The following is a 72,089-nucleotide window of genomic DNA, read 5'->3' as shown; positions in this document are numbered from 1 at the left end:
ATTATCTATCTTTTTAAACAACAGAAATTCTGGTGTTGACTGTCCCTTTAATGTAGCATAATGTGCCATAAAACATTTCGAGTTATGTCCATAACTCAACTGAGGTAAAATAGTGTGTGAAAAAAAGGTTTTAAGTATTTCTTCTACTAGATACGACGAGTCTGCGGATTCATCCTTTACTTGTGGGATATTATCCTCCTGCTAACAGGAAGTGGCAAAGAGCACCACAGCAAAGCTGTCTATATAGCTCCTCCCTTGACTCCACCCCCCAGTCATTCTCTTTGCCTACACTAAGTAATAGGAAGGGTAAAGTGAAAGAGGTGATAAAATGATCATTTTTATTTTCTTCAAGCAAGACTTTTTTATTTTAAATGGTACTGGTGAGTACTATTTTTTCCCAGGCAGCAGATGGATGAAGATTTCTGGAGACTGATGATCTTAGCAGTTGTCACTAAGATCCAGAGAAGTTCCCACAGAATGGCTGAGGAGTACTTAAAGGGACAGTTTACTCAAAATAAATCTCCCCTTTAATTTGTTACCAATGATCCACTTTACCTGCTGGAATGTATTACATTGTTTACAAGTATTTCCATTACCCTTATATTGGCAGTTAAAATAGTTTATGTAGCCTTTGGTATCCCCACCCATCCTGAAAGTTTTTGGCCTCCAGGCCAAGCTGTGTTAACACAGCCAGTAGAAGAAATTACACTTCCAGTGGGTTATAGAAAAAATAAGGTAATAAATTGTTAATTTTCCATTGTTCTCTCCAAGTATTGGTGATTGGTTTAAGGACCGATATAAGATAAAGATGCATGTATATGTACACAAAGTGATAAAGTAATGAGATCTGCTTATACCTAAAAGTTCAACATATTTTATTAGGTTGTGGCTTCAAAACACAAAATCAGCTAATTCATATACGCAAATAAGCCTTAAAAAAGCAAATCTCATTCTTTTTTTACTCTGCATCTGGTAAAAAAAGTTATTGGAAACACATTAAGGGAAAACAATTTTATAGTATACTGTCCCTTTAAGAAACTTCAGTGTGAGGAACGTTTTTCATGCTACAAGCATTGAGGTATGTTCAGTCATTTTTTCTGGAGAGACTGTGTTATTTCAGAATTGGCTGACAGTATTCCCATAAGGGAAGGGGTAAGCAGTAATCCTAATATGAAAGAGAAGGGTATTACTGGGACCTGTATGTTGGGCTGAAAAAATGGTTGACACTGATGGCATAATGTTTGTTGGGCAAACGATTTTATGTTTGGAGGACAATTAACGTTTTTTCTTTTGTGTGAAGCAAACGTTTTTATTATTATGGCAATGGAGGGTGCACATGGCTTATTTTAGACCTGGGTATATTAAAACCCACATGGCTAGGTTTTAGACCGCTTTGTAGCGGTTTCTTTGTAAGGCTGTGAGACATCGATGTAGATGGGCGGGGCCTATTTTCGCGCCTTAGTTGCGCAGTTGAATTCCCCATGCAAGCAGCAAGCTCCAGCTCCGGTGGGCCTCAAAGGAAGGATTGGGCCTAATCGAAGTGTTAAAATGGTTTTACAGTCCCCTGAGGGCAGGTAGGCGCCTGTGCGAGGTGCAGGGTTTTTTTTTTTTGTTAATCATAACGTTTTCTTGAATAACGTTTTTGTCATTAAGGGTTAAGTATTCCTTTCCTTGTGGTGCAATCTTAGCTGGCAAGATAAGACACATATATTACTAAAATTGAGATAATTTTATCATTTTAAAGCAGTTTTTGAAAATTTGTACGCTTTTTTTTCTCTTAAAGGCGCAGTACCGTTTTTTCAGATTGTTATTTTTTTCACTAAATAAAGTGTTTTCAAGCCTGTTTGTGGTCTTTACTAGCCTGTGTTAACATGTCTGACATTGAGGAAAGCCAATGTTCCATGTGTTTAGAAGCTTTTGTGGAACCCCCACTTCAAATGTGTCCCTCATGTACTGAAAGGGCCTTACATTGCAAAGAACATATTTTAGCTGATAAAAGTATGTCTCAGGATGTTTCTCAGTCAGAAGAGAATCAGGTTATACCATCTCCTTCTCCCCAAGTGTCACAACCTTTAATGCCTGCCCAAGCGACACCAAGTACTTCTAGTGCGTCTAATTCTTTCACCCTGCAAGATATGGCTGCAGTTATGTCTACTACCCTTACAGAGGTATTATCTAAGCTGCCAGGTTTACAGGGTAAGCGCATGCAGGTCAGGTATTAGAGTAAATGCTGAGCCCTCTGACGCGTTATTGGCCATCTCCGATGTACCCTCACAGTGTTCTGATTTGGGGGTGGAGGAATTGTTGTCTGAGGGAGAGCTTTCTGATTCAGGAAAGATGTTCCCTCAAACAGACTCAGATGTGACGGCCTTTAAGTTTAAGCTTGAACACCTCCGCTTGTTACTCAGGGAGGTCTTAGCGACTCTGGATGATTGTGACCTTATTGTCATTCCACCAGAGAAACTGTGTAAAATGGATAAATATCTGGAGGTCCCTACTTACACTAATGTTTTTCCTGTCCCTAAAAGAATTTCGGACATTGTTACTAAGGAATGGGATAGACCAGGCATTCCGTTCTCTCCCCCTCCTACTTTTAAGAAAATGTTTCCCATATCTGACACCATTCGAGATTCGTCGCAGACGGTCCATAAGGTGGAGGGAGCTATTTCTACCCTGGCTAAGCATACAACTATACCCATTGAGGACAGTTGTGCTTTCAAAGATCCTATGGATAAAAAATTAGAGGGGCTTCTAAAGAAATTGTTTATTCATCAGGGTTATCTTCTACAGCCTATAGCATGCATTGTTCCAGTAACTACTGCAGCAGCTTTTTGGTTTGAGGCTCTAGAGGAGTCTCTTAAGGTTGAGACCCCATTAGATGATATTTTGGATAGAATTAAGGCTCTCAAGCTAGCTAATTCTTTTATTACAGATGCCGCTTTCCCAGGGCCGACCTTTGGGCAAGGCGGGCGAGGTGGCCGCCTAGGGCCCCGTAGTCGGGGGGGGGTGCCCGCAGCACCGGTTAAGGCAAAAACAGACAAAAACAATTTTTATTATTTTTTTTTTTTAATTTTAATTTTTTTTTGGCGCCATTTTTTAAAAAAAAAATTTGGCGCAAATGTGTGTTAGCCCGGGAGTGAGGAGTAGCCCGGGAGTGAGGAGGAGGGCAGAGTCAGACACAGTGACAGGTGCGGTCCTGAGAGAGGGGAGTAGGCGGAGCACCGAAGGCAGCCTGTCAGCACAGTGGGGCCAATTTGCAGGCAGCGCGGGCGATGACAACGACAACTTGGTGAGTGAGTCTGGTCACTGAGTGTCTGTCAGACAGTGGTGGACCTTCTGGGACTGTGTGCCAGCTGTGTGGGAGTCGGACTGGGACCAGCAGGGGAAGGAGGATGCAGCCGCGTCGCAGAGAGCAGCAGAGGAGGGAGATGATCAGCATAAATGTGCCTAATCTGTATGTTACATAAATGAATACAGCACGATCTTTTAAACAGTTGTTGGGAACAGATTGTGTAATGTGTTAGACCAACAATCCTTAAAAATAGTTATTTCTGTATTCTGTGAAATGTGTTGCTTGCCATTTATAACACTAGTGTTCAATTTAGGGCCCCAGACAGTGGCACCACTCGGCTCCTATTTATCTGACACTTCATGGTTTTCTCTGCAAGTGGGAATAAATTATACTCCTGAAATGAAAAAAATTGCACATCCCTATACTATGATGCCATGGTGAGGGCAATGGGGATATTATTGTTAGGTGTGGGGTATATTATTGTTAGGTGAGGGGCATATTATTGTAGGTGAGGGGCATATTATTGTTAGGTGAGGGGCATATTGTTGTTAGGTGAGGGGCATATTGTTGTTAGGTGAGGGGCATATTGTTGTTAGGTGAGGGGCATATTGTTGTTAGGTGAGGGGCATATTGTTGTTAGGTGAGGGGCATATTATTGTTAGGTGAGGGGCATATTATTGTAGGTGAGGGGCATATTATTGTTAGGTGAGGGGCATATTATTGTTAGGTGAGGGGCATATTATTGTTAGGTGAGGGGCATATTATTGTAGGTGAGGGGCATATTATTGTAGGTGAGGGGCATATTATTGTTAGGTGAGGGGCATATTGTTTTTAGGTGAGGGGCATATTGTTGTTGTTAGGTGAGGGGCATATTGTTGTTAGGTGAGGGGCATATTGTTGTAGGTGAGGGGTATATTATTGTTAGGTGAGGGGCATATTGTTGTTAGGTGAGGGGCATATTGTTGTTAGGTGAGGGGCATATTGTTGTTAGGTGAGGGGCATATTGTTGTTAGGTGAGGGGCATATTATTGTTAGGTGAGGGGCATATTATTGTTAGGGGAGGGGCATATTATTGTTATTAGTAGATGATGGGCATATTATTGTTATTAGTAGATGAGGGGCATATTGTTATTAGTAGATGAGGGGCATATTGTAGGTGAGGGGTATATTATTGTTAGGTGAGGGGCATATTGTTGTTAGGTGAGGGGCATATTGTTGTTAGGTGAGGGGCATATTGTTGTTAGGTGAGGGGCATATTATTGTTAGGTGAGGGGCATATTATTGTTAGGGGAGGGGCATATTATTGTTATTAGTAGATGAGAGGCATATTATTGTTATTAGTAGATGAGGGGCATATTATTGTTAGACAAGGGGAATATTATTATTATTATATGAGGGGCCTGCATATTATAGTTATATGAGGGGCATATTATTATATGAGGGGCACATTATTTTTAGGCTAATCATTGCTTTGAATACACCATTCTATCTAGCACACTGGTTTTCAAACCTATTCTCAGGCCTCTCCAACAGGGCAGATTTTCAGGATTACCTTGGATGAGAGCAGGTAAAATAACCATGTTCACTAATCAGCTGCTTATTTCACCTGTGCTCCAGTTAAGATATCCACACAATGTGGCTTGTTAGGGAGCCCTCAGGACAGGTTTGTAAACCAGTGATATGTATGTGGTTTTAACTTTAATGATTTAGAGACAGTGTACAATTAAAAAAAACAACTTACTGCAAGCACTGCTGCAATATAGTGCGCAAGGCACCGAGATCCATCCTGCTTTAGAACTCCAAAAAGGTTGATAGTAATTCTATTAGGCTCAGAGCACCAGTGATAAAATTAAAACATTTGATTTAGAGGCTAAAATCTTAGGATATCAGGGTTGTATAGACTTTCTGACCTATGGAACGGGCCACATTTTCTAAGGTACTAGGTCATTTCTGAGGGGCTCTGTAGTTGCACTTCCAGAAGTCAATTTCTTTTCCCTCTTCCTGTTAGATATGGTGTAGTGTGAAGAGGGGCATGTATTACATGAAGCCATAAACTGTCACAGGAGGCATAAACTGCACTCTGTGACATTCAGAGTGCTTCAAAAGCAAAAGGCAATTTATAGAAAACACGCTAGATGATGAGTAGAGTAGTAGTCAGGGACTGGCCAGGAGGTCACATTATAGGAAGTGCTGTTCTCTCATTCAATCTGATGCTCACACCACATGTATTTAGCACTGCTATGTCACTATCTGCTGCACAAGGTACAATACTCTCTTCAATCTGATGCTCACCACTTGTATTTAGCACTGCTATATCACTATCTGCTGCAGAAGGTACTATACTCTCTTCAGTGTGATGCTCACCACATGTATTTAGCACTGCTATGTCACTATCTGCTGCACAAGGTACAATACTCTCTTCAATCTGATGCTCACACCACATGTATTTAGCACTGCTATGTCACTATCTGCTGCACAAGGTACAATACTCTCTTCAATCTGATGCTCACCACTTGTATTTAGCACTGCTATATCACTATCTGCTGCAGAAGGTACTATACTCTCTTCAGTGTGATGCTCACCACTTGTATTTAGCACTGCTATGTCACTATCTGCTGCAGAAGGTACTATACTCTCTTCAGTGTGATGCTCACCACTTGTATTTAGCACTGCTATGTCACTGTCTGCTGCAGAAGGTACAATACTCTCTCCAGTGTGATGCTCACCACTTGTATTTAGCACTGCTATGTTACTATATGCTGCAGAAGGTATAATACTCTCTCCAGTGTGATGCTCACCACTTGTATTTAGCACTGCTATGTCACTGTCTGCTGCAGAAGGTACTATACTCTCTTCAGTGTGATGCTCACCACATGTATTTAGCACTGCTATGTCACTGTCTGCTGCAGAAGGTACTATACTCTCTTCAGTGTGATGCTCACCACATGTATTTATCACTGCTATGTCACTGTCTGCTGCAGAAGGTACAATACTCTCTCCAGTGTGATGCTCACCACTTGTATTTAGCACTGCTATGTCACTGTCTGCTGCAGAAGGTACTATACTCTCTTCAGTGTGATGCTCACCACTTGTATTTAGCACTGCTATGTCACTGTCTGCTGCAGAAGGTACTATACTCTCTTCAGTGTGATGCTCACCACTTGTATTTAGCACTGCTATGTCACTGTCTGCTGCAGAAGGTACAATACTCTCTCCAGTGTGATGCTCACCACTTTTATTTAGCACTGCTGTGCCACTGGAGCTCACTGAGAAACAAGCAGAGTAGAAAAGGAGGGGAGTGAATGAAAGCAAATCCTGCATACCGCTGCACTAGATGTGTTATCAGCTTCTCCCATGTACTAGTCAGTGGAGAACTACTATTCCTGCAGTATGGAAGGTAAGCTAGGGTAAACTGTACATGGTAAAAGCTGAAAATACATCTAGTGTCGCTGTATGCAGGATTAGCTTTCATTCCCTCCCCTCCTTTTCTACTCTTGCTTGTTTCTCAGTGAGCTCCAGTGACACAGCATTGCTAAATACAAGTGGTGAGCATCACACTGGAGAGAGTAGTGTACTCTGTGCAGCAGATAGTGACATATAAGTGTAAAATACATATGGTGAGCATCACACTATAGAGAGAATATTGTACATTGTGCAGCAGAAAGTAACAAAGCAGTGCTAAATACAAGCGGTGAGCATCACACTGGAGGGAGTATTGTAAATTGTGCAGCAGATAGTGACACAGCAGTGCTAAATTCATGTGGTGAGCAGCAGATTGAATGAGAGAACAGCACCTCCTATATAAATTGAGAAAACAAAGCACTTAGATGAATTTTAAAACGTCAGAGTGATTTACATAATTTATTAAACTCTGCGTACAGCTTTGTTTATTTCTTATAACACATCTGCAGTGTGTGTATGTGTGTGTGTATATATATATATCTGTGTATATCTATCTATCTATATATATTGTCTGTGTATATATATATATATATATATATATATAATGTATGTATGTCTGTGTATATATACATACAATACAAGTATGCACTCTGTGATGTCATCTTGGCAATATCATCTTCAAGTAAATTTGTATAAGGTAATTTGGGGAGACAAGCTAAGAGGAGCACAAAGAATAAGGTTATAGTATATGTGTTGAAAGAGTTTCTAATGCTAATGAATCTGTTTTTTTCTGTATTTCTTGTGATACATTTTTGGTATGGACCATTAATTTGTGGTATAGCAAGTGCTTTGATTTCTGTGACATCCAAAAATAATACATCCCACTGTTGTGATAAATTACATTTACTTTTATATACTTTTTTTTTTTTATATATATCTCAATTAGACCTTGACTAAAATGTGTCCACCACTAAAATGCATTGTGTGTATGTGAGACAGAGTGAAAGTGTGTGTGGGCTGTCTGTGTGTGTGTGGGCTGTCTGTGTGTGTGTGTGGGCTGTCTGTGTGTGTGTGGGCTGTCTCTGTGTGTGTGTGGGCTGTCTGTGTGTGTGTGGACTGTCTGTGTGTGTGGGCTGTCTCTGTGTATGTGTGGGCTGTCTGTGTGTGTGTGTGTGCGCTGTATGTGTGTGTGGGGGCTGTCTGTGTGTGTGTGGGCTGTCTGTGTGTGTGGGCTGTCTGTGTGTGTGTGTGTGTGGGCTGTCTGTGTATATGTGTGGGCTGTCTGTGTGTGTGTGTGGGCTGTCTGTGTGTGTGTGTGGGCTGTGTGTGTGTGTGTGCTGTCTGCGTGTGTGTGGGCTGTCTGTGTGTGTGTGGGCTGTCTGTGTGTGTGTGTGTGGGCTGTCTGTGTGTATGTGTGGGCTGTCTGTGTGTGTGTGTGTGGGCTGTCTGTGTGTGTGTGTGTGTGGGCTGTCTGTGTGTGGGGGGGGCTGTCTGTGTGTGTGTGGGCTGTCTGTGTGTCTGTGGGCTGTCTGTCTGTGTGTGTGTGGGCTGTCTGTGTGTGTGTGGGGGGGGGGCTGTCTGTGTGTGTGGGGGCTGTCTGTGTGTGTGTGGGTTGTCTGTGTGTGTGGGGGGGGCTGTCTGTGTGTGTCTGTGTGGGGGCTGTCTGTGTGTGTGGGGGGGCTGTGTGTGGGGGGGCTGGCTGTGTGTGTGTGGGCTGTCAGTGTGTGTGGGGGCTGTCTGTGTGTGTGGGGGCTGTCTGTGTGTGTGTGGGGGGGCTGTCTGTGTGTGTGTGGGGGCTGTGTGTGTGAGGACTGTGTGTGGGGGGGCTGGCTGTGTGTGTGTGGGGGGGCTGGCTGTGTGTGTGTGGGGGGTGGCTGTGTGTGTGTGTGGGGGGCTGGCTGTGTGTGTGTGGGGGGGCTGTCTGTGTGTGACTGTGTGGGGGCTGTCTGTGTGTGTGGGGGGCTGTGTGTGTGGGGGGGCTGGCTGTGTGTGTGTGTGGAGGGCTGGCTGTGTGTGGGGGCTGTCTGTGTGTGTGGGGGCTGTCTGTGTGTGTGTGGGCTGTCTGTGTGTGTGTGTGGGCTGTCTGTGTGTGTGTGGGGGCTGTCTGTGTGTGTGGGGGGCTGAGTGTGGAAGGGCTGTGTGTGGGGGGGCTGGCTGTGTGTGTGTGGGGGGGGCTGGCTGTGTGTGTGTGGGGGGGGCTGGCTGTGTGTGTGTGGGGGGGGCTGGCTGTGTGTGTGTGGGCTGGCTGTGTGTGTGGGGGCTGTGTGTGTGTGTGTGTGGGTTGGCTGTGTGTGTGTGTGTAAGGGCTGGCTGTGTGTGTGTGTGTAAGGGCTGGCTGTGTGTGTGTTTGGGCTGGCTGTGTGTGTGTGGGCTGGCTGTGTGTGTGTGGGCTGTGTGTGTGTGGGCTGGCTGTGTGTGTGTGTGTGTGTGTGTGTGTGTGGGCTGGCTGTGTGTGTGTGTGTGGGCTGGCTGTGTGTGTGTGGGGGGCTGGCTGTGTGTGTGTGGACTGGCTGTGTGTGTGTGGGCTGGCTGTGTGTGTGTATGTGTGTGTGTGTGTGTGTGTGTGTGTGTGGACTGGCTGTGTGTGTGGGCTGGCTGTGTGTGTAGGGGCTGGCTGTGTGTGTGTGTGTATGTGTGTTGGGGCTGGCTGTGTGTGTGGGCGCTGGCTGTGTGTGTGTGTGTGTGTGTGGGCTGGCTGTGTGTGTGTGGGGGGGTGGTGGCTGTGTGTGTATTATATATGTGCACTGTGTTTGTGTGGTACAGTGCATTGCCCCATTTCTATTAAGTATTTTTTGTTATGGGTAGAGGCCCGCACTGTCATTCTGCCTAGGGACCTGCACTTGCTAGGGCGGCACTGACATCTCTGTAATGTTCTTGTTATCATAAGAAAACACATAAAAATAAGGCCCATTTAAACTCAACTGTTCCGAATTGTCAGCATAAATCTTCATTATATACATAAACCGATGTTCCAATAGTATAACTGATATATTGCAATATATACAATGTTATAGTGCTCCACTTTAGTGGATTTATATGTTTTTTAAAATGTTGTGCATTACCTTAAATGATTTATGTCCCATTTTTTTTTTTTTAATTTGTAAAAATGATGGGGGCGGGATTGGGGGCGGAGTTGGGGCTGAGATTGGGCGGAGTTGGGGGCGGAGATAAAGGGGGCCCCATTTTATCATCCTGCTTGGGCCCCGCAATGGCTAGGGCCGGCCCTGCGCTTTCCAAATGGCTAAACTAGCGGCAAAGAATGCAGGCTTTGCCATTTTAGCACAGAGAGCGTTATGGCTTAAGTCTTGGTCTGCTGATGTGTCATCTAAATCCAAGCTTTTAGCTATTCCCTTTAAGGGTAAGACCCTTTTCGGGCCTGAACTAAAGGAGATCATTTCTGACATTACTGGAGGTAAAGGTCATGCCCTTCCTCAGAACAAGACTGTTAAAATGAGGACCAAACAGAATAATTTTCGTTCCTTTCGAAACTTTAAAGGCGGTCCCTCTACTTCCTCATCCGCCTCCAAGCAGGAGGGGAACTTTGCTCAATCCAAGTCAGTCTGGAGACCTAACCAGACCTGGAATAAAGGTAAACAGGCCAAGAAGCCCGCTGCTGCTACCAAGACAGCATGAAGGGGCAGCCCCCGATCCGGGACCGGATCTAGTAGGGGGCAGACTTTCTCTCTTCGCTCAGGCTTGGGCAACAGATGTTCAGGATTCCTGGGCATTGGAAATTGTGACCCAGGGGTATCGTCTAGAATTCAAGGATTCTTGCCCAAGACGGACAAAAAGAGAGGCGTTCTTACGCTGTGTAGAAGACCTATATACCATGGGTGTAATCTGCCCAGTTCCAAAATTAGAACAAGGTCAGGGGTTTTACTCCAATCTGTTTGTGGTTCCCAAAAAAAAGGGAACCTTCAGACCGATCGTTCAAGATGGAGACCATACGAACAATTTTACCAATGATCCAGGAGGGTCAATATATGACCACCATGGATTTGAAGGATGCGTATCTTCACATTCCTATCCACAAAGATCATCACCAGTTCCTCAGGTTCGCCTTCCTTTCAGGTTGGCCACAGCTCACAGAATCTTCACAAAGGTGCTAGGGTCCCTTCTGGCGGTTCTAAGGCCGCGGGTTATAGCAGTGGCGCCCTATCTGGACGATATTTTGATTCAGGCATCAACTTACCTTCTAGCCAAATCTCTCTAATAGACTCGGTAGACATGAAAATTTTTCTGACAGAGGTCAGAAAATCAAAGATCTTAACTACTTGCCGAGCACTTCATTCCATTCCTCGGCCATCAGTGGCGCAGTGTATGGAGGTCATTGGGTTAATGGTAGCGGCAATGGACATAGTTCTGTTTGCTCGCTTACATCTCAGACCACTGCAGCTGTGCATGCTCAGACAGTGGAATGGGGATTATGCGGATTTATCTCCGTGGATAAATCTGGATCTAGAGACCAGAGACTCTCTTCATTGCTGGTTGTCACAGGATCATCTGTCCCAGGGAATGTGCTTCCGCAGGCCGCCATGGGTCATAGTGATGACGGACGCCAGCCTCTTGGGCTGGGGTGCAGTCTGGAATTCCCTGAAGGCTCAGGGTGTGTGGACTCAGGTGGAGTCCCTACTACCAATCAATATTCTGGAACTGAGAGCGATATTCAATGCGCTTCAAGCGTGGCCTCAGTTGGCTTCAGCCAAATTCATCAGATTCCAGTTGGACAATATCACGACTGTAGCATATATCAATCATCAAGGGGGAACAAAGAGTTCTCTAGCGATGATGGAGGTTTCCAAAATATTTTGATGGGCAGTGACTCACTCTTGCCATCTATCAGCAATATATATCCCAGGGGTGGAGAACTGGGAAGCGGATTTTCTAAGTTGTCAGACTTTTCATCAGGGGGTGTGGGAGCTCCATCCGGAGGTGTTTGCAAAATTGATTCATCAATGGGGCACACTGGAATTGGATCTGATGGCATCTCGACAGAATACCAAACTTCCTTGTTACGGGTCCAGATCAAGGGATCCTCAAGCCGTACTGATAGATGCTCTAGCAGTACCTTGGTCGTTCCACCTGGCTTATGTGTTTCCTCCTTTTCCTCTCCTACCTCGTCTGATTGCCAGAATCAAACAGGAGAGGGCTTCGGTAATCTTGATAGCGCCTGCGTGGCCACGCAGGACTTGGTATGCATATCTGGTGGAAATGTCATCTCTACCACTGTGGAAACTGCCACTGAGACAGGACCTTCTCATTCAGGGTCCGTTCCAACATCCAAATCTAATTTCTCCGCAACTGACTGCCTGGAGATTGAACGCTTGATTTTATCTAAGCGGGGATTCTCTGAGTCGGTCATTGATACCTTGATTCACGCTCGAAAGCCTGTCACTAGGAAAATTTACCACAAGATATGGCGTAAATATCTTTATTGGTGCAAATCCAAAGGCTACTCATGGAGTAAGATCAGGATTCCTAGGATTTTGTCCTTTCTCCAAGAAGGATTGGAGAAGGGGTTATCAGCTAGTTCCTTAAAGGGACAGATTTCTGCTTTGTCAATCTTACTACACAAGCGTCTGGCAGATGTTCCAGACGTTCAGTCGTTTTGTCAGGCTTTGGTTAGAATTAAGCCTGTGTTTAAACCTGTTGCTCCGCCATGGAGTTTGAATTTAGTTCTTAATGTTCTTCAGGGGGTTCCGTTTGAACCCATGCATTCCATAGATATTAAACTTCTATCTTGGAAAGTTCTGTTTTAGTTTCTATCTCTTCTGCTTGAAGAGTTTCTGAGCTATCTGCATTACAATGCGACTCGCCTTATCTTATATTCCATTCTGATAAGGTGGTTTTGCGCACGAAACCTGGATTTCTTCCTAAGGTTGTTTCAAATAAGAATATTAATCAGGAAATTCTTCTAATAAGGAGCGTCTGTTACATAACTTGGATGTGGTTCGTGCCTTGAAGTTTTACTTGCAAGCGACCAAGGATTTCCATCAAACATCTTCTCTATTTGTTGTCTATTCTGGAAAGCGTAGGGGTCAAAAAGCTACGGCTACCTCTCTTTTTTTTTGGCTAAAAAGCATTGGCATATAAGACTGCTGGACAGCAGCCTCCTGAAAAAAATACAGCTCATTCTACTAGAGCGTTGGCTTCCACATGGGCTTTTAAAAATGATGCTTCTGTTGAACAGATTTGTAAGGCTGCGACTTGGTCTTCCCTTCATACCATACTTTTTTCCAAATTTGATACTTTTGCTTCTTCTGAGGCTATTTTTGGGAGAAAAGTTCTTCAAGCAGTGGTGCCTTCTGTTTAGGTATCTGTCTTGTCCCTCCCGTTCATCCATGTCCTGTAGCTTTGGTATTGTATCCCACAAGTAAAGGATGAATCCGTGGACTCGTCGTATCTAGTAGAAGAAAAGGAAATTTATGCTTACCTGATAAATTGATTTCTTCTACGATACGACGAGTCCACAGCCCTCCCTGTCAATTTAAGACAGATTATATTATTTTTTGTTTAAAACTTCAGTCACCTCTGCACCTTTCAGTTTCTCCTTTTTCTTCCTATACCTTCGGTCGAATGACTGGGGGGGTGGAGTCAAGGGAGGAGCTATATAGACAGCTCTGCTGTGGTGCTTTTTGCCACTTCCTGTTAGCAGAAGGATAATATCCAACAAGTAAAGGATGAATCCGTGGACTTGTCGTATCGTAGAAGAAATCAATTTATCAGGTAAGCATAAATTTCCTTTTTAATAAAATTTCCAAATATCTGCAAAATGTCTTACACTTTGGTGTTGCCAAGTGTAGCCTGCTCCACCCCTTTATTAGTATCCTACTCCAAACCTTTTGGTATCATTTAAGAAAATGTGCATGGGAGGATAATTACCTATGCAAGTAAGGCGGGGGTTGAGGAATGACAGCAGGTACTGCTATTGTTGCCAAGAGGTTTGCTCGTTTCCATGGGGATGTCACATGCTTTTTGAAACCTTCAGCATTATACTGTGCACTGCTGTAGTCAGGTGTCATGTGACTCAGTCCTCTACCATGCATGAGTGCATTCTGCAGAAGCTATGGCCTGGATAGCACCTTCTATATATGGAAATGCCCAGGGGGGAGCTTGCTGCAAACAAAACTATGCCTGAATTAAAGAGGGTTAAAACAGAAACCATTTTGCAGATAAGCTTTGGCTGCATTATATATTTAGAAAGTTATGTTAGTTCATACTGTTTTATGTCCCTTTAACCCTTTGAGTGCTAAGCACTTTCCCACCTGGGTGCTAAGCACATTTGAGGGTTTTTTAATTTTACATTTTTAATTTATTTAATTTTTGTTTACTTTTTTTTTCATTTCAGATCCCCAAGACTCATACCATTGGAAAGGATAGGCGATTACCTTTCCAATGGTGGGTCTTGGGGGTCTGTAGCTGCTTAGATGCCTGAGATACAGAGGCCTAGTTATCAACGTGTCTACTTAGCTGCCTTCGCCGGCCCAATAGGCCCGCCTAAGCTCGCCTACCATCGCCGCCGCGGACCTGCAAAATTTCGCATAAGTTATCAATAAATCTGTCAAAAAGCCGCGCACCAAGTACGGGGCGATGAGCAGCAGACTGTGAGAGTTATCACTCATCCGATCTCGCTGCTCTTCGTTTTTTTGAGAGCTTTATTGCTAGCCTGTCACTAAGCACCCACACTAAACTACTCTGTTCTACCCCCTATACCGGCGCCCCCGGAGCCCCCCCGCAAATAAATAAAGTTATTAACCCCTAAACCGCCGCTCCTAGACCCCGCCGCAACTCTTATAATTGTATTAACCCCTAAACCGCCGCTCCCGGACACCGCCGCCACCTACATTCTACCTAGTAACCCCTATCCTGCCCCCCCTATACCGCTGCCCTCTATAATAAAGTTATTAACCCCTATCCTGCCGATCCCGGACCTCGCAGCAACTAAATAAATAGTTTAACCCCTAAACTGCCGCTCCCAGACCCCGCCGCAACCTATAATAAACTTATTAACCCCTAATCTGCCCCCTACACCGTCGCCACCTATAATAAATTTATTAACCCCTATCCTGCCTCCCCCCCTACACTGCCGCCACTGTAATAAAATTATTAACCCCTAAACCTAAGTCTAACCCTAACACCCCCCTAACTTAAATATTAATTAAATAAATCTAAATAATATTTCTATTATTAACTAAATTAATCCTATTTATAACTAAATACTTACCTGTAAAATAAACCCTAACGGCTAGATTTGGAGTTTGGCGGTAAAAGGGCTGTTAACGCTCCGCGGGTTTTTTTCTGGCCGCACCATAAATTTAACTCTGGTATCGAGAGTTCAAACAAATGCTGCGTTAGGCTCCAAAAAAGGAGCGTAGAGCATTTTTACCGCAAATACAACTCTCGATACCAGAGTTGCTTACGGACGCGGCCGGCCTCAAAAACGTGCTCGTGCACGATTCTCCCATAGGAAACAATGGGGCTGTTTGAGCTGAAAAAAAACCTAACACCTGCAAAAAAGCAGCGTTCAGCTCCTAACGCAGCCCCATTGTTTCCTATGGGGAAACACTTCCTACGTCTGCACCTAACACTCTAACATGTACCCCGAGTCTAAACACCCCTAGCCTTACACTTATTAACCCCTAATCTGCCGCCCCCGCTATTGCTGACCCCTGCATTACACTTTTAACCCCTAATCTGCCGCTCCGTAAACCGCCGCCACCTACGTTATCCCTATGTACCCCTAATCTGCTGCCCTAACATCGCCGACCCCTATGTTATATTTATTAACCCCTAATCTGCCCCCCACAACGTCGCCGACACCTACCTACACTTATTAACCCCTAATCTGCCGACCGGACCTGAGCGCTACTATAATAAAGTTATTAACCCCTAATCCGCCTCACTAACCCTATCATAAATAGTATTAACCCCTAATCTGCCCTCCCTAACATCGCCGACACCTACCTTCAATTATTAACCCCTAATCTGCCGACCGGACCTGAGCGCTACTATAATAAAGTTATTAACCCCTAATCCGCCTCACTAACCCTATCATAAATAGTATTAACCCCTAATCTGCCCTCCCTAACATCGCCGACACCTACCTTCAATTATTAACCCCTAATCTGCCGACCGGAGCTCACCGCTATTCTAATAAATGTATTAACCCCTAAAGCTAAGTCTAACCCTAACACTAACACCCCCCTAAGTTAAATATAATTTTTATCTAACGAAATAAATTAACTCTTATTAAATAAATGATTCCTATTTAAAGCTAAATACTTACCTGTAAAATAAATCCTAATATAGCTACAATATAAATTACATTTATATTATAGCTATTTTAGGATTAATATTTATTTTACAGGTAACTTTGTATTTATTTTAACCAGGTACAATAGCTATTAAATAGTTAAGAACTATTTAATAGTTACCTAGTTAAAATAATTACAAATTTACCTGTAAAATAAATCCTAACCTAAGTTATAATTAAACCTAACACTACCCTATCAATAAAATAATTAAATAAACTACCTACAATTACCTACAATTAACCTAACACTACACTATCAATAAATTAATTAAACACAATTGCTACAAATAAATACAATTAAATAAACTATCTAAAGTACAAAAAATAAAAAAGAACTAAGTTACAGAAAATAAAAAAATATTTACAAACATAAGAAAAATATTACAACAATTTTAAACTAATTACACCTACTCTAAGCCCCCTAATAAAATAACAAAGACCCCCAAAATAAAAAATTCCCTACCCTATTCTAAAATACAAAAATTACAAGCTCTTTTACCTTACCAGCCCTGAACAGGGCCCTTTGCGGGGCATGCCCCAAGAATTTCAGCTCTTTTGCCTGTAAAAAAAAACATACAATACCCCCCCCCAACATTACAACCCACCACCCACATACCCCTAATCTAACCCAAACCCCCCTTAAATAAACCTAACACTAAGCCCCTGATGATCTTCCTACCTTGTCTTCACCATGCCAGGTTCACCGATCCGTCCTGGCTCCAAGATCTTCATCCAACCCAAGCGGGGGTTGGCGATCCATAATCCGGTGCTCCAAAGTCTTCCTCCTATCCGGCAAGAAGAGGACATCCGGACCGGCAAACATCTTCTCCAAGCGGCATCTTCTATGTTCTTCCATCCGATGACGACCGGCTCCATCTTGAAGACCTCCAGCGCGGATCCATCCTCTTCTTCCGACGACTAGACGACGAATGACGGTTCCTTTAAGGGACGTCATCCAAGATGGCGTCCCTCGAATTCCGATTGGCTGATAGGATTCTATCAGCCAATCGGAATTAAGGTAGGAATTTTCTGATTGGCTGATGGAATCAGCCAATCAGAATCAAGTTCAATCCGATTGGCTGATCCAATCAGCCAATCAGATTGAGCTCGCATTGTATTGGCTGATCGGAACAGCCAATAGAATGCGAGCTCAATCTGATTGGCTGATTGGATCAGCCAATCGGATTGAACTTGATTCTGATTGGCTGATTCCATCAGCCAATCAGAAAATTCCTACCTTAATTCCGATTGGCTGATAGAATCCTATCAGCCAATCGGAATTCGAGGGACGCCATCTTGGATGACGTCCCTTAAAGGAACCGTCATTCGTCGTCTAGTCGTCGGAAGAAGAGGATGGATCCGCGCTGGAGGTCTTCAAGATGGAGCCGGTCTTTCATCGGATGGAAGAACATAGAAGATGCCGCTTGGAGAAGATGTTTGCCGGTCCGGATGTCCTCTTCTTGCCGGATAGGAGGAAGACTTTGGAGCACCGGATTATGGATCGCCAACCCCCGCTTGGGTTGGATGAAGATCTTGGAGCCAGGACGGATCGGTGAACCTGGCATGGTGAAGACAAGGTAGGAAGATCATCAGGGGCTTAGTGTTAGGTTTATTTAAGGGGGGTTTGGGTTAGATTAGGGGTATGTGGGTGGTGGGTTGTAATGTTGGGGGGGGGGGTATTGTATGTTTTCTTTTACAGGCAAAAGAGCTGAACTTCTTGGGGCATGCCCCGCAAAGGGCCCTGTTCAGGGCTGGTAAGGTAAAAGAGCTTGTAACTTTTTAAATTTAGAATAGGGTAGGGAATTTTTTATTTTGGGGGTCTTTGTTATTTTATTAGGGGGCTTAGAGTAGGTGTAATTAGTTTAAAATTGTTGTAATATTTTTCTTATGTTTGTAAATATTTTTTTATTTTCTGTAACTTAGTTCTTTTTTATTTTTTGTACTTTAGATAGTTTATTTAATTGTATTTATTTGTAGCAATTGTGTTTAATTAATTTATTGATAGTGTAGTGTTAGGTTAATTGTAGGTAATTGTAGGTAGTTTATTTAATTATTTTATTGATAGGGTAGTGTTAGGTTTAATTATATCTTAGGTTAGGATTTATTTTACAGGTAAATTTGTAATTATTTTAACTAGGTAACTATTAAATAGTTCTTAACTATTTAATAGCTATTGTACCTGGTTAAAATAAATACAAAGTTACCTGTAAAATAAATATTAATCCTAAAATAGCTATAATATAAATGTAATTTATATTGTAGCTATATTAGGATTTATTTTACAGGTAAGTATTTAGCTTTAAATAGGAATCATTTATTTAATAAGAGTTAATTTATTTCGTTAGATAAAAATTATATTTAACTTAGGGGGGTGTTAGTGTTAGGGTTAGACTTAGCTTTAGGGGTTAATACATTTATTAGAATAGCGGTGAGCTCCGGTCGGCAGATTAGGGGTTAATAATTGAAGGTAGGTGTCGGCGATGTTAGGGAGGGCAGATTAGGGGTTAATACTATTTATGATAGGGTTAGTGAGGCGGATTAGGGGTTAATAACTTTATTATAGTAGCGCTCAGGTCCGCTCGGCAGATTAGGGGTTAATAAGTGTAGGTAGGTGTCGGCGACGTTGTGGGGGGCAGATTAGGGGTTAATAAATATAACATAGGGGTCGGCGATGTTAGGGGCAGAAGATTAGGGGTACATAGGGATAACGTAGGTGGCGGCGATTTGCGGTCGGAAGATTAGGGGTTAATTATTTTAAGTAGCTTGCGGCGACGTTGTGTGGGGCAAGTTAGGGGTTAATAAATATAATATAGGGGTCGGCGGGGTTAGGGGCAGCAGATTAGGGGTACATAAGTATAACGTAGGTGGCGGTCGGCAGATTAGGGGTTAAAAATTTTAATCGAGTGGCGGCGATGTGGGGGGACCTCGGTTTAGGGGTACATAGGTAGTTTATGGGTGTTAGTGTAGTTTAGGGTACAGTAGTTAAGAGCTTTATGAACCGGCGTTAGCCAGAAAGCTCTTAACTCCTGCTTTTTTCAGGCGGCTGGAATCTTGTCGTTAGAGCTCTAACGCTCACTGCAGAAACGACTCTAAATACCAGCGTTAGAAAGATCCCATTGAAAAGATAGGCTACGCAAATGGCGTAGGGGGATCTGCGGTATGGAAAAGTCGCGGCTGTAAAGTGAGCGTTAGACCCTTTAATCACTGACTCCAAATACCAGCGGGCGGCCAAAACCAGCGTTAGGAGCCTCTAACGCTGGTTTTGACGGCTACCGCCGAACTCTAAATCTAGGCCTAATATAGCTACAATATAAATAATAATTATATTGTAGCTATCTTAGGATTTATATTTATTTTACAGGCAAATTTCAATTTATTTTAACTAGGTATAATAGCTATTAAATAGTTATTAACTATTTAATAGCTTACCTAACTAAAATAAACAGAAATTAACCTGTAAAATAAATCCTAACCTAAGTTACAATTACACCTAACACTACACTATACTTAAATAAATTATTCCTATTTAAAACTAAATACTTACCTGTAAAATAAACCCTAAGATAGCTACAATGTAATTAATAATTACATTGTAGCTATTTTAGGATTTATATTTATTTTACAGGTCACTTTGGCCTAGATTTGGAGTTTGGCGGTAGCCGTGAAAACCAGCGTTAGAGGCTCCTAACGCTGGTTTTAGGCTACCGCCGGTATTTGGAGTCAGTCAGGAAAGGGTCTAACGCTCACTTTTCAGCCGCGACTTTTCCATACCGCAGATCCCCTTACGTCAATTGCGTATCCTATCTTTTCAATGGGATCTTTCTAACTCCGGTATTTAGAGTCGTGTCTGAAGTGAGCGCTAGAATTCTAAAGACAAAACTCCAGCCGCAGAAAAAAGTCAGTAGTTAAGAGCTTTCTGGGCTAACGCCGGTTCATAAAGCTCTTAACTACTGTGCTCTAAAGTACACTAACACCCATAAACTACCTATGTATCCCTAAACCGAGGTCCCCCCACATCGCCGCCACTCGATTAAATTTTTTTAACCCCTAATCTGCCGACTGCCACCTACGTTATACTTATGTACCCCTAATCTGCTGCCCCTAACACCGCCGACCCCTATATTATATTTATTAACCCCTAACCTGCCCCCCACAACGTCGCCGCCAGCTACCTACAATAATTAACCCCTAATCTGCCGACCGCCACCTACGTTATACTTATGTACCCCTAATCTGCTGCCCCTAACACCGCCGACCCCTATATTATATTTATTAACCCCTAACCTGCCCCCCACAACGTCGCCGCCAGCTACCTACAATAATTAACCCCTAATCTGCCGACCGCCACCTACGTTATACTTATGTACCCCTAATCTGCTGCCCCTAACACCGCCGACCCCTATATTATATTTATTAACCCCTAATCTGCCCCCCTCAACGTCGCCTCCACCTGCCTACACTTATTAACCCCTAATCTGCCGAGCGGACCGCACCGCTACTTTAATAAAGTTATTAACCCCTAATCCGCCTCACTCCCGCCTCAATAACCCTATAATAAATAGTATTAACCCCTAATCTGCCCTCCCTAACATCGCCGACACCTAACTTCAATTATTAACCCCTAATCTGCCGACCGAATCTCGCCGCTACTGTAATAAATGGATTAACCCCTAAAGCTAAGTCTAACCCTAACACCCCCCTAAGTTAAATATAATTTAAATCTAACGAAATAAATTAGCTCTTATTAAATAAATTATTCCTATTTAAAGCTAAATACTTACCTGTAAAATAAATCCTAATATAGCTACAATATAAATTATAATTATATTATAGCTATTTTAGGATTTATATTTATTTTACAGGTAACTTTGTATTTATTTTAACGAGGTACAATAGCTATTAAATAGTTAAGAACTATTTAATAGCTAAAATAGTTAAAATAATTACAAAATTACCTGTAAAATAAATCCTAACCTAAGTTACAATTAAACCTAACACTACACTATCATTAAATTAATTAAATACAATATCTACAATTATCTACAATTAAACCTAACACTACACTATCAATAAATTAATTAAATACAATACCTACAATTATCTACAATTAAACCTAACACTACACTATCAATAAATTAATTAAATACAATATCTACAAATAAATACAATTAAATAAACTAACTAAAGTATAAAAAAGAACTAAGTTACAAAAAATAAAAAAATATTTACAAACATTAGAAAAATATTACAATTTTAAACTAATTACACCTACTCTAAGCCCCCTAATAAAATAACAAAGCCCCCCAAAATAAAAAATTCCCTACCCTATTCTAAATTAATAAATTTAAAAGCTCTTTTACCTTACCAGCCCTGAACAGGGCCCTTTGCGGGGCATGCCCCAAAGAATTCAGCTCTTTTGCTTGTAAAAAAAACACATACAATACCCCCCCAACATTACAACCCACCACCCACATACCCCTAATCTAACCCAAACCCCCCTTAAATAAACCTAACACTAAGCCCCTGAAGATGTTCCTACCTTATCTTCACCTCACCGGGTACACCGATCCGTCTGTCAGGTTGTCATCCTCTCTATGTATACAACATAACAAACTTGTCTCACTTTAGGACCCAGCAGCTTACTCTCAACAGCTTTATAAGGCTCACCTGCCTTATTCTCATTGCTTAGTATTGGAGACAGATAGTATCCTTACAGCCATCCTCTACCTGAAGAGCTATTTTACAAGCTCCCTCTTGATCCAGCTTATTTTGTGAACGCTGTTCACAAAGCACCTACTGCTTCATCCTCACAACCTCCACGCCTCACTCTGAGCTGCAGCATTCTCCTTCTTACAACGGCCGCAACTTACACTTAAGTTTATACCGGTAAGAACATCTGCTACATGTATACATTTCTTGTGGAAAGTGTTAAGCTGCCATATATGAACTTATAAGCGCTTGGATAAAAGTATATGCATATATTACAAGGACTGTTATCAGAATCTCTGCAAACAATCTCTCTAAATTTAAAATCCATTTTGTGCACACTACAAAAAGCACTCTTGGCGCTTTATTATAGTTAAGCTGACAGCTTGTACTATTTCCTAGATATAAAGGGCTGTTATAACTTCTCTATTTCAGACTGCAGTTTTCAGTAATACTGATATTTGGTTTTGTATTTCACATTTGAACTGTTTGCTAGTTTTCCTGCCACATCTATTCAGTGTATCAATATACACATGTGGTGGCTATAGGAACTACTAACAAACGCCTTCAATATATTATATCCTGCTGTATGGTTTTATGGACTCAACTATGCTGCCAGATTTCTCTATGCTGCATCCATTAACCACTTCAGCAACATACACAGATTTATCTAGCTAAATCCCAGCAGTTGTGGTTCACTTGTCTAACATGGCTCAAACATTCTAAATTCTTTTAGAGATATTAAGGTTGAGCCTGACAGAATACTAAGCCAATTACAACATGGACCCAGCTGGGATCAACGCCCATATGCAGACATTAAACCAAAGGGTTGATATACTAACAGAAGGTTTAAATACACTCAATGCTGAGAATGATGCATTAAAAGCATATATTAGGGATGTTGTTGATAAAAGACTTCCCATTATAGAGCCTCAGGTCAGTCCCCCTGAGAAATTTCATGGTGATAGGTCTCTCTATAGAGATTTTAAAAATGCCTGTTTACTAATGTTTTCTCTCAGACCCCACACTTACCCTAACGATAGAGCTAGGGTTCTCACGGTTATATCTTACCTAAGGGGAGAGCCCCGCACGTGGGCTAATGCTTATTTTGAGAGCAATGATGATATATTGAATTCCTTAGAATTTTTTTTTACTGCGATGGGTCAACTCTATGAGGATCCATACAAACAAATCACTGCAGAAAATGCTATGAGAAGTCTTACACAAAAGAAAAGAGTAGTTCAAGACTACATTACTGACTTTAAAAAATGCGCAAAAGATACTTTATGGAACGATATTTCATTGAGAAATCAATTCAGACTAGGTCTCTCTGATGGAATAAAAGATGAACTTTCTAGATTAGAGTTACCACCTACACTTGAGGAATTAATGACCCTTACTATAACAATAGACAGACGTCTTAGGGAACGACAGCAGGAGAGGTCTTATCACGACACATACCCAAAGAAACAGACAACACCTCACATAGTCAAACCTACATCTGAACCTATGGACATAGGTATGATAAAAGGTCCTCTGTCGCCTGAGGAAAAGATCAGGAGAAGAAGAAACAACCTCTGTTTGTATTGTGCATCTGATAACCACACTGTCAAAGAATGCCCAACTCTCCAGAGGCAAAACAAGGGTAAGACTATTATGCAACCATTCTGCTGCAGTACTCTGATACAACCATCATCCTACCTAAATTTATCCCTTCTATTACAGTGGGACCATCACCGAGTCAACGCTTCTGCGATAATTGACTCAGGAGCAACAGCCTCATATATAGATAAACAATTCACACATGTAAATAAAATACCTTTGGTGCACAAACGGACTCCTGTTTCTTTGAGAGGCATTGATGGCAATCCCATCACTTCTGGCCCAGTAGAATTTCAAACAATCCCCCTACTAGTAGTGACCGCAGAACATCACAGGGAGTATATTACATTCGATGTTATCTCCTCGCCTATTTCACCCATAGTTTTAGGCATTAGTTGGCTCACTACACATAATCCTCACATTAACTGGGCTAATCAATCCCTTACGTTTAATTCCAGTTTCTGCTTGTCTACCTGTTTTCCAGTCACTGTTTTACAAACCACTGAAGACTTCCAGGATGTCAACATTCCTGAAGTTTACCAGGATTATGCCGATGTGTTTAGTAAAACAGATTCTGAAAACCTGCCGCCCCACAGGAAATATGATTGCCCGATTGAAATCATACCAGGCTCTGAAATTCCTTCCGGGCATATATTCCCTCTATCAGAGCCAGAGCTCAAACACTTGAAATCATACCTTGATGAAAATTTAAAAAAAGGATTTATACGTCCTTCCACATCTCCGGCCAGTGCCGGTATATTTTTCGTAAAAAATAAAGATGGGTCTCTTAGACCAATTGTCGATTACAGGCAGTTAAACAAAATAACAGTCAAAAACCGTTATCCCCTGCCCCTCATTCCAGAACTCATAGAAAGATTGGAGGGGGCTAAATTCTTCACAAAATTAGACTTAAGGGGTGCATACAATCTCATACGGATTAGGTCAGGCGATGAATGGTTGACGGCATTTAGGACCCGCTACGGCCTATTTGAGTATGTCGTTATGCCGTTTGGCCTTTGTAACGCCCCTGCAACCTTTCAGCACCTGATCAATGACCTATTCAGAGATATCTTAGATGTCTATATAGTTATTTACTTAGATGACATCTTAATATACTCTAAAACTTATCAAGAACATGTCCTCCACGTAAGACAAGTCCTCTCTAGGCTCAGAGGTAACCATCTATATGCAAAAGCTGAAAAATGTTTGTTTAACTCACAGTCTATATCATTTTTGGGTTATGAAATAACTTCTTCTGGTATTCGTATGGAAAACAAAAAGATAGAAGCTATTCTAAACTGGCCTATTCCCAAAACTTAACGCCAGGTACAATGCTTCATGGGTTTCGCGAACTTCTACCGCAAGTTCATAAAAAACTTTTCAAAACTCGCAATACCTTTAACAGCCCTAACAAGAGCGAATACACCTTTTAAATGGACCCAGGAAGCTCAAACTGCTTCTTCAAACAAAGATTTACTTCAGCACCTATTCTGCGTTTCCCCAATATGAAACTTCAGTTCATACTGGAGGTTGACGCCTCCAACCTCGCCATTGGGGCCATCTTGTCACAGAGAGAAGATTTAACAAAACCTCTGCATCCTGTAGCTTTTTATTCCCGTACTTTAAATACAGCTGAACAAAACTATGCAATTGGTGACAAGGAACTTCTTGCAATAAAACTTTCATTAGAACATTGGCGTCACTTGTTGGAAGGGGTCACCATTCCTACATTAATTTACACAGACCACAGGAATTTGCAATACCTGAAAAGTACTCGTACCTTGTCAGCTAGACAAGTCAGATGGAATCTTTTCTTCTCTCGCTTCAACTTTCTTATCACTTACCGACCTTCTGGAAAAAAACAGAAAGCTGATGCTCTTTCCAGAATTGCATCTGAGACTTCAGTATCCACAACGGAACAATCTATTATCCCAAAGGATAAATTCCTTCTATTTACTTTTGAATCTTTACCGACAGTCCTGAAAGAACAAAACAAAGATCACAATAAACCATTACATATGATACAACTCCATCCAGACGGTTGTTATTACCATGGTTCAAAACTATACATTCCACCATCACTCAGACCCTCGCTACTTCGCTCTGTCCATGAATCATCTCTAGCGGGTCATCCTGGGGTTACCAAAACCCATGAGTTAGTCACAAGACACTACTGGTGGCCTCATTTGTATAAAGATATCAAAGAACACGTTCTTTCTTGTCCTGTCTGCACTATCTCTAAAAGAGATAAACATCCACCTTATGGCTTGCTCATGCCTTTACCTACCCCTACAAGACCATGGTCTGAAATCGCATTGGATTTCATCGTCGATTTACCTGTGTCATCCAGAAACACTACTATCCTCGTCGTAGTGGATTTATTTACCAAAATGTGCCATTTTATACCCTTTACCAAACTACCAACTGCAATGGAGACCATACATTTATTGCTTAATCATGTATTCAAGCATCATGGTCTTCCCACTACCATTCTCAGTGACCGTGGTACACAATTTTCCAGCAGATTATGGCAAGAATTTTGCAAAACATTCTCTTTACAAAGAAAACTCACTACAGCCTACCATCCTCAGGGAAACGGTCAAACCGAAAGGTGCAACCAGTGGTTGGAACAATTCCTCAGGTCCTTCTGTTCTTCCCAGCAACATCACTGGTCTGACTTTATATCCTATGCTGAATTCTGTTACAATAATACGCATCATTCTGCAATTAATCAAACACCCTTCTTTGCTAACTATGGATTTCATCCTCGGTTCCACCTACTGCCAACATCCGATACCTTATCGCCCAGTATTTCCCAATTATCTGAAGATATCTCTTCGAACTTCAAGAATATTGAATTAGCTATAGTTACAGCCAAGGATCAGTACAAGAGGTATTATGATCGCCGAAGATTGCCTGCTCCTCACTACTCACCAGGTGATTTGGTCTGGCTTTCCACCAGGAATATGAAATTGAATACACCCTCGAAAAAACTCTCTCCTCTGTTTGTTGGTCCATACCCTGTTGAGAGAGTTATTAACCTCAATGCTGTTCGTTTGACCTTACCGAATTCCCTTAAAATCCATCCGACATTTCATGTTTCCCTGCTGAAACCCTATAAGGAGCTCCGAGCCTCGACTACTGTAACTCCTCATCCTACTGTTGCTATAGACCCTAACCTAGAATATGAGGTTTCCTCTATCTTGGACTCTCGTCGAAGGAATGGTCGGTTGGAATATCTTATACACTGGAAAGGTTACTCTTCTGATGAAGACTCCTGGGAACCGGCCTCTAACATTTCTGCTCCTCGAAAAATCCATTTTGTGCACACTACAAAAAGCACTCTTGGCGCTTCATTATAGTTAAGCTGACAGCTTGTAATATTTCTTAGATATAAAGGGCTGTTATAACTTCTCTATTTCAGACTGCAGTTTTCAGTATACTGATATTTGGTTTTGTATTTCACATTTGAACTGTTTGCTAGTTTTCCTGCCACATCTATTCAGTGTATCAATATACACATGTGGTGGCTATAGGAACTACTAACAAACGCCTTCAATATATTATATCCTGCTGTATGGTTTTATGGACTCAACTATGCTGCCAGATTTCTCTATGCTGCATCCATTAACCACTTCAGCAACATACACAAATTTATCTAGCTAAATCCCAGCAGTTGTGGTTCACTTGTCTAACATGGCTCAAACATTCTAAATTCTTTTAGAGATATTAAGGTTGAGCCTGACACCGTCCTGGCTCCAAAATCTTCATCCAAGCCCAAGCGGGGGCTAGACATCCATCATCCGACGGCTGAAGAAGTCCAGAAGAGGGTCCAAAGTCTTCATCCTATCCGGGAAGAAGAGTAGATCCGGACCGGCAACCATCTTCTTCCAAGCGGCATCTTCTATCTTCATCCGATGAGGACCGGCTCCATCGCGAAGACCTCCAGCGCGGACCCATCTTCTTCCGGCGACGTCCAACTGAAGAATGACGGTTCCTTTAAGGGACGTCATCCAAGATGGCGTCCCTCGAATTCCGAATGGCTGATGGAATCAGCCAATCGGAATGAAGTTCAATCCGATTGGCTGATCCGATCAGCCAATCAGATTGAGCTCGCATTCTATTGGCTGTTCCGATCAGCCAATAGAATGCGAGCTCAATCTGATTGGCTGATCGGATCAGCCAATCGGATTGAACTTGATTCTGATTGGCTGATTCCATCAGCCAATCAGAATTTTCCTACCTTAATTCCGATTGGCTGATAGAATCCTATCAGCCAATCGGAATTCGAGGGACGCCATCTTGGATGACGTCCCTTAAAGGAACCGTCATTCTTCAGTTGGACGTCGCCGGAAGAAGATGGGTCCGCGCTGGAGGTCTTCACGATGGAGCCGGTCCTCATCGGATGAAGATAGAAGATACCGCTTGGAAGAAGATGGTTGCCGGTCCGGATCTACTCTTCTTCCCGGATAGGATGAAGACTTTGGACCCTCTTCTGGACTTCTTCAGCCGTTGGATGATGGATGTCTAGCCCCCGCTTGGGCTTGGATGAAGATTTTGGAGCCAGGACGGATCGGTGTACCCGGTGAGGTGAAGATAAGGTAGGAACATCTTCAGGGGCTTAGTGTTAGGTTTATTTAAGGGGGGTTTGGGTTAGATTAGGGGTATGTGGGTGGTGGGTTGTAATGTTGGGGGGGGGTATTGTATGTGTTTTTTTTACAGGCAAAAGAGCTGAATTCTTTGGGGCATGCCCCGCAAAGGGCCCTGTTCAGGGCTGGTAAGGTAAAAGAGCTTTGAACTTTTGTAATTTAGAATAGGGTAGGGCATTTTTTTATTTTGGGGGTCTTTGTTATTTTATTAGGGGGCTTAGAGTAGGTGTAATTAGTTTAAAATTGTTGTAATATTTTTCTTATGTTTGTAAATATTTTTTTATTTTTTGTAACTTAGTTCTTTTTTATTTTTTGTACTTTAGTTAGTTTATTTCATTGTAGTTATTTGTAGGTATTGTATTTAATTAATTTATTGATAGTGTAGTGTTAGGTTTAATTGTAACTTAGGTTAGGATTTATTTTACAGGTAAATTTGTAATTATTTTAACTATTTTAGCTATTAAATAGTTCTTAACTATTTAATAGCTATTGTACCTGGTTAAAATAAATACAAAGTTACCTGTAAAATAAATATTAATCCTAAAATAGCAATAATATAATTATAATTTATATTGTAGCTATATTAGGATTTATTTTACAGGTAAGTATTTAGCTTTAAATAGGAATAATTTATTTAATAAGAGTTAATTAATTTCGTTAGATTAAAATTATATTTAAGTTAGGGGGGTGTTAGTGTTAGGGTTAGACTTAGCTTTAGGGGTTAATACATTTATTAGAATAGCGGTGAGCTCCAGTCGGCAGATTAGGGGTTAATGTTTGAAGTTAGGTGTCGGCGATGTTAGGGAGGGCAGATTAGGGGTTAATACTATTTATTATAGGGTTAGTGAGGCGGATTAGGGGTTAATAACTTTATTATAATAGTGGTGCGGTCCGCTCGGCAGATTAGGGGTTAATAAGTGTAGGCAGGTGGAGGCGACGTTGTGGGGGGCAGATTAGGGGTTAATAAATATAATATAGGGGTCGGCGATGTTAGGGCAGCAGATTAGGGGTACATAGGGATAATGTAAGTAGCGGCGGTTTACGGAGCGGCAGATTAGGGGTTAATAATAATATGCAGGGGTCAGCGATAGCGGGGACGGCAGATTAGGGGTTAATAAGTGTAAGGTTAGGGGTGTTTAGACTCGGGGTACATGTTAGAGTGTTAGGTGCAGACGTAGGAAGTGTTTCCCCATAGCAAACAATGGGGCTGCGTTAGGAGCTGAACGCGGCTTTTTTGCAGGTGTTAGGTTTTTTTTCAGCTCAAACAGCCCCATTGTTTCCTATGGGGGAATCGTGCATGAGCACGTTTTTGAAGCTGGCCGCGTCCGTAAGCAACTCTGGTATCGAGAGTTGAAGTTGCGTTAAATATGCTCTACGCTCCTTTTTTGGAGCCTAACGCAGCCATTCTGTGGACTCTCAATACCAGAGTTATTTAAAAGGTGCGGCCAGAAAAAAGCCAGCGTTAGCTACGCGGGTCGTTACCGACAAAACTCTAAATCTAGCCGTTAGTATTTATTTTAGCTAGTTAGAATAGTTATTAAACAGTTATTAACTATTTAATAACTACCTAGCTAAAAGAAATACAAAATTACCTGTAAAATAAATCCTAACCTAAGTTACAATTAAACCTAACACTACACTATCATTACATTAATTAAATAAATTAAATACAAATAACTACAATTAAATACAATTACATAAACTAACTAAAGTACAAAAAATAAAAAAAGCTAAGTTGCAAAAAATTAAAAAAATAAGTTACAAACATTTAAAAAATATTACAACAATTTTAAGCTAATTACACCTAATCTAAGCCCCCTAATAAAATAATAAAGCCCTCCAAAATAAAAATTTCCCTACCCTATTCTAAATTAAAAAAGTTCAAAGCTTTTTTACCTTACCAGCCCTTAAAAGGGCCTTTTGCGGGGCATGCCCCAAAGAAAACAGCTCTTTTGCCTGTAAAAGAAAAATACAACCCCCCCAACATTAAAACCCACCACCCACATACCCCTAATCTAACCCAAACCCCCCTTAAATAAACCTAACACTACCCCCCTGAAGATCATCCTACCTTGAGTTGTCTTCAGCCAGCCGACCCACCGATGGAACCGAAGAGGAGATCCGGAGCGGCAGAAGTGATCCTCCAAGGGGCGCTGAAGAAGTCTTCCATCCGATGAAGTCATCATCCAGGCGGCGCTGAAGAAGTCTTCCATCCGGGCGATGTCATCTTCCAAGCGGCGCTGAAGAAGTCTTCCATCCGGGCGATGTCATCTTCCAAGCGGGGTCTTCAATCTTCTTTCTTCAGGATCCATCTTCATCCCGCCGACGCGGAACATCCTTCTTCCCTGACGGACTAACGACGAATGAAGGCTCCTTTAAGGGACGTCATCCAAGATGGCGTCCCTTCAATTCCGATTAGCTGAAAGGATTCTATCAGCCAATCGGAATTAAGGTAGGAAAAATCTGATTGGCTGATTGAATCAGCCAATCAGATTGAGCTCGCATTCTATTGGCTGATCGGAACAGCCAATAGAATGCGAGCTCAATCTGATTGGCTGATTGGATCAGCCAATCGGATTGAACTTCAATCTGATTGGCTGATTCAATCAGCCAATCAGATTTTTCCTACCTTAATTCCGATTGGCTGATAGAATCCTATCAGCCAATCGGAATTGAAGGGACGCTATCTTGGACGACGTCCCTTAAAGGAGCCTTCATTCGTCGTTAGTCCGTCGGGGAAGAAGGATGTTCCGCGTCGGCGGGATGAAGATGGATCCTGAAGAAAGAAGATTGAAGACCCCGCTTGGAAGATGACATCGCCCGGATGGAAGACTTCTTCAGCGCCGCTTGGAAGATGACATCACCCGGATGGAAGACTTCTTCAGCGCCGCCTGGATGATGACTTCATCGGATGGAAGATTTCTTCAGCGCCCCTTGGAGGATCACTTCTGCCGCTTCGGATCTCCTCTTTGGTTTCATCGGTGGGTTGGCTGGCTGAAGACAACTCAAGGTAGGATGATCTTCAGGGGGGGTAGTGTTAGGTTTATTTAAGGGGGGTTTGGGTTAGATTAGGGGTATGTGGGTGGTGGGTTTTAATGTTGGGGGGGTTGTATTTTTGCCCCACAAAAGGCCCTTTAAAGGGCTGGTAAGGTAAAAGAGCTTTGAACTTTTTAAATTTAGAATAGGTTAGGGAATTTTTTATTTTGGGGGGCTTTGTTATTTTATTAGGGGGCTTAGATTAGGTGTAATTAGCTTAAAATTGTTGTAATATTTTTTAAATGTTTGTAACTTATTTTTTTTATTTTTTGCAACTTAGCTTTTTTTATTTTTTGTACTTTAGTTAGTTTATGTAATTGTATTTAATTGTAGTTATTTGTAACTAATTTATTTAATTAATGTAATGATAGTGTAGTGTTAGGTTTAATTGTAACTTAGGTTATGATTTATTTTACAGGTAATTTTGTATTTCTTTTAGCTAGGTAGTTATTAAATAGTTAATAACTATTTAATAACTATTCTAACTAGCTAAAATAAATACAAAGTTACCTGTAAAATAAATATAAATCCTAAAATAGCTACAATGTAATTATTAATTACATTGTAGCTATCTTAGGGTTTATTTTACAGGTAAGTATTTAGTTTTAAATAGAAATAATTTATTAAAGTATAGTGTAGTGTTAGGTGTAATTGTAACTTAGGTTAGGATTTATTTTACAGGTACATTTCTGTTTATTTTAGCTAGGTAAGCTATTAAATAGTTAATAACTATTTAATAGCTATTGTACCTAGTTAAAATAAATTGAAAGTTGCCTGTAAAATAAAAATAAATCCTAAGATAGCTACAATATAATTATTATTTATATTGTAGCTATATTAGGGTTTATTTTAAAAGTATTTAGTTTTAAATAGGATTAATTTATTTAATAATAGAAATATTATTTAGATTTATTTAATTAATATTTAAGTTAGGAGGGTGTTAGGGTTAGGGTTAGACTTAGGTTTAGGGGTTATAATTTTATTACAGTGACGGCGGTGTAGGGGGGGCAGGATAGGGGTTAATAAATGTACAGGGAGTGCAGAATTATTAGGCAAGTGGTATTTTTGAGGATTAATTTTATTATTGAACAACAACCATGTTCTCAATGAACCCAAAATACTCATTAATATCAAAGCTGAATAGTTTTGGAAGTAGTTTTTAGTTTGTTTTTAGTTATAGCTATTTTAGGGGGATATCTGTGTGTGCAGGTGACTATTACTGTGCATAATTATTAGGCAACTTAACAAAAAACAAATATATACCCATTTCAATTATTTATTTTTACCAGTGAAACCAATATAACATCTCAACATTCACAAATATACATTTCTGACATTCAAAAACAAAACAAAAACAAATCAGTGACCAATATAGCCACCTTTCTTTGCAAGGACACTCAAAAGCCTGCCATCCATGGATTCTGTCAGTGTTTTGATCTGTTCACCATCAACATTGTGTGCAGCAGCAACCACAGCCTCCCAGACACTGTTCAGAGAGGTGTACTGTTTTCCCTCCTTGTAAATCTCACATTTGATGATGGACCACAGGTTCTCAATGGGGTTCAGATCAGGTGAACAAGGAGGCCATGTCATTAGATTTTCTTCTTTTATACCCTTTCTTGCCAGCCACGCTGTGGAGTACTTGGACGCGTGTGATGGAGCATTGTCCTGCATGAAAATCATGTTTTTCTTGAAGGATGCAGACTTCTTCCTGTACCACTGCTTGAAGAAGGTGTCTTCCAGAAACTGGCAGTAGGACTGGGAGTTGAGCTTGACTCCATCCTCAACCCGAAAAGGCCCCACAAGCTCATCTTTGATGATACCATCCCAAACCAGTACTCCACCTCCACCTTGCTGGCGTCTGAGTCGGACTGGAGCTCTCTGCCCTTTACCAATCCAGCCACGGGCCCATCCATCTGGCCCATCAAGACTCACTCTCATTTCATCAGTCCATAAAACCTTAGAAAAATCAGTCTTGAGATATTTCTTGGCCCAGTCTTGACGTTTCAGCTTGTGTGTCTTGTTCAGTGGTGGTCGTCTTTCAGCCTTTCTTACCTTGGCCATGTCTCTGAGTATTGCACACCTTGTGCTTTTGGGCACTCCAGTGATGTTGCAGCTCTGAAATATGGCCAAACTGGTGGCAAGTAGCATCTTGGCAGCTGCACGCTTGACTTTTCTCAGTTCATGGGCAGTTATTTTGCGCCTTGGTTTTTCCACACGCTTCTTGCGACCCTGTTGACTATTTTGAATGAAACGCTTGATTGTTCGATAATCACGCTTCAGAAGCTTTGCAATTTTAAGAGTGCTGCATCCCTCTGCAAGATATCTCACTATTTTTTACTTTTCTGAGCCTGTCAAGTCCTTCTTTTGACCCATTTTGCCAAAGGAAAGGAAGTTGCCTAATAATTATGCACACCTGATATAGGGTGTTGATGTCATTAGACCACACCCCTTCTCATTACAGAGATGCACATCACCTAATATGCTTAATTGGTAGTAGGCTTTCGAGCCTATACAGCTTGGAGTAAGACAACATGCATAAAGAGGATGATGTGGTCAAAATACTCATTTGCCTAATAATTCTGCACTCCCTGTATTATAGGTGTAGGGGGGGCAGATTAGGGGTTAATAAGTTTAATATAGGTTGCGGCGGGGTCCGGGAGTGGTGGTTTAGGGGTTAAACTATTTATTTAGTTACGGCGAGGTCCGGGATTGGCAGGATAGGGGCTAATAACTTTATTATAGAGGGCGGCAGTATAGGGGGGGGCAGGATAGGGGTTAATAGGTATCATGTAGGTGGCGGCGGGGTCTGGGAGCGGCGGTTTAGGGGTTAATACATAGATTATAGCTGCGGAGGGGTCAGCGAGCGGCGGTTTAGGGGTTAATACATAGATTATAGTGGCGGTGGGCTCCGGGAGCGGCGGTTTAGGGGGTAATAACTTTATTTAGTTGCGGCGTGTAGGGGGGCAGATTAGGGGTGTCGGGGTACATGTTAGGGTGTTAGGTGCAGACATCTTCCATAGGAATCAATGGGATGTCTGGCAGCAGCGAACCTGAACTTTCGCTATGGTCAGACTCCCATTGATTCCTATGGGATCCGTCGCCTCCAGGGCGGCGGATTGAAAACCAGGTACGCTGGGCCGGAAAAGTGCCGAGCGTACCTGCTAGTTTTTTGATAACTAGCAAAAGTAGTCAGATTGTGCCGAACTTGTGTGCGGAACATCTGGAGTGACGTAAGAATCGATCTGTGTCGGACTGAGTCCGGCGGATCGAAGCTTACGTCACAAAATTCTACTTTTGCCAGTCTCTAGCCTTTGATAACTAAGGCGAATCAGCCTCGCCACAAATACGCTGCGGAATTCCAGCGACAGTCTTCTAAGCAGCATGCCCCCTTTCCCTATATTGTTAATTGTCTTTTTTTACATAAAGTTGCGCGGTGACGTCATCACATCATTACGCGTGACGTCACCACGCAAAACGGGAAGCCCCGACAATGCCTGTCAGTCTACAGGCACGATCGCCGGGGTAGGAGCGGGTGGGAGCCCCCAGATCTCCCTCAAGGTGGGAGAGTGCTAGCGACGGCTCTGAGCCATCGTTAGCACCTGAGTGAGAAACTCTGCGACAGCTCAGAGCCGTCGTTAGCACTCAAGGGGTTAAATATAAGATATTAAAAAATATTAAGTAGTGTAAATAATTATTATAGATGTACTGAAATATTCTAAATAATCCATAGAATATATACTGTATGTATATTTTACAGTAACAATAATAATTATTATTAATATTTTTACAATATTTTATATTTAACATTTACATAACGTGCCTAAGGATAACTAATTGTTAATGTGCGCTAACTTGACACCGTGTCAGACCTAAAGCATGCAACCTGAAGCAGGTTACGCATATTTTACATTCCAATGTGCTTCACATAGAAAAAAAATTACTTTTTATTTTTAAATATATATTTATAAATATAGCTGATAATGTTAATGTAAAATATTTATCTGTACCTATATATCTATAATATTTATTTAAAATAAAAATAACATTTTCCTCTATGTAAAGAACACAGGAATGTGAAATATTAATAACTCCTGTCAGGCTAGCATGCAAGTGTTGGAATTTTTACTTCTGCGCTTTCCATTGAAATCTATGGGGAGAATAAGTTAGCACGGTCCCGAAAGCCAAAGTCCTGAAGTTAGCATGCGCCAGGTTTTCGCTTGCGCACAAATGTTTACTTTCAGCTTCTTTACTTCTGGAAGTGTTAGCGTTCCAGCAAAAGGGCTAACTAGCGCACCACTTCTAATATGTCCCTCTGTTGGGGTGTCACAAGGATTTCGTTTTTTGGTCCCCATCTCTAAACATTATCTGTTGCCTCCTTAATAAAGTCCTGTAGTTTTTAGTATTAAATGTATGCTGATGATACCCAAAAGCACCTCTCTGCACTTGACCTATACTCCTCCTTGCTCACTGGTGTCATTAACTAAATCATAACCGTTTCAGAATTTAGCTCCACCTATTTCCTCTTCTTCCAATATTCTCACACCTCAAATCGCAATAATGACCACACTGTGATCACACCAACCCTTCATGCTTGTTTCCTTATATTTTTACTCAGTAATAGACGCTGAAGGAAGGCAGCTAACAGGGTGAAATTAGTCTGTGCATGCATTTAGGCTGACATTATGGTCTGCTGAGTGTTAACATACAGTGAAAATGCAATTCTTGATGCCCTTTAATGCACATGCAATCTGGAGAGCACGTTTAGTTCATGAATATGCTAATTACACATTAGATAAGGCGTGATGATTGGCTGCTTGATTTTCAGGATGTACATCCTACTTTTGAGATTGAAATAATTACCTTTTTATAAAATGTTTTTGATTTGCAAGCTTTTTTCATGGAAGTGTGTTTATTTACAAATGCATTAAGTTATTTAATGTATCAGTTTTAAAACTTGGGTTCTAACAAAGTTTTATAATCCTTTGAATCTTAAGTATTATTATAATACACACACAATATAAATATGTGATTTACAAAGGGTGTTTTTAATTTGATTGTGCCCTTTGACCCTGTTTTAGAATAGTGATATTTAATTTAAAATTGTGGTCTTGGCAATGTTTTAGAATCTTATTTACAATGTAAATGTGTATCCCTTTAATCAAACATACATGTACAATACTACGATATTAATATAAATATTATTTGTTTAAATATATATGTTTCATATGCTGTGTAGCCGCCTCCCATAACAGTAGTTAGCTATAGTAATTGTAGCTTTGTCAAATGAAGGACAGACACAGAAGTTCAGCAACCAAGCCAGCTATTTTTGGAACAGCTGAATATTAAACAAGCAAACTTGGCTACAGAATGGACTGCATAATCAACCAGCACTACTAATGCAGGATTAAAACTGTGGATTTGAAATTACTGTATCTGGCTCTTAAAGAAGAAAATATTTTAAAGGGACCTCAAAAAGGAAATACCAAATAGATTAAGGACAACATACTCGTTAGTTAACTGTGAGTGAAACTCAGCCATGGAGACAGATTACTCTATATAGCAATCAAGGCAGAGACTGATTTACATATTATATGCTACTACTACATACTATATTCAGAAGCAGTTTTTTTATTGACTGCTGCTAAAATATTTGAGTTTTGGCACACACAAAAAAAAAGTTTATTAATTGATTCTCAAAGCCATTATTATAAAATATTTTGGCATAACCATTCAAAGATTGCATGGCAGAAAACATTACTTTTACCATTATATTTTATTGAAGCTGTATTTTTAATTGCAAATTGTAGAGTTGCTAGGATTTAATTTATTGATGGTATTTACTTATTTTAACAGAGTGATAGAACTGTATGTCAGATATTTAATAGTGTCATTTTTACATTGTATGTGCTTTGTTCTTTACATATATGTGCAGGCAAAGGTTATGTAGAGCATTAACCTTTTAATCTTTATTTACTCGAAGAGTCATATCTACCTCTTAAAGAAGAGATTTCAGTGACTATTTATACTGTTCTAAAAATAAAGAAAGAGGAGAAAGCTGCATAGCTTTTGTATTCTATCTACATTATTTTGAAACAAATAAAATAAACTTTATTTTAAAAAATCATTACATTACAGCTTTGGTTGATAACACATAAGTGAAAGTTTACTCAGGTTATATAATATTTCATTATGCATTTCAGATTAATAATAAATAATTATTGATCATGTACACATAAAGAAATTTCAAGGCGTTAAAAATGGAACCATTGAGTGATGCAGTCCTTGAGGTTGGACCAAGAATATTCCATGTAGATAGATCAGTTCTGGCTGAGCAGAGTAGATATTTCTATGTTTTGTTTTATGGTGGCTTCAAGGAAAATACTCAGCATCGAATCTGCCTGAAGGGGGTAGCAGAGGAGTCATTCCAGGCACTCCTAAATTTCACTCAAAATGGTAGCATGAACCTAAACAGAAGAAATGTCACAGAACTCCTAGAAACTGCAGATTTCTTGGATTTACAACGGGCTAAGAGATTTTGTGTGGGATACCTAGAACATGAATTACGAGTCTCCAATTGCTTCGATATGATGTCATACTCCAAGCAATATGATTGCCCAGACCTTTATGATTCAGCTTTTAATGTGGCATTAACTCACTTTTCTGATATCTTGTACCATGAGGAAAATGAATTTAACTGGCTTGATAAAGAAACCCTTGTGGAACTTCTACAATCTGATGATCTGTTTGTTTCAAAGGAAGACATAGTCTTTGAGGCTGTAATGAAGTGGGTCATGGTAGACCCTGATAGGGAAAAGTACTTTGAAGAGCTTGTGTCACTGGTGAGACCAGCCTTCCTTAGCTTATCTTTCCTTGATGTCCTAGTGAAGAGGAGCCAGAATCCTGGAGGCCAGGATGCCTACACAAGATTAGTGCAAACACTGAACACAAAGCCCCCTGAGACATGGAGCTCCATGGATGAGGCCATATCTAGCAGCCGAAGTTATGAAACTTTGTTTGTTCTTGGGGGAAAACATGAAAAGGAACAACAGGAACTTTATGCCTATCTACCTAAAACCTCTACGTGGAAAGTATGTGCACCCCTACAGCGTAAAAACCTTACCCAGTATGCAGTGGCAACAGTAGGTAACTCATGATTATTTCTAAAGGATCTTTTATTAAGGTTATAATTAACTTTAATTTGGCACAAAAGTACATATGCTAGATGCACTTTATGCACTTGATATTAAAAATAATAATAATAATAATAATAATGGCCTAGATTATAAGCGGAGCACAAAAAATGTTAGTGCTATAGTGCAATAACACAAGTCATATCACTTTCATTTTTGCGCTTAAGAAAGTTATTTCTTATCGCTTAAAGGGACAGTGAAATCTAAATTAAAACTTTCATTTTTCAGATAGAGCATGCATTTCTAAACAACTTTCCATTTAATTTATATGATCAAATTTGCTATGTTCTGTTGAGTTGATATTCGTTGTTGAAGAGTAGGCTTGGGAGCAGCAATGCACTACTGAAAGCTAAGTGAACATGTCTGGTAAGCCAATGACAAGAGGTATATATATATATATATATATATATGTGTGTGCGTGCAGCCCCAATCACTAGCTAGGTCGTAGCAGTACATTGCAGGTCCTGAGCCTACCTAGGTAGGATTTTCAACAAAAGATAGCAACAGGGGTGGAATAAGACCAACCAGGGCCCCAGGGCAAAAGTGTGGCACCTCCTATGCCCCTCCCCCACCATTTTTTATTGCTGTATAAACCGACATAATTTTTTTCTCAATAATAACATTGAATCATACTGTATTATATTTGTTATGTTTTGTATCTTATCATAAATCCTTCTCATTGTATAGCCTTATCCCAGCGCTACAGAATTTTGCAGCTCTATACAAATAAATGATATTAATAATAATAAGAAGAATAATAAAATATTGTAAAGTGCCTGTGCAATAAAAAAATAGACCCAAATTTGTGACACTTCATAAATGTTGAGGAGGTGGTACTGTAAAAAAAACTTTTTTTTTTTTTAAACATCTGACTACAAGGGAGAGAGAAAGAGAGAAATAGGGAGGGAGAGAAAGAGAGAGACATAAGGGGAGAGAGATGGGGGGAGAGAGAGAAACGAGGCGGGGAAGAGTGAGGTAGAGAAAGACAGTGGGGTGAGAGAGAGATAGAGAGGAGGGAGAGAGAGACAGAGGGGGAGAAAGAGAGAAGGGGAGAGAGAGGGGGAGAGAGAGAGGGGGGAAAGAGAGAGAATGAGAAAGGGGGAGAGGGAGAGAGAGACATGGGGGGCAGAGAGAGATACATAGTGGGGGAGAGGGAGACAGAGTGGGAGAGAGACAGAGGGATATAGAGGGAGAAAGAAACAGGGAGAGAGAGAAACAGAGGGGGTAGAGTGAGGGAGAGAGAGACAGAGGGGTGAGAGAGAAACAGACGGGGAAAGAGTGAGGGAGAGAGAGAGAGACATCGGAAAGAGACAGTGGTGTAGAGATATAGACAGAGGGGGCAAGAGAGAGAGAGAAACAGAAGGGGAGAGAGAGATAGAGGGGGGAAAGAGTGAAGGAGAGAGAGACAGAGGGGATAGAGAGACTTAAGGGAGGAGAGAGTCAGAGGGGGAGAGAGAAAGAAAGAGACAGAGGGCAAGAGAGAGAGAGACAGAGGGGGAGAGAGAGAATGAGAGAGGGGAGAGAGAGAAATAGAGAGGGGTGAGAGAGGCAGCGAGAGATACTGAGTGGGGAGAGATGGAGGGGAGAGAGACTAAGGGGAAAGAGAATGAGCAGAGAGAGATACAGAGTGGGGAGACAGAGAGATGGAGGTGGGAGAGAGAGAGAGAGACAGAGGTGGAGAGAGAGAGACAGAGGGGGAGAGAGATATAGTGGAAGAGAGAGACAAAGGGAGAGAGAGAGGGAAAAGAGAGAAACAGGGGTGGGGAAAGAGAGAGAGAGAAGACTGAGAGATAGAGAGAGGGGGAGAGATAGAGAATAAGAGGGGAGAGAGAGAGTGGGAGAGAGACAGAGGGTGGGAGAGGAAGGGAGAGAGACAGAGGAGGAGGGAAAGAGAGAGAGAGAGAGGGGGAGAGAGAGAGAAAGATGGGAAAGAGAGACAGAGGGGAGAGAAAGATGGGGCAGAGAGAGCTACAGAGTGGGGAGAGAGAGATGAAGGGAGAGAGAGAGACAGAGGGGAGAGAGATATAGAGGGGGAGAGAGAGAGACAGAGTGGGAGACAGAAAGAGGGGTGGGGATGGGGGGGAGAGAGGGAGGGAGAGAAAGAGGGGGGAGAGAGACAGAGGGGGAGAGAAAGAGAAAGATAGAAGGAAAGAGAGAGAGATACAGAGTGGGGAGAGACAGAGGTGGAGAGAGACAGGGGGTAGGGAAAGAGAGAAAGAAGACAGAGAGATAGAGAGAGGGGGAGAGATAGAGAATAAGAGGGTAGAGAGAGAGTGGGAGAGAGACAGAGGGTGGGAGAGGAAGGCAGAGAGACAGAGGAGGAGGGAAAGAGAGATACAGAGGGGGAGAGAGAGAGAAAGATGGGGAAGAGAGACAGAGGGGAGAGATAGATGGGGCAGAGAGAGCTACAGAGTGGGGAGAGAGAGAGAGACAGAGGGGAGAGAGAGATAGAGGGGGAGAGAGAGAGACAGAGTGGGAGACAGAAAGAGGGGTGGGGATGGGGGGGAGAGAGGGAGGGAGAGAAAGAGGGGGGATAGAGACAGAGGGGGAGAGAAAGAGAAAGATAGAAGGAAAGAGAGAGAGATACAGAGTGGGGAGAGACAGAGGTGGAGAAAGACAGGGGGAAAGACAGAGACAAAGGGGGAGACAGAAAGAGGGGTGCAGATGGGGGGAGAGACAGAGGGGGGAAGAGAGAGACAGAGGGGGAGAAAAAGGGGGGAAGAGAGAGACAGAGGGGGAGAGAAAGACAGAAGGAAAGAGAGAGAGACAGAGGGGGACACACAGAAGGAATAGAGAGGCAGAGGAAGGGGGAGGTGGGGGAAGACAGACAGGGGGGAAACAGAGACAGAGGGGATGAAAGAGACAGGGGAGACAGAGACACAGAGGTGTGGAGAGAAACAGAGGGGGGTGGAGAGACAGAGGGGGGATTTAGAGGCAGAGACCGAGGGGGGAGACAGACAGAGAGAGGATACAGAGACTGAGGGGGGAGAGAGACAGAGGAGAGGGACAGAGGGGGGAGACACAAGGGGGAGAGTCAGAGGGGAAGAAAGAGACAAAGAAGGGGGGAAACAAAGGGGGCAGAGACAGAGGGGGAGGCAGAGACAAAGGGTGGAAGGCAGCGATAGAGGGGGTGGACAGAGACAGAGGAGGGAGACAGAGGGGGTGGATAGAGACAGAGGGGGAGACAGAGTGGGGGAGAGAGAGAAATAGAGAGGAGAGAGAGAGAGAAATAGAGAGGGGTGAGGGAGACAGAGAGAGGCAGCAATAGATACTGAGTGGGGAGAGATGGAGGGGAGAGAGATTAAGGGGAAAGAGAGAGATACAGAGTGGGGAGACAGAGAGATGGAGGTGGGAGAGAGAGAGACAGAGGTGGAGAGAAAGAGAGACTGAGGGGGAGAGAGATAGAGGGGAAGAGAGAGACAAAGGGGGAGAGAGAGGGGGACGAGAGAAACAGAGGGGGAGGGAAAGAGAGAGAAGACAGAAAGATAGAGAGAGGGGGAGAGATAGAGAATAAGAGGGGAGAGAGAGAGTGGGAGAGAGACAGAGGGTGGGAGAGGAAGGGAGTGAGACAGAGGAGGTGGGAAAGAGAGAGACAGGGGGAGAGAGAGAAAAAGAGGGGGGAGAGAGATGGGGCAGAGAGAGCTACAGAGTGGGGAGAGAGAGATGAAGGGGGAGAGAGAGAGAGACAGAGGGGGAGAGAGAGACAGAGTGGGAGACAGAAAGAGGGGTGGAGAGAGGGGGGAAAGAGAGACGGAGAGAAAGAGGGGGGAGAGAGACAAAGGGAGAGAGAAAGAGAAAGATAGAAGGAAAGAGAGAGAGAGAGAGAGAGAGAGAGAGAGAGAGACAGGGCAGAGAGAGAGATACAGAGTGGAGAGAGACAGATGTATAGAGAGACAGGGGGAAAGACAGAGACAAAGGGGGAGACAGAAAGAGGGTGGAGATGGGAGGGGAGAGACAGAGGGGGAAAGATAGAGGGGGAAAAGAGAGACAGAGGGGGAGAAAAAGGGAGGAAGAGAGAGACAGAGGGGGAGAGAAAGAGAGAGACACAGAGGGGGGAGAGAGACAGGGGAAAGACAGAGACAAAGGGGGGGACACAGAAGGGGTAGAGAGGCAGAGGAAGGGGGAGGTGGGGGAAGACAGACAGGGGGAAACAGAGACAGAGGGGAAGAAAGACACAGAGGAGTGGAGAGACACAGAGGGGTGGAAAGACAGAGGGGGGATTTAGAGGCAGAGACCGAGGGGGAGACAGACAGAGAGAGGATACAGAGACTGAGAGGGGAGAGAGACAGGGGAGAGGGACAGAGGGGGGAGACACAAGGGGGAGAGTCAGAGGGGAAGAAAGAGACAAAGAAGGGGGGAAACAAAGGGGGCAGAGACAGAGGGGGAGGCAGAGACAAAGGGTGGAAGGCAGCGATAGAGGGGGTGGACAGAGACAGAGGAGGGAGACAGAGGGGGTGGATAGAGACAGAGGGGGAGACAGAGTGGGGGAGAGAGAGAAATAGAGAGGAGAGAGAGAGAAATAGAGAGGGGTGAGGGAGACAGAGAGAGGCAGCAATAGATACTGAGTGGGGAGAGATGGAGGGGAGAGAGATTAATGGGAAAGAGAGAGATACAGAGTGGGGAGACAGAGAGATGGAGGTGGGAGAGAGAGAGAGACACAGAGGTGGAGAGAAAGAGAGACTGAGGGGGAGAGAGATAGAGGGGAAGAGAGAGACAAAGGGGGAGAGAGAGGGGAAAGAGAGAAACAGAGGGGGAGGGAAAGAGAGAGAAGACAGAAAGATAGAGAGAGGGGGAGAGATAGAGAATAAGAGGGGAGAGAGAGAGTGGGAGAGAGACAGAGGGTGGGAGAGGAAGGGAATGAGACAGAGGAGGTGGGAAAGAGAGAGACAGGGGGAGAGAGAGAAAAAGAGGGGGGAGAGAGATGGGGCAGAGAGAGCTACAGAGTGGGGAGAGAGAGATGAAGGGGGAGAGAGAGAGAGACAGAGGGGGAGAGAGAGACAGAGTGGGAGACAGAAAGAGGGGTGGAGAGAGGGGGGAAAGAGAGACGGAGAGAAAGAGGGGGGAGAGAGACAAAGGGAGAGAGAAAGAGAAAGATAGAAGGAAAGCGAGAGAGAGAGAGAGAGAGAGACAGGGCAGAGAGAGAGATACAGAGTGGAGAGAGACAGATGTATAGAGAGACAGGGGGAAAGACAGAGACAAAGGGGGAGACAGAAAGAGGGTGGAGATGGGAGGGGAGAGACAGAGGGGGAAAGATAGAGGGGGAAAAGAGAGACAGAGGGGGAGAAAAAGGGGGGAAGAGAGAGACAGAGGGGGAGAGAGAGAAAGGGAAAGAGAGAGACACAGAGGGGGGAGAGAGACAGGGGAAAGACAGAGACAAAGCGGGGGACACAGAAGGGGTAGAGAGGCAGAGGAAGGGGGAGGTGGGGGAAGACAGACAGGGGGAAACAGAGACAGAGGGGAAGAAAGACACAGAGGAGTGGAGAGACACAGAGGGGGTGGAGAGACAGAGGGAGGATTTAGAGGAAGAGACAGAGGGGGGAGACAGACAGAGGGAGGATACAGAGGGGAGAGAGACACAGGGGAGAGGGACAGAGGGGGGAGACACAAGGGGGAGAGTCAGAGGGGAAGAAAGAGACAAAGAATGGGGGAAACAAAGGGGGCAGAGACAGAGGGGGAGGCAGAGACAAAGGGTGGAAGGCAGCGATAGAGGGGGTGGACAGAGACAGAGGAGGGAGACAGAGGGGGTGGATAGAGGCAGAGGGGGAGACAGAGTGGGGGAGAGAGAGAAATAGAGAGGAGAGAGAGAGAAATAGAGAGGGGTGAGAGAGACAGAGAGAGGCAGCAAGAGATACTGAGTGGGGAGAGAGGGAGGGGAGAGAGATTAAGGGGAAAGAGAGAGATACAGAGTGGGGAGACAGAGAGATGGAGGTGGGAGAGAGAGAGACAGAGGTGGAGAGAAAGAGAGACTGAGGGGGAGAGAGATAGAGGGGAAGAGAGAGACAAAGGGGGAGAGAGAGAGGGGGAAGAGAGAAACAGAGGGGGAGGGAAAGAGAGAGAAGACAGAAAGATAGAGAGAGGGGGAGAGATAGAGAATAAGAGGGGAGAGAGAGAGTGGGAGAGAGACAGAGGGTGGGAGAGGAAGGGAGTGAGACAGAGGAGGTGGGAAAGAGAGAGACAGGGGGAGAGAGAGAGAAAGAGGGGGGAGAGAGACAGAGGGGAGAGAGAGATGGGGCAGAGAGAGCTACAGAGTGGGGAGAGAGAGATGAAGGGGGAGAGAGAGAGACAGAGGGGGAGAGAGAGATAGAGGGGGAGAGAGAGACAGAGTGGGAGACAGAAAGAGGGGTGGAGAGAGACAAAGGGAGAGAGAAAGAGAAAGATAGAAGGAAAGAGAGAGAGAGAGAGAGAGAGAGAGAGAGAGACAGGGCAGAGAGAGAGATACAGAGTGGAGAGAGACAGAGGTATAGAGAGACAGGGGGAAAGACAGAGACAAAGGGGGAGACAGAAAGAGGGTGGAGATGGGGGGGAGAGACAGAGGGGGAAAGATAGAGGGGGAAAAGTGAGACAGAGGGGGAGAAAAAGGGGGGAAGAGAGAGACAGAGGGGGAGAGAAAGACAGGGAAAGAGAGAGACACAGAGGGGGGAGAGAGACAGTGGAAAGACAGAGACAAAGGGGGGAACACAGAAGGGGTAGAGAGGCAGAGGAAGGGGGAGGTGGGGGAAGACAGACAGGGGGAAACAGAGACAGAGGGGAAGAAAGACACAGAGGAGTGGAGAGACACAGAGGAGTGGAGAGACACAGAGGGGGTGGAGAGACAGAGGGGGGATTTAGAGGAAGAGACAGAGGGGGGAGACAGACAGAGGGAGGATACAGAGGGGGGAGAGTCACAGGGGAGAGGGACAGGGGGGAGACACAAGGGGGAGAGTCAGAGGGGAAGAAAGAGACAAAGAAGGGGGAAACAAAAGGGGCAGAGACAGAGGGGGAGGCAGAGACAAAGGGTGGAAGGCAGAGATAGAGGGGGAGGCAGAGACAGAGGGGGTGGACAGAGACAGAGGAGGGAGACAGAGGGGGTGGATAGAGACAGAGGGGGAGACAGAGTGGGGGAGACCAACAGAGGAGGGGAGAGAGAGAAACAGAGGGGAAGAGAGAAACCAGTGAAAGGGGGGGAGACCACTGAAATGGGGGGGGGCAGTGTATTAACGGCTTGCGCTTTTATTGGAAACCTGGTGAGAATTAGTGCTTAATGGCTTCTAATACTTTCTATGGCACATGAAAATATTGTGGTATAACGTGCCATCAAAAGCAGTTGATACACAAAATTACTTCCAATAGCAAATTTATTGATTTGCGACCTCGTGCAAAACATTAGATGGTCACATTATGGACTTCATAGTACTGACGGCTTATTTTAGTTCCTCTTGCCTGAGCTTTATATCATTAGGCCGTGTGTGTGAGAGTGTGTGGGTAAACGTGTATGTGTGTTAGTGTGTGTGTGTGTCTGTGTTATAGCAATATAAATGTATAGGATAATTGGCTGTAAAGACAAAGACTACAAGGTAAGTCAAGAATTACTGGGATATGCACAAGTCTATCCTAAGACTTAAGCTTATACTCTAGAAGGAAATATGCGTCGACTTGATGGGCCTTTTGGATCTTATCTGTCATCACAATATATGTTTGTGCAGTAGTGTGGCAGATGCTCTGTTTTAGCAGAGTTGTACATGTTTGGGTGTGAGTCTGTTTGACAGCGTGGGTATTTGTGTGTATGTATGTGTATAAATGTGTGCTATTCTGTGTATGCTAAAAGTGTTATTCTTTATCAACGGGGGAAGACAGCACACCCTCCAAAGTGGGGCAAGGAAACAGACTAGCCAGGTCTCCACTGAACTGCAAACAATAAAATTTTCCAGCCACCGAGTATCTTTTTAAAAGACCTTTATTTTCTTAAGCAGAGTCCATAAGTATAACAAACAAACAATGTTTCAAACCTGCAATAGGCTCTTAGTCATGTCATCCATCATGAGATGACTAAGAACCTATTGCAGGTTTGAAACGTTGTTTGTTTGTTATACTTATGGACCCTGCCTAAGAAAATAAAGGTCTTTTAAAAAGATACTCGGTGGCTGGAAAGTTTTATGTTAAAAGTGCTGTCTATATGTATAGTAATGTGAATGTATAGCCTAGTTTTGGTCATCATTATCCTTCCACATTTTAAGGTAGATCCATCCCTGGTACACTATTGACTTTTATGCAGACTAATTATGCTGGATTTCTGTCTGGCTAACTTCCAAAAAAAAGATTAAAAACCTCATTTTATTATTATCGTTTATTTGTAGAGCACCAACAGATTCTGCAAGGCTAATTAGTGCTGGTTTCCATTAATGTAGTACAGATGATTGGCTCAGGCCAAAATTCATTTAGTGTAATGTAAGAAAAAGTCTGATTATCAGGGCAGGTTTAGGCAGTACCAGATTTCTATCTATTGTAAATTTCCCCCCTAAAAGCATATTATAAGAACAGGCTTAGAACTTGGTTTCTATTTAATGTGGGTTCTTAATATTAACTTTAGTGGGAAAAAAACTACTATTTACCCATATTTTTTTTATCTTTTCTACTATTACAGGCAACTTGGTAATTGTGACAGGTGGTTTCTTCAGAGGAGACTTTGTATGGTACAGTATAGACTTGGTAGCCATTTATGACTCTTCCCTTGATTCCTGGTCTGATGGCCCACCCATGAATATATCTCGTAACTGCCATTGTGCTGTGGGAGTTGGACTCCAGCTGTTTGTAATGGGAGGAACCACTGATGAAGGTGTAACTGGGGAAGTAGAGAGACTGGACCTGGTGGAGATGAAGTGGGAGAGTATGAGCCCACTCATGAGACCCGTGGAAAGAGCAGCAGCCACAAGCCTTGGCACCTACATTTATGTCATATGTGGCCGTGATGAAAATGGCGACGTCTACAGCGGCATACAGAGACTAAACACTGAGGCAAATGACTGGGACATCGTTTCTTATTCTCCAATGCCACGGTATGTGCATATTCTAAAGCAGGGAGTCTCTGCATTAAGAGAATTCAGCTGCGCTATTCCAGTCAATCAGAAAACTCTTTTCTAGCACAATTTTTCTTATTTAACAGCTGTGAATTTAAAAAAACAAAAACATTTCGTCCTGTTTCTAATTTGTATACATGGCATTTTTATGTTAATGTTTTGCGCATACTTTAATTTACCATAGTTGCCAACAGTTGAAAAAAAATATCCAAGGAATCTTTGCAACTGAGAAATCCCATAAGCTGGTTGCAGGAGTACTGACCACTTCCACTAATTCTTTCTATAGCTCCGCCTACTTAGCCACTCCCCAAAACTCCCAGTGTATATTGTACACAATACGCAAACAATATTATATATTTAATTGCTCTGCTGCTAAGTGTCCCTGGAATATATTTTTACTGTGCTCAGATAAGTGTCTGTAACATACATTTTTATTAGGGAGTTATCATTGTTTCACTTTTGCTTTAGCTACATATCTATTGTTTTCATGAAAGTCTTTTGCATATTTCATTAGATTTTCCTAATGTATCATATATACAACACAATAATTTTTTCTAATTTCTAACAGTGTTATATAATGATTTAGCACAGAACTTCTAAATGTACTCAAACAAGTGAGTGTTTTATTCATCCCTGGGAGTTTGTTTTTTTTAAATTTAGTTTTTTTTAGTTTTTATTGCAAAATCAAGATGCCTGTATTACATCATACAGGGTAACAACATACAGATAATAAGAATAACATTACATAATTGAAAGGAGAGTATAACGACATTGATATTCTCCACATGTGCAGGTGCTTATACATAGAGTACAGCGGAGAGAACCAACTGAGGTGGTAAGTCCAAGTATTAGTAGTGACTCTTCACCTCTTTTAGTAGAAGTTCTTCTGTGTTGTTTCCAATATACCTTTATCTTTTTTTTGTTTTTCTCTCTGAATCAACTTTTGAAATAAATTGTTTTGATACAAACTTAAACCATGCATGTATATAAACAGTTTTAAACAGGTGGTAATAGCTTAACATAGTGTACAGAGATAAATTCTATAAAAGTCATTATACGCTCCTTTGAGCAAGTGATGGGTACTTTAACAATGTACAGTTTTATTAATGTATGATTAAAAAGTAGACATGTGCGTTTCGTTTAGTTCCAAATCGAAATTTAAACGAATTCGCCAATTTCGGAGATTCAAATCGATTTGAATTTCCGAATTACCCTAGCAACGAAAGGAAACTAATACGAATGCATTTGTAATGAATAAATCCGAATTAGTTCAGATTTATTCGTTACATTCAAATGGCCATGGACTAATCACAATTCAGTATAAAAATTAAATTTAGTGAGATTTAGTGAGATAGAACAGTGAAATAATTCCGTTTGTGTAACTTGGAACCATCTGAATCAACATAATACAAACCGAACTTCCGAATTTACGAATGTATCCGAATATATCCAAACTTATTTGAATCTGAATGAATCCAAAACGAATACATTCAAATGTATCCAAATTCAAATCGATCCGAAACGAAATTCGAAAAAATCTGAATCGGTCCGAAACAAACCGAAATTAATTTTTCCACTGTGCACGTCTATTAAAAAGCTCCAGGGAATAAAAATGGAGGAGGGGAAAATAAAGGTATGAGGGGGAAGTGTGACCCTTTTCTCAGTGCTCTTCATGACTCAAGGTCCACATTTGAAGCATTAGTTTGTGTACGTCAATTTGGGATGTCTGCAGATAGTGGTACCTTTCCAGCTGCAAAGCTGTTGTCATTTTTGCTCTCCATTCCTCCACAGTGGGAACAATGGCCATTTTCCAATGTGCAGGAATGAGACTCTTGGTGCAAGCCAACATCAAGACCAAGAGGGACCTTTTCGGGTTTGTTTTGGATTTTTGTTGTGAAGTGATATATGATTGTCTCTAGTGTTTTAGGTATTTCTAGCTCTAGAATTTTGCCCATGTCTGTTCATACCTCATTCCAGTAGCTATCTAATAGCAGGCAGTCCCACCAAATATGTATGAGGGAGCCATCATCTCCACAACCTCTCCAACATTTACCTGTTGTTACAGGGTAAATCCACTTCAGTCTAGCTGGTGTAAGATACCATCTACTTAATAGTTTATAATGTGATTCTTGTGTGTGTGCTGAGACCGGCACGCATTTTCCTATTTTAAACATATGTCTCCATTCTTACTGTGAAGTATCTAGTTCTTTGTGCCACTGTGTGGTGTACGTTGGGAGAGTATTTTCTGTTGGTGTTAGGAGGAGTTTATAGATTGAGGAAATTAGGTGTCTGTGCATGTGTGACATAGTGCAGAGAGTTTCAAATAAATAGGTCTCTAATGAAATGCTGTTTGAGTTTATGAGTATTTAAAAGTCTACCATAGAATTGTTATTGGTTTAAAAGATAGATAATCCCTTTATTACCCATTCCCCAGTTTTGCATAACCAACACAGTTATATTAATATACTTTTTATCTCTGTGATTACCTTGTATCTAGGAACCTTCTTCCAGCCCTCTGATCACATGACTGAGAATGTTTATTATCTATTGTCTTAAATTTAGCATTGTTTTGTGCTATATCTTAAATAAGTCCTATCTGAATAATGAAAGTTTAATTTATACTAGACTGTCCCTTTAAATAGTGTCTGATTTGTGAGTAAGCAAACCATGAAGTTGCTATAGCGGGATGATTTTCTTGTAACTCTTGTTTTGAGGTCTCCTGCGTTTAATATTTTGTGAATACAGTTCATTGGGAAGATCGGTAGAGGATTGTTTGGGTTAGTAAATAAAGGCAGTTCATGATTTCCGTGTATATTTGATAAATATAGCTGCTTGTGTAATACCTAAAGTAAGATCATCCTATATTATAAAAGACAAGAGTTTGTCTGAAGCCGTCATGCGCAGTTCAGACAAACTCTTGCAGCTGATCGCACGCGCACCCACCCGGCAGCAGCGCGAGGACCCGGCAGCACAGCTGATCGCACACGCAGGGGGTGAAACAAAGCAGCTCGAGTAAAGGCGCAAGAGAGAGAGAGAGAGAGAGAGAGACCCGCAAGCACAAAATAACTTGACCCACACTAGTCAGGATCCATCGACCACATCAACTAGATACTATCTGTCTACAGCAGAGGCCCTATAACCTACCCGTGTGACATATAAGTGTACTTAACCCCCTTGCTAACTCAGTATTCCAGCTGCAGTATCCCCATGTTATATAAATATGATCTAGACTATTTAATACATATTGAGATTACCCATGTTTCAGACACACATAAATAAAGTATAACAAAACTTGTAAGAAAAAAAAAGATATGTGAAATACATGCTCTGCAAGCGCTATAACCATAAGTAAGCAGCGTGAACCATATTTTCATGTGAGTTATGGCTGGTCACCGCATGTTACTAACAGGAACACAAATATAATAACTGATGTGAGGCCTGGCTCTAAGGTTACAACACTCCGTACAGCTAACTTATAAAAAACTTGCTAAGTGTGAGTATTTTTGCTGTCTTTAAGTTCTTGGACAGAGATGGAGGACAACATGGATCCAGAGGTTCAGTTCTATATTTGATGTAGCGGCCCATTGTGCTGGCGCCTTTCTTTTGTGCCATGTGGGTATGTAAGAAGGCTAAAAGAGTGACCAGCCACCCGGGTCAAAAGGGTCTCCCATCCATTCAAAGGGAGTTACATAAAAAAGCATTCGGGCGGGTTTCCGGAGGAGGAGCTAACTGCACACACCTGTGTGTGATTACCTTCCAGTCCTGCAGCTGCTGGTGGAGTTTCTCGTGCCAAACCCAGGGACCTGGGTAGCTTCTTGGATAGCCTGTATCAACGCTCCTGGAACCAGACAGTGGACAGACATCCCACTGTGCTGACATTATTAGTCAGCTTGCAAAAAGCCTATACCTTGGGCTTCCTCTTTTTATATATATTAGAACTTGTGATATAACTTCAAAGAGGAACAGAGTGCCTCCCTCCCCCACCGGTGCTGCGTGGGAGGTTGAGGCTATCTTTATACACTCTCTCTGCTATACTGATAAACTGCCTTGAACCTGGCCCTAATTACCTGCAGGATAACAGCAGATTCTCTCCATACCCTTTCCTCCCCCACCGGTGCTGCGTGGGAGGATAAGGCTATTTACATATATCAACACTGCTGCACTAACAAAGGACCTGATGTTTTTTTCCTGACTCCTGCCCTGAGTACCCACAGCAGCGCGGCGGACCCCCCACATACCTTCCTCTCCCCCACCGAAGTTGCGAGGGAGACAGAAATCATCCGTGAGACTGAGCTGAAGTGTGGTGGCGGAGCCGCATCTTCAAGCAGGGAGCGATAAGTACTCGAAGCGGCTCTGCTCGGTGCCGGACTGAAAGCTTGCTGGAGAATCCCCCCTCCCCCACCGGTGCTGCGTGGGAGGTCGGGGCTATGTGTAGCTAGCCTGGCAGTTGCCGCTGAGATCTCCCTGTGCAGCGCCTCTGCATATCTCTGCTCTGGTTCCTCGAGACGCTGTGGGTAAGCGCTAAATTAGGAGGTGCTCAATCTGGGAGCATGTTTTTCTCTCTTCACCTTTTTTTGGGGGATACCAACCAGAGCTGCATGTCCTGGGGAACACTGTATGGATCCTGGTAAAAATGCTATGGAAGATGGCTGTATAATTAACCCCTCTAATAGGTATCAGCAATTTTGGCATTTTCTCATATTGAAGGCTCTTTCTGCCCACCTACCTGGCTATTAGTTGAACGCTGATGCATAGAATGACCCAGGTAAGGTGACGAGCTGCATACATACAAGAACTGGCTGAACTTTATTAACTATATAAAGGAACTTTTTTTTTTTTTTTTTTTTCATTGGCTCCTTATATGATTCTTTTTTCTGCATATGATTTGTTTGGCACATTTAATTTTATTTAACTATATTACTTGTCGCTACAATTTTTGTCATATCAATGTATTGAGCAAATCTAGGCAAAAATGTTAATGCTTAAGAATGTGTAAAATGTGCATAGTATGTAAAAAGACATTGTACTTTCTCCTCTAAAAAGTGCAACATTCTCAGGGGAGAGAGAAGAGAGAGGAGAAGGGGAGGAAAAAAAAAATCAAAGGTTATTGAGTGTGAATAAGGAATTAATAATTCAATACCAGAGAAATTTACTATAACCTTTTTCAGGATATATTACCCATTATTACTGCTTGGAGGGAAGGGCTATATAGAGATAAAAGATCCTCAGTTATATTATCTAATAACTCTTTCCTAAGAATAAATCTCCTACGTTCCCTGAAAATAAAATACTATCCCTTACTATTGGACAGGGAGAAAGTTTATATAGAAATATAAAGATCATTAGTTAAAACTACCTTATAAATTTTCTTTAAAGAAGAGATATTTTAACTTCTCTGAAAATAAAATACAAATGAAACTGACTGAACCAGGATATAACTAGGTCACTGTGAATATGTTTGCTTACCTATAAAATATACTGTATATAATTGCTGGAATAATATTTTCTTGGATATAAATCTAATTAAGAAATTGCTGTTGCTGCTTTCAGAGATACCATTTCCTTTATTGTGTCTTTTGAAGATTAGCAACAGTAAGACAATTAACAAATTGGCATAAAATTGCCTAACATTAATAACGTCCCTGATCTCTGCATCCCTGGCTGGATCTAAATAACACGATTTAATTCACAGTTTATTATTTTTCCTTTCTTTCTTTCCTTTTTTTTTTTTTTTTTTCTCTCTCCCCTTTTCTTTTCCCTCACTTGGTCACAATAGTGCACATCCCTATCCTCACTTGTCTATTTGAGAACGCTTCACCTTCTCAAACTTAACTCTAAAATTAAGTTCACTCCCTGTATTGATCTTCACTTAGATAAATTGCCTCACTTCAATTTTTTTTAATTCTCTTTTCTTTTCTGGCACATGGATAAATTCCTTCACACCTCACCCCGGAATATTTCTCCAGCCATGGCAGCAAGACAGAGAGACAGAAAATTGAAGGGTAATCAGGAGCCTCCCACAGAAGCGCAACCAACTATGTTAAATGTACCAGTTGTACAAGAAGTAACCAATATTCACAGCTTAGTCGCTAGTATATCTGATGCGCTCTCTCCTAAATTTGAGGCTCTTAGAGCTGAAATCAAACAAGATTTTCTTTCTCTGACACAAGAGGTTCGTCAATTCTCCAATAGGCTGCAGGAAGCCGAACAAAGAGTTTCGGACCTGGAAGATCTAACAATAACGCATAGTTCTAATCTAGAAGGTATAAATAATAACGTACAGAAAATTCAAAACAGATTAGAAGATCTAGAAAATCGTTCTAGAAGAAATAATATAAGAATTATAGGCCTTCCGGAAGAACAACAATATGACAATCTTGTTAATTTTATATCAGAAACCTTGCCTACAATTTTAAAGATGCCATCTACCCTATATCCCATCCCAGTGGAGAGAGCGCACAGACTTGGTCTACCTCGCTCAGGCAATAAAGATAGAACTAGGCCTAGGCCTGTTATCGCTAGAATATTAAATTTTCAAGACAAACTTACCTTATTCCAGCATTATCGCAAACAACAGCCTGTTAAGGCTGGAGACGCTACAATCCTTATGTTTCAAGATTTCTCTGCTGACACTGCAGCAAGGAGAAGGGAGCTTGCTCCTATTTGTTCCAAATTGATACAAAAAGGGTACCAGGCAACCATAATGTACCCCTACAAATTAAAGGTTAAAGTTGGGGAAGTCACACACTTCTTTGAAGAAGCTCAACTGGCTGAGAGCTTCTATAACACACTGGGTTCCTAAGCTTAATAACAGCAATATTGAATATCTGATTATTAGACTGAGTGTAAGCTATAGGTTTTTGCTTATGGGAAAGACCGTGTCTCTTCTAGACGTGAGTCCTAGGACCCAACCCCCACCTGTGCGGAGAAAATTTAGGTGTCTAATTTTAAATTATTATTATTATTTTATTTTATTTTATTATTATTATTATTTTTTTTTTTTTTTTTTTATTTATTTATTTATTTTATTTATTTATTTATTTATTTATTTATTTTTTCTCTTTCTCTCTTCTCTTTCTTCCTTCTTAATGTATAAATGAATATGCTGAATAAAAATTGTAAAATAGTATCTTGGAATGTAGGTGGTATATCTACCCCTATAAAGAGAAAAGCAATCCTTAATCACCTGCGAAAGATCCAGACTGACATAGGTTTTATTCAAGAAACCCATTTATCAGCTGAAGAATCTTTAAAACTTAAATCAACATGGGTAAAAGAAATCTATTTTGCACCTAGTGTTAAGAGGAAAAGGGGGGTAGCAATTCTAATAGGAAAGAAAATTGATACCGAAGTCACACATTTTGAGGCTGACATCGGGGGGAGATATGTACTACTGAAAATAAAGATTGCCCAGAAGATGTATACATTATGTAATACATACGGCCCTAATGTATTTGATCCAAAATTTTGGAACACTTTGCAGACCAAATTATTATCCTTCACGGAAGGCTCTTTAATTATGGGAGGAGATTACAATATGGCACCACAATGCCCGATCGATAGGCTAAGACATAATGTCAAACAGTTAAAACAAAAAAAAGATAATCTAGAGGGTAAGATGTTTAAAAAAATAATGCAGAACTTAGCACTGCGGGATATCTGGAGACAGCAAAATCCTTCTACTCAAAATTTTACCTGTCTTTCCAAGGCGCATAAGACGCTCTCCAGAATCAACATTTTTCTAATTGATGAACGTATGGTGATGAGAGGGGTAAAAACAGATATAGGACCAATATTTCTTTCAGATCATGCACCGATTGTACTTGAGTTTCAGCTTTCACATTTGTATTCTGCTGCAACACGTTTCTTTTTTCCATACTATCTGACGACTGAGGTAAAATTCAAGAACTGGCTTATAAATAGATATAAGGAATTTGTACATTTTAATAAAGACTATTTAAACCGCCCTGAAGTATTTTGGGACACTGCAAAAGCAGTAATGAGAGGCGAAATAATTTCATATAGCTCAGCCCTGCATAAGAAAATTCGATCTAGAGAAAGAGAATCATGCCAATGTTTAACTAACACTTATAATCATTATCTGCTTGACAAAACCCCCTTAAATTGGGCAAAATACGTTAAAGCAAAAAATGAAAGGGATACTTTTGTTTTACTGCAAGAAACTCAAAAGGAATTAAAAATGCAGGCTAAGCTATATAAATATGGTAATAAATCAGGTAAGATGCTGGCCAAATTAATAAAAAATGAGAAAAAACAACCAATCATAGACAAATTGTATAATAAAGGTCTTCAGCTTTCTAAAGCCGAAGACATACTAGCTGCATTTAATGAATATTACCAGGAATTATATTCATTTAAAACAAGTGATACGCATACATCTGATGACTTTTGGAGAGATATCACGTATCCTACTGTCACATCAGAAATGGCTGATAGCCTCAATGTCCCTATTTCCATAGAAGAAATAGAGAAAGTAATATCCAAGCTTGCCTCAAATAAAGCAGCAGGTCCAGATGGCTTGCCTAGTGAATTCTATAAGATCCTGATTGGTGAAGCCACCCCACATCTTTGCACGCTCTTTAACAGCTTCTTTATTAGTGGTAAAATGATCCCCTCTTCATTTACCAATTCTTACACAACTTTGATATTAAAAGGCGGAAAAAACCCTGAATACAAGGAATCCTACAGACCAATTGCACTGTTAAATTCAGATTACAAAATTCTTACTGCAATTCTAGCATCTAGACTTCAAAGACCCCTCTCAGAAATTATACATACTGATCAAGCAGGTTTTCTAAATAACCGCAACTCAGCCTCAAAAATTAGGGAAGCCCTATTGGTGACAGAATATTTTGAGGTACTATCTAATTTAACTAGCGGGGGGGAGGACATACCTGACCTTGCTATTATTTCCTTAGATGCTGAAAAAGCCTTTGATTCAATATTTTACGAACATATCAAAACATCGTTAAGACAATTTGGCATCAGAGGTAATTTTCTTGAATTTATCGAAAATCTATATAAACACCCATCTACAAGATTGATAGTGAATAACAACATTTCCCCCTCTATCTTGTTAGGTAGAGGAACAAGGCAGGGCTGTCCTCTTTCCCCGCTCTTATTTAATATTTCCATTGAACCTCTGGCAATTAAAATACGCCATCATTTGGATGGTATAAAAATTCGTAACTGCGAAATAAAAATCGGTCTGTATGCTGATGATCTGCTGCTTTATTTGGCTAACACCAAACTGAACTTACCAAAACTTTTTCAGATCTTGGAACAATTTGGTACATTCTCTGGATACAAAGTAAATATGACAAAATCAGAGATAGTGTGGCTCAGGAAAAATTAAACTTCAATATTAGAAACTCCTTTTCGCCAAGTAAAAGATTCTTTTAAATATCTAGGGATTCATATTCCGACAAGGTCCGTAGATCTCTATACATTGAATATACCCCCAGTAGTAAAAATGATCAAAGAAAAGCTTTTGTTATGGCAAAATCTCCCAATATCACTTTCTGGAAGGATTGCCCTTTTTAAAATGGCTCTTCTTCCAAAACTTTTATATATACTTCAAAATACACCAATAATTCTATTAGGTAAGGATATACGTTCAATCAATACTTCACTTATACAGTTCTTATGGCAGAATAAGAGGTCAAAGATATCTCTTATGAAACTTTCAATACCAAGAAAGGATGGTGGTCTTGCCTTACCAGACATAAGGCTATATAACCTCTCCTTTCTGGCTCGTGTCGTAACAGACTGGATCTCATCTAATAACTATGTCTTGAATAATTATCTCGAGACCAGTGTCTGCTACCCATATTCTCTATCTGCATTAATACACTTAGTACCTAAAGAAATCCCCTCAGAAATTAAACGATTTAAAACAATTCTTAACCCACTTAAAGCTTGGCACAAGATAGTAACCTTTCTTTCAATTAATAATAGTGCTACCTGTCTTTTGCCTATAATAGGTAACCCTATTTTTCAATCAGGATTGCATTCCGAAGTCTTTAGGAAATGGCATAATCGGGGGTTAACCAAGGTATACCAAATAATTGATAAAGAGAGAAAATATATCAAAACATTCCAGGAATTAAAAAGAGATTTTGATTTGCCCAATAAAGACTTCTTTGCGTATTTGCAATTAAGGCATTTTGCACAGGACCTAGTTAAGAAAGCTGGTTGGGAATGGGGACTAGGTAAACTCGATGATTGGCTTGCTCTAACAAGAAATGGTCATATGTCAATTGCACCATGTTATCACCTTCTGGGTACAAATAAAGGAGAACCGGTACTGGCAAAGATTGCCCTCTACTGGAATACAGCAATCCCTCAGAGTAATATTGAGTCTAAAACTATTCAATTGTCAATTAAAAAAATTGCACAAGTAACGCTCTCTGCAACTTGGAGGGAGGCACATGTTAAGCTCCTTCATGGGGCATATTTTACCCCCGAGAGAGGTTTCAAATGTGTGAATGTAGGGTTTAATAAATGTCCTAAATGTTCGTATCAGGCAGCTGATTTAATACATATGTTTTGGTATTGTCCAAAGATTAAAAATCTCTGGGCTAGGCTCGAATACTGGCTAAAAAAGGTGCTTAAGATAGGCTATGTCTCTTTGACAATATATCAGATAATACTGTGCCTTAAGGAAGAGCCTGGTAAGCAAACTGATGAAAAAATAATAATCTCCGCTATTCTTGCTACCAGGTATTTAATCTGTAAGAAGTGGAAAAGTCATGCAATGCCAAGCATTACTGAAATTAAAAACTGCATGAAAAAACAATGCATTTTAGACCAGAGAAACGCGGATATAAATAATGAACAAGACATTAAAAGGTTCTTTGATAAATGGGCTGCCTTCTTAAAAATCTTTCCGGCTGCAGAAATAGATTATATAATCTTCCCCTTTAGAAATACAGAAATTGTTCTATTAGGGAACTGGTAAAGCTTCAGGTGGAAGAAAGTGATGGTAATTTTTTTTTTGTTTGTTTTTGTTTGTTTTTTTTTTTTTTGTTATGTTTTCTCTTCGCATGGGGGGGGGGAACAAGGGGGGGGGTTATACTGAAAATCAAAAACTCCAAGCATTGTAGGAAAATAAAATGTTTGTGTTCATTAATGTGATGATTAGCCTAAATTTAACTACATGTATAAATGAACATAGTACTATGTTGTCAAATTTATTGTATCTTTTGATTATGCCATGTTTTCAAAATGGTTGATATTGTTTTTGGACAGTGACTTGGATTATAAATAAAACAATTAAAAAAAAAAAAAAAAAAGCATTCGGGCGCTCTGCCACCAGCACAGCCCGACATTCTCAGGGAAATAGTCACCACGACCACTCGGCTCCACAGCCTGAATAAAATGTATGTATATTTTCGCGAGTGGCTTTCGGCAAACTTTAGCCCTTTTCAGTGATGCCTGTGATGCTGCGGGTCTCTGAAGCTTCTTCTCTGGCTCTGTTAGATTGATTTCAGTTTGTGCGGTAGGTTGAGCCACATCCTCTGACCACAAATTCTCTCCTAAGACCCCATGGGGCCCATATTATCCCCACTGTGTTCGCCTGTTCCGCATGACATCCGATGGGGCACTGGTAAGGCTAGGTTCGGCTGACGGGAGGTAAGAAGGGCCAGCTGTAGCCTGCAAAGCCGCCGCACACGCCACATAGTGCTGGTCTAGACGAGTGGATATGATTAGCCTCGATGTACCTGTCTGGCATACTGCGTCGTGAGAGTCCTCCATGTTGTTGTAGCAAGCTAATTCGTTCTGATGGAGGGATAGGAGTGTGTAGGAGTCAGGCTTCTGAATCGTCTTATGCTGCGAGAGTTCTGTAAATCACCGACATAGCTGTAAAGTGTAGCGCTTAGAGGGACTTGGCTAACCACCATCAGCTATCCTCGTGGAGATCGCTTAGGCCCAAGATATCAGTGTCTTCAAGTAGATGTTATAAGGGAGATTTGATCTCAAAAAACAGGTCAAAGTTTGATTGACAACAGCAACTGAATGTAAATGTCACAATTTAAAATACATTGTCTTTAAAACACTATTTAACCCATTACTAACTAAACTGACTAATCCTAAATTAATTTAATTTATAACTCTTCCATATTCTATATCTTAATTTATATCTAAACATATTTAATGTGTAATTCTTCTTTGAAATTGTATATTTTTCTAATCATGATTTTATAATTTATTCTAATCATGATTTTATAATTTATTCTAATCATGATTTTATAATTTATTCTAATCATGATTTTATAACTCCACAAAAGGCAGTACCTTTCTACTCACTGACCATCATTAAAAGAGCCATATATTGAAAGCAATGAATTAGCTTTATTCTTGATGTTTTATATGTCGTCCATAGCTAGAGCCAAGGGCATATGCGACTGCTCTCCTCAGCTGTTGGCTCCGCCCCCCCAGGGTATTATTTCTTGCCTCCCTTCCTAGTATGAAGCTTACTTGGTCCGTAGAGATTAGGGTTGGTAAATACTTGTTTATTCGGTTCGCTAATGTTTTCGCGAGGATTTTGATATCACTGTTAAGTAGGGAAATCGGTCTGTATGACTCTGGCTTGTCTGTGGGTTTAATAAGTCTGTCAAGTCTGTGCCTTATTCATTTTAACTTTTCATGTGAGCCATTTTTTATGTTTGGAATAAAAATCAAGTTTTTATCAGTTCCGGATTTTTTCTTTGAATTCGTATCACACAGCATTGGAGAGTGCTGACCAGACAACCTAAACACAGCAGATATCGCTAAGACCCATGGGGCCTCTGGGCCAGTCCCACTGTAGCTGCCAAGACCAGTGACACCCTGCATCGACTCCATTGACACTGTGATACAAAGGCTATTACCAAGTCCACAGGCAGAGAAAAAATCACGTGACACGGAGCTCACGTCAGACACCAAAGAGGAGACACAGTGAAAGTAACAGCGGAGGATAGCAGAGGGGAGTGTATTCCTAAATATCCTCGACAGCAAGTTCACTTATGAACAATTAAATCCAGTGGATTTCATGCCAAGCAGGGAACGGAGGCGAGATGACCTCGATTTGTTTTCCTTGTTTGCAGGAGGTTGGATGCCGAATGAAGGATCATCAATAAGGGTGTCACTGCAAGCAGCAGGTAAAGTAGAGCAGCAGGTTTTTCTTACTCGTATTGTCTGTGGGTTTGCCCGGTTTAGGTAGGACTGTGACATAAGCTGAGAGCATGGAATGTGGCAGGGAACCCGTGTCTATCATTTCGTTAAATAAGGTTTGCAGGTGAGGCATGAGTATAGGCAGAAATGTCTTATAATATTTGGTACCTAGTCCATCTGGTCCAGGGCTTTGTCCATTTGGGAGGTCTTTAATAGCATTGTTAATTTCCTCCTGAGTCAGAGAGGAGTCTAGATGTTGTGAGGCTTCAGCTGTTAATGTGGTCAGGGGAGTATTAGATAAAACGTCTTGTATCTTTTTATCTAAAGGAGTTTTTTTTGGAGGGATTAGGGATAGTTGTGTGTTGGAGATTGTATAATGTATCATAGTAATACAACAAAAGAAAAGGGGGCGCCCTTGAGAGTATCTATAAATGGTAATATGTAGTATATGAGGTAGCTTATATGTTACCAATAGAAATGCACTTTTCAGTATAAATGATGATACACTGATTCAGTAGTAACTAGTATATATGTTGTGGACAGAGTAAATAGATGTTAACCTATACAATTTGATAATCACAATGTTAATAGGACAGTTGTATCTCACTCAAAACTAGTATATACGTTGTGAACAGAGTAAATAGATGTTAGCCTAAACAATTTGATAATCACAATGTTAATAGGATAGTTATATCTCACTCAAAGATAGTGGTTAATGGGTGACAATGATCACTATATTGTCCTTTATAAAGGTCTTGATAGTAGAATACCAAGGCAGCAATCTGTAGTGGTCCAGACCAGGATCCAATTAAGCAATCTAAAATATCAAACAGAGACAGATGCGCCACATGGCCCAATATTGTAGTTTCCAAATTTATGTAGATTTTACTATATAGTTGAACTCACATGTATTGGAGCACCTCAATTGGTGCAAATGACACAGTCTGGGATCTATAACAGTCACCCAGCAGACCGGCCTCTCGAGTTGTTCAGGGTCTGTGTAAAATAGAAAACACAAAAAAGCCTATATGGCCTAGTATTGTATGACTAGAGTGATTTCACACCAGATAGTAGTATAAGATTTTGAACTCACATTTGGTGAAGCATCCCCAATGATGCTATAGAGACAAGCTGGGATTAATTCAGTCACCCAACAGACTTAGCTCGTGGCATACAGCATGCAATAGTCCTCTCAGTGGTCTTTAGGTCAGTGATATCCTCAGATAAAAACCAGTTCATAGGCAGCAAGTGTTTATAGTAAAAGTTAAAATCACTTTAATAAAATAATATTAAATTGCGACGCGTTTCTCAGTCTCAGACTGTTTCCTCAGGCATAATACTGTACTGTATCATAGTAGCTGTGGTAAGTTTTAGCAATATTGTATCTATCATGGAGTATTGTGCCTGATCTGTTTTTTATAGCAAATATGTGTGATTTTAGTTGTCTGCGCTAAATTGCTCGGGCCAGTTTTTTCCCTGCTTTATCGCCTCCTTCATAATACTTTTGCTTTAGTTTGAGGGCTATAAATTGGTTTTCTTCCTGTAGTAGTTTCTTAAAGTCTACTCTTGCTTGTGTAAGTGTCGCTTCTAGTGTTAAGTTTAAGGGTTGCTGTTTGTGTTTTTCTTCTAGTGAGTGTATAGCTAGCAGGGTCGCATTGTACCTCTCACAATATCTTTTTGTGAATTTGGCTCTGTGTTTGATGAGGTGTCCCCTAAGCACACATTTGTGTGCCTCCCATATCGTAGGTGTGGGTAGACGTCTCTGGTGTTTATGGTGAAATACTCAGTTAACGTGGAAGTCAGGTCTGCTGTGATTTCATTGCTATCTAGTAATGTGTCATCCAGCTTCCAAAGGAAGGGGGTATTTGGTATAGTGGGCCATAGTATCTCGCATGTGACTGGGGCATGGTCTGACCATGTAATGGGTGTGATTTCACTCTGCGCAACATATGAGATTACCTGTGAGTATGTAAACAAGAAGTCAATGCGGCAGTATTTTTTGTGTGGGCTAGAATAGAAACTAAAGTCCCGGTCGGTCGGGTGCAACGTGCACCAGATATCGTGCAACAGGAGGTTTTTAAGGGTTGTGTTTATGTGTTTTAAAATGTGATGCGAGACACTAGATTGGCCATTAAAGGTGTCTACTCTTGGGACTAGGGGCATGTTAAAGTCCCCTCACAAAAATATCACTCCCTTGGCTACTTCCAAAAGTTTCTGAGAAACGGTTTTAAAGAATGTGTGTTGGGCTGTGTTTGGCATGTATACATTAGCCAATGTAATTAATTTGCAGCATAGGTATCCAACTAGATTGAGGTACCTGCTCTCTTTGTCTGTTTCTGTGTGTAGGCGCTGGAAAGGTAGAGTATGGTATAACAATATCTCAACTCCATTTTTTGGGGGGTCCTGAGGAAAAGTATGCTGTTGGGAATCTGTGGTTATGCCATTTAGGTTCTTTGTGCTTAATAAAGTGGGATTCCTGAAGGAACACTATATCACCTTTTAATCTGTGCAGGTCTTATGTTACAATTGAGTGTTTGCCTGGGTTGTTGAAACTCTTTACATTTACCGTAATCAGCTTAAGTGAGCCGATTTTGGCCCTAGTGTGTGAGTGCGCTATCACTTGGTCTGCCAATCTAATTTGTGTGTATGAGTACTAATTTAGTTATGTATGGGGTGGGGAGCAAAGGATTGGAAAAAGGGAAGGGAAAAGTTCTCAACATAACAGGTAGATACACTGAACTCTGATGTGGTAGACAAGAACAAGTATAATGGAGCTTTTATAACTATAACAATACACAAAGTACACAGTGCAAATCTGTATTAAGTAAACAAAAGGGTTGTGCCCTGCTAGGGCCCTGTAGAGATATTTATAATAGGGCTAATATTACTAAAGATAGCAAAATAAAATTATTTGGTATATACTGTACATTTTAAGTCTTCATTTACAATGAGGGGATATTGCGTTTGTGGGGGATTCTTGCATAATGATTTGACAATAGAACCATTAAAATAACAATAAAGTTTGTAACTTCAACAGTCAACAATAATAACATCCATTAGGACATGCAAACCTGTGGGCAGCCAAAATTGGAGTTCTCTTTCGGGAACTATAGTTAATTCATCTGTGATCCGTTTGCTGTTCTTTTTGTTTTTCGTGATCTGATCGCTGGGCAATGTGCTTGTCATAGGACTGAGCCATTAAACTTCCCGTTGAACTGGTTTCTACAGCCATGATGGGTAATGTGGGTAATGGTATCCCTAGGGCTGAGCAAAAGGGATTAAGGTCTACTTGTAGTTTATATATAGCTGTAGTTTCTCCTTTTGTGGCAATGATGCAGGTTGGAAAGTCCCAGCGATAAGTAATTTTGCGTTCTTGCAGCTACACTACAGAAGAAGGGGGAATAACTTTAAAGAAAAGCCCAATTTTATTGCAAAGTGGTGGCAAATATTTAGTGGGGGGAGGGTTAGAGAGCTGTTTGGGGGCTCAGGGAGGTTGGGTGGTAAGGGAGGATCCTACACTGCAGAAAATATATAATTTAAAAAATAATAATAAAAAACAAACAAAACCTTTTTATTTTTATACTGGCAGACTTTCTGCTAGTACTAAAGATGGTGGTGACAATAGTGAGGTGGGGGAGGGAAGAGAGCTGTTTGAGAGTGGTTAGGGAGAGATAAAGGGGTGGGATGTGTTAGGTGGGAGGCTGATCTCCACACTAAAGCTAAAATTAACCATTCAAGCTCCCTCCAAGCTACCTAATTAACCCCTTCACTGGTGGGCATAATACAAGTGTGGTGCACAGGGACATTTAGCGGCCTTCTAATTACCAAAAAGCAATGCCAAAGCGATAAATATCTGCTATTTCTGAACAAAGGGGGTCCCAGAGAAGCATTTACAACCATTTGTGCCATAATTGCACAAGCTGTTTGTAAATAATTTCAGTGAGAAACCTAAAGTTTGTGAAAAAGTTAATGATTTTCTTTTATTTAATCGCATTTGGCGGTGAAATGATGGCATGAAATTTACCAAAATGGGCCTAGATCAATGCTTTGGGTTGTCTACTAAAAAAATATATACATGTAAAGGGTTATTAAGGGATTCCTGACAGATATCAGTGTTCCAATGTAACTAATTTTGCTAATTTTGAAAAAAACAAATGGTTTGGAAATTGCAAAGTGCTACTTATATTTATTTCCCTATAACTTGCAAAAGAAGCAAAGAACATGTAAAGATTGGGTATTTCTAAACTCAGGACAAAATTTAGAAACTATTTGGCATGGGTGTTTTTTGGTGGATGTAGATGTGTAACAGATTTTGGGGGTCAAAGTTAGAAAAGGTGTGTTTTTTTCCATTTTTTCATCATATTTTATAACTTTTTTATAGTAAATTATGATATGATGAAAGTCCATTTAATGGCGAGAAAAACGGTATATAATATGTGTGGGTACAGTAGTGCTGTGGGGTTAAGCAAATTGTAAACTCAGAAATATACATGGTTAGGCTTGTTTAAGGAAAATATATTTGTAAAACTTTTCTTCTAGCCATTGGGCTTTACATATTTATCTGATTGGATTTTTCTTCTAGGTATGATATCTGCTCTACGGTGCTTAATGGAGCCATCTATACTATAGGGGGTCAAGCTTTTCGGTTTAATCTGAGTACAGAAGAGTGGTCTGAGCTTGAAGCACAATGCCTCTACCGCAAGTTTTTTATGGGTTGCAGTTCTGCCAATGGACGCATCTACATACTAGGGCAGAGGAGGGCAAGAATAACTAATGATGTCCCCAGTTTTATCCAGTTTGACCCATACCTTGATAGCTTCAAGGTGGAAGATACTAACCTACCCTGCCCATTGCCAATCCGTGGGTGCGTCTCAATGAGACACTGTGATGTTTGCTGATGGACCAGCATCAGTAGTATTTTGATGGAGCTTTTAATTTAGAGCTTCACACTATTCCAAGTGGAAAACATATATGTTGTTGCCCTTCTAGAGTTTAGTAACAACTGTTTAGTTGGGAAGGAATTTTAATAAAGATATGGTCTTTTGAAGAAACTTTTGATTGGAGGAAAACGTTCTACCTTTTTGGTTACTGTGTCCTCAGGCAAAGAGAATGGGAACAGGAATATAGAATTTAAAAAAGAAAACAATACTGAAAATCATTATAGACATTATTCTTGAATGTGTGTTGTCAGATTTAGTTTAAGAAAACATGAATATGTTTAATAGCTAATATTCCATATTAGTTTATCATTGAAGTGGAGCATGCTGTGTGGTTTGGATAATAAAAAATGTAAAGTTGGCTAAAGAAAAGAGAGACATTGAGAGAGATTATAATTTAATTTTCACAGAGCCCACTTCCTCCATAGTCTCTTAAGAATTACATTGATTGTGGGGCCCATAGGCTCTTACTCTGGGCAAATTAATTGTGAATATGCAATATAAGACCTTCCAACTGTGCTGGATCCTGTAGATTCCCATGGGCTGGGAGGTCTTACCACTTTCCTACCCGAAGCATCTCGGCCAGGGCAAATGTTCCAGTTTAGGGATCACTCTTGCTCCATCCAAAACACGCGCCAACTACGCCCGGCCTGCAATACGCCCTCAAGTCCATCCACCTGTGGCAGCTCCACCCACAAAACTCTACCTTGTGCCAGAAAGCCTCCAGGTACTGTTGTAAGGTATGCACTGTTTCTGCTTTACTGTCACAGAATGATCAAAGACATAGAAAAATATATAAACGTGTAATCTGTAATTGGGCCACAGTTTTCAAAAGGTATCCTTTTAACGATTATTCATTTCTAAATACACTCCTGCACTCTTAGGAGTAGATTTGTATTTAATTCTTCTTTATCTATAACATTGTTTTTTTAAATTCCAGTCCTCAGGGCCATAATTTCAGGATATCTGAACTAGAGCTAGGGTTGCCACCCGCCACGGTTTCACAGACTTTACAAAATATAAGCTGGCCAGAGGAGCGCTTAGCCCGGGGTTACTAACCGGGTAGGTGGAGTCTGCAGGAGAGATGGAGGATGATGTGGGAGTGGGACAGTGGGAGGGGGGAACAGGGTCCAGGAGGGAGTTATCACATCCTGCAGCAGAGCGGCAGAGAGAGAGGGCATTGCGCGCGCCCGCCCGTTACACCAATTACCCGCCCACCAGTTACCCAAGTCTGGTCACACAGGTTCATGATGCCCCCAAGCTTAGCAATCCCAGGGTATGCACGGTCTCATCTCCATCTTTCTCATCTCCAAACACTGTCCAATAATTTTGTAAAGTTGTCACCCCAAAGTTAGTGTCAATTATATTTTCTCTTAAACTTGTTATTCTGAGTTTAGCATTTTACTTGGTATTGGGGTTTCAACTTGGTGTATATATATATATATATATATATATATATTATATACAGTATATATATATATATATATATATATATATATTATATATATATTATATATATATATTTTATATATATTATATATATGTATCATATATATATATATTATATATGTATATATATTATATATATATATATATATATATATATATTATATAAATTAATTTCATAATGAATTTGAGGCAGCGACAAGCCACGCCCCAAGCCACACCCTCTCCATGCCCACTTAAAAAGTGTCCAGGATTTTTTTGGGCAAAAGGTGGCAACCCTAACTAGAGCACAGGTGAAATAATCAGCTGATGGGTGAAAGCAGGTTAGTAACCATGGTTACTGATCAGCTGATTACTTGACCTGTGCTCTAGTTCAGACATCATGAAAACGTGTCCCATAACCTATTAGGACTCCAATTGAAAAAAATTGTCTATAGTGACCTGAACGTTAAAAATACCAGCCATGTCAGTGAAATGCTGCCTAGGAGACAAACCTAGTTATGTTGTAAGCAAAATGTGCATTGTTTTACAGTCCAGTGACATACATATTGAGAAACATCTTGACTGCTGCTTATCTCCTTTGCTGTAGACACTTATGTCCAGAGTTTAATGAGCTCCTGCATATATCAAGCTATCACTGAGCAGCATGTGAAAGGTTGTGGGATCTAAATTCCATGTAAGCTACTGCAGTCTCTTGGGGGGAGAAACATTTTCAAATTTAAATTACAGGAAAAACAAGTAAAATAATCTGAATCATAAAAGAAAACATTTGGGTTTCATATCCCTTTAACTTCTGCTAATGACTCTTTTTTAAAATTAGTTGCTCCAAGTATATTTTTCTATCTAGGTAGCATATATAAGGTGACAGAAGACTTGAGGGGCTGCTGAAGGTGGAAAATGGTTAATTGAACTAGGTTGAAGAAAGCACTGAATATTTTCGTCCAATCCTCTATTTCCAGTTATTAGGTGGAACCAAACTGATACCTATAATACCAAATACTGAAACAAACATGAAAACAAAATGTTAAAAAAACTTTCAAATACGCAAAACAAAATTTATGAAAATATTTAATAAAATATCAATATTTTTTAAATGACCATAGTAGAAACTATTCTCCTATATTTGCACCTAAAAATGTGCAAACAAATAAATGTCCCTATTTATCATTCATTCAAAAATGCACCTAAAACTGGGCAAGTTCAACTGTAAAATTCTCCTATTCTGTCCCCGTTCTCCTTGGCACACAGGTGCGCCAAAAGAAGGGTTAAATTAGATTGTTTTAGTGGTATTTCCTATAGTACTTCTCATTAATTCATCATTTTTTTTCTCCAATAGCAGATTGACAGTTCTCCTGCAAATACGAGCATTACAGTTCTCCATAACTACTGTAGAGAACAGCTTTAGATATATTTTCTATACCAGTTGTAGAAGCAATGTTAGAAAAAAAGGTGTCAACAATGCCGGACAGATAGCTCAGCATGCACTGTGGCTGAGCTCTGTAGCAACCCGAGGGTTGCAGGTTTGATCCCTGGCAAGGTCCACTCAGCCTTTCATCCATCCAAAGTCGATAAAATGAGCAGCACATTGAGACCCTTACGGGTGATTAGCCATGCTTTACAAGTACCCAATACATACATACAATGCACAAAAATAATGTAAATTTGGGAGCAAAAAATATACATAAACATTGGAGGGCACAAAAATAATATCTATTGGGGAACAAAAAACATAATTTATGCTTACCAGATAAATTCCTTTCCTTCCGGATAGGGAGAGTCCACGGCTTCATTCCTTACTGTTGGGAAATACAACACCTGGTCACCAGGAGGAGGCAAAGACACCCCAGCCAAAGACTTAAATATCCCTCCCACTTCCTCATTACCTCAGTCATTCTACCGAGGAAACAAGGAAAAGTAGGAGAAACATCAGGGTATAAATGGTGCCAGAAGAATAAGATAAATAATAGGGGGCCACCCTTGGACAAGAAAAAATGTGCGGGGGCCGTGGACTCTCCCTATCCAGAAGGAAAGGAATTTATCTGGTAAGCATAAATTATGTTTTCCTTCCTAAGATAGGGAGAGTCCACGGCTTCATTACTTACTATTGGGAAAACTATACCCAAGCTCCAGAGGACACTGAATTAATAACGCGAGGGAACAAAAATGAAGAAGCGGACCCTATTCTGAGGGTACCACTGCCTGCAAAACTTATCTCCCGAAAGCTGCTTCAGCCAAAGCAAAAACATCAAACTTGTAAAAATTTGAAAAAGTATGTAAGGAGGACCAGGTAGCCGCCTTACACATCTGATCCATAGAGGCCTCGTTCTTAAAGGCCCAAGAGGAAGCCACTGCTCTAGTGGAATAAGCCGTTATCCTCTCAGGAGGATGATCTCCCGCTGTCTCGTAAGCTAAGCGGATGACACTCCTTAACCAAAAAGATAGGGAAGTCGAAGTAGCCTTCTGCCCCTTACGCTTCCCCGAATAGACAACAAACAAAGAGGAAGATTGTCTAAACTCCTTAGTAGCCTGAAGATAGAACTTAAAGGCAAGAATCACTTCCAAATGGGAAAGTAAACGTTCCTTCGATGAAGAAGGATTAGGACATAAGGAAGGAACCACAATCTCTTGATTGATGTTGCGACACAACCTTAGGAAAAAAACCTTACTTAGTAAGTAAAACTGCCTTATCTGCATGAAAAATCAGATAAGGGAACTCACATTGCAAAGCAGAGATCTCAGAAACTCTGCGTGCAGAGGCAATATCCAATAAAAAGAGAACCTTCCAAGATAACAATTTAATGTCAACGGAATGCAGAGGCTCAAACGGAGCCTGTTGCAAAACACAAAGAACAAGATTTAGGCTCCAATGAGGAGCCCCAGATCTAAACATAGGTCTGATCCTAATCAGAGCCTTAACAAAGGACTGCACTTCTGGAAGCTCAGCCAGTTTCTTGTGCAATAAAACAGACAGGGCCGAAATCTGTCCCCTCAGGGAACTAGCAGAAAGGCCCTTCTCCAGTCCATCCTGGAGAAAAGATAAGATCTTGGCAACCTTAACTCTGTGCCAGGAAAAACCACACTCTTCACACCAGAATAAGTAGGTCCTCCACCCTTTGTGGTAGATACGCCAAGTAACTGGTTTACGAGCTTGAATAAGAGTATCAATGACACTCTCAGAGAAACCTCTCTTGGCTAAGACTAAGGAGTCAATTTATTATAGTGCGAGCTGTGAACTGCTGGTGCAATACTGCCCCCTGCAATAGCAGGGGGTGTCAATCAACCTGATCGTATTCGATCAGGTTTATTTCTGTCTGCCGCCTCAGAGCAGGTGGACAGGTTATGGAGCAGCGGTCTTTAGACCACTGCTTCATAACTTCTGTTTCAGGCTCACCGGAAACATGGGGCATCAAGCTCCGTACGGAGCTTGATAATTATGCCCTTAAGTGTTCAATCTCCACACAGTCAGCCTCAAAGAATCTAGATTTTGATGAACAAATGGACCTTGTAACAGCAGGTCTCTGCGACAAGGTAACTTCCACGGAGGAGATGAGGATATTCCCACTAGATCTGCGAACCACGTCCTTCGCGGCCACGATGGAGCAATCAGGATTACTGATACCTGCTTCTGCTTGATGTGGGCCACCACTCAAGGAATAAGCGGTAATGGAGGAAAAAGATATATGTAATGTCCCTTTAAGTAATGTTCCTTTTAGTAAACTCCTCCTATTTACCCTTTATAGCCTCATTTCCTTTTTGGTTCTTTGCTTGATTATTTTGTTTAAGCAGAGTATCTGAATTGTACCCTGCCTAGTGTCTCATATTCAAGTCAAATTTAACCCTCTAATAACTTGTACTTTTGTATTGGAGTTATTGGAACTCTTTTTGCTGAATTTACTAGTATTCACCTGAGCTCAACTTATTTTCTTATTTTTTCACCTTTGATTGACTGCATCCTGATAATTAGCTGTGCTGCTCATGTGTCTCTCTGCTGCAGTCTCTGTTCCATGCTGCTGTAATCATTGCAGCCTCAGTTACCTGGATTGCCGGATCTACTTGCAGCACGTATCACTCCGCCTGCTTTCTTCCATTACCAGTCACTACATGCTGTGTAAAACTATCACAGCTCATCTGAAGTTTGTGTTCCTTCTGCCAGAACCTACCTGCTCTACTTACCGGAGTCTAGCTACATCATCTCAGGGGAAGCAAGTATTCATCATCCAAATACCACCGGATAAGCAAGTATACTAACTGTGCTAATTACTTGTATATAGACTTGCCTTTAACAGCTGCAACTTACTAATCCATGCTTGCTTGTTACTTACTTTGGATCACTGCTCTCATTGGAATTGCAACCTTTAGTGTTCCTCATTAGTGATGTTGCGAATAGTTCGCCGGCGAATAGTTCCTGGCGAACATAGCTTGTTCGCGTTCGTCAGTGGCGGGCGAACATATGCGATGTTCGATCCGCCCCCTATTCGTCATCATTGAGTAAAACTTTGACCCTGTACCTCACAGTCAGCAGACACATTCCAGCCAATCAGCAGCAGACCCTCCCTCCCAGACCCTCCTACCTTCTGGACAGCATCCATTTTAGATTCATTCAGAAGCTGCATTCTTAGTGAGAGGAGGGACAGTGTAGCTGCTGCTGATTTAATAGGGAAATCGATAGCTAGGCTAGTGTATTCAGTGTCCACTACACTCCTGAAGGACTCATCTGATCTCTGCTGTAAGGACAGCACCCCAAAAAGCCCTTTTTAGGGCTAGAACATCAGTCTGCTTTTTTTTTTTTTCCTGTGTAATCTAATTGCAGTTGCCTGCCTGCCAGCATGTGTGTCAGGCTCACAGCATATTCTGTGTCCACTTGCCCAGTGCCACCACTCATATCTGCTGTAACAGTAGTGTACATTTAAAAAAAACAACACTTTTTTGACTGTGTTAAATAATAACAGTCAGTTTCCTTCACACGTGTGCGTTTCAGTGCCTGCCAGGGCACAGTGTCACCCCAGTGCAACTCATATCTGGTGTAACAGTAGTGTACATTTAAAAAAACAACACTTTTTTGACTGTGTTAATTAATAGCAGTCAGTTTCCTTCACACGTGTGCGTTTCAGTGCCTGCCAGGGCACAGTGTCACCCCAGTGCAACTCATATCTGGTGTAACAGTAGTGTACATTTAAAAAAAACAACACTTTTTTGACTGTGAAATCATAGCAGTCAGTTTCCTTCACATGTGTGCGTCTCAGTGCCTGCCAGGGCACAGTGTCACCCCAGTGCAACTCATATC

General features: G+C 41.3%; 1 protein-coding gene across 1 annotated transcript; it reads left to right on the top strand.

Moving 5' to 3' along the window:
- The first annotated feature begins 36,304 nt into the window (after window positions 1–36,304).
- Window positions 36,305–65,731, top strand: LOC128649649 (kelch-like protein 23). The gene is made up of 3 exons (XM_053703020.1): window positions 36,305–38,146; window positions 46,814–47,225; window positions 65,005–65,731. Exons 1-3 carry the CDS (start codon window positions 37,261–37,263, stop codon window positions 65,318–65,320), a joined length of 1,614 nt encoding a protein of 537 aa, XP_053558995.1. The 5' UTR covers window positions 36,305–37,260; the 3' UTR covers window positions 65,321–65,731.
- The last annotated feature ends 6,358 nt before the right edge of the window (window positions 65,732–72,089 follow it).

This window comes from Bombina bombina, chromosome 2 (genome assembly GCF_027579735.1).
Source record: "Bombina bombina isolate aBomBom1 chromosome 2, aBomBom1.pri, whole genome shotgun sequence".
NCBI lineage: Eukaryota > Metazoa > Chordata > Amphibia > Anura > Bombinatoridae > Bombina > Bombina bombina.
Note: the sequence above shows the minus strand (reverse complement) of the source record. Positions and strands in the feature narration are given on the sequence as shown.

Excerpts from the sequence above, each read along its gene's own strand:
- LOC128649649 (XM_053703020.1), top strand. The coding sequence starts at position 37,261 with ATGGAACCATTGAGTGATGCAGTCCTTGAGGTTGGACCAAGAATATTC. Across the intron at positions 38,147-46,813 it reads GTATGCAGTGGCAACAGTAG|GCAACTTGGTAATTGTGACA; the intron begins GTAACTCATGAT and ends CTACTATTACAG. Across the intron at positions 47,226-65,004 it reads TCTTATTCTCCAATGCCACG|GTATGATATCTGCTCTACGG; the intron begins GTATGTGCATAT and ends TTTTTCTTCTAG.